Genomic DNA, 72089 nt, shown 5'->3' with positions numbered 1-72089 from the left:
CTTTATATATATATATATATATATATATATATATATATATATATATATATATATATTATACCGCAGTCCCATTGTCAGAAATGAATCCACCAGGCATTGTGAATCCGGCTGCGAAAGTTACTGTTGCATTTAGCGTTGCTACCGTCAGGTGGGATTGTTTGGCTTTCCTGAGTCCAGTAATGAAGCCCTCAACTCTTTCTATTCTCTTTGAGTTGTCTTCTTGGTTAATCTTATTTCGACGACTTCGTTTACATCCAGCCTTTTTCAAATTTTTTACTGGACCTCCCAGCAACATGATTAATTAATTGTCAAATATTTTTACCATTATATGGTAACTATATGGTATAGTATGCTATAAAATCCAAAGTGATCTCTAGCTGATTGGGGATCCAATCCGACACAATAGAAGGTTGAATCAATCCAAGATGAAGGTCGGGCGTCAACTAAAATATGTTATGACTGAATATAAGGAGAACGAAAAAGACTGGTCAGCCGAACTAGTTTTTTGGTATGACGTGGACAAAATGGTTAATATGCGAGGTCTCCGCTGTAATCCCTTTGTTAAACTAGCTTTCACAATGTCATTTGTGGCCAAAACAATGTCCAGAGCAGTCAAGCTCTCCTTACTAGCAGCATTCTTGTCAAACAAAGGGATGCCTTGTCAGAGTCGTACAGTTAAACCAAAGAGCAGCAAGCTGATGGAGAGGTGTGTTCCCTTCATTATCTTTTTGATCTATGAGATTGGACATTGTTATTTTTTTGGCTTTGAATTTCGGATATGTTTTTCATGGACCAGTATAAATATTGTAATATTCTACCCTTAAATATTGTAATATTCTACCATTTGCGGAAGAGTTGTGAGATATTTAGGAAATACACTGGGGTTAGGATTTGAGAGTTCTGATTGATCGTATCTTGCTCTTTTCATCATAGTGGAATTTTTTCTCTTGTCTTGCCCGTGGACGTAGACCTTATAGTTGAACCACGTTAAATACTGTGTTATTCTTCTTCTCTTTTCAATACTGTGTAATTGTACGATTTGTGTGTGCGCCTTAGATTTGCGTGCTTGTTATAACAAACTAGTATCAAAGCTTTGCATACAAAACATAGGGTTTACAGATGGCGTCATCTTCAACGAAGTATAAGATGGAGAAGTTTGATGGTGGATCAAGTTTTAGTCTATGGAAGATTAAAATTAAATCTTCCTTGATCCTACAAGGTCTATGAAAGGCAATCGAAGATAACTTTCCAGAAGGTATGAAAGAGGCAGAGAAGGCTGATCTCTCCTAAGTACGATTTTCATGAGCGTAACTGATAATGTCCTATACGAGATTACTGGTGAAAGCTCAGCATCTGCGGCATGGAATAAATTAGAGGAGTTGTACTCTGCCAAATCACTAACCAGTCGCCTGTATCTGAAGAAAAGGCTTTATAATCTGAGAATGAGTGAAGGTACGCCCATTAAAGAACATATGGATGAATTCAATTCAATCATTATGGACCTGAAGAATATTGATATTGAGATTAATAGTGAGGATCAAGCCTTTATTGTGTTATGTTCTTTGCCACCCTCCGATGAAACTTTTGTTGATACTCTGTTGTATGGGAAAGATAGTATTTCACTAGATGATGTTAGTAATTCTCTAAAATCGAAGGAGTTGAAAAATAAATTTCCAGATAATAGAGAAAGATTTGAGGGTGAAGGTTTGGTGAGCAAGGGAAGAGCACATTCAAGGGAGGGTTCTTCCAGCATATCTAAGTCAAGAATGAAAAAGGCCAACTGTTTTGAGTGCGGGGAGCAAGGTCACTACAGGAGAGACTGTCTCAAGTTGAAAAATAAAAAGGGAAAGTAACCAAAAAGTTCTGCGAATGTAGTTGATAGTTTTATTGATTCTGATGGTTATGACAGTGCTGGATAAATTTTATCCGTGAGTTCAAATCATGGACAAAATTTATGGATTCTTGATATTGGTGCTACTTATAACATGTGTTATAAGTATCCACGCATAAACTGATTTGTCACTTACAAACAGATGAGTGGCAAGGTGTTTCTAGGCAATGATCGTGCATTATCTGTTGAAGGAATTGATAACATTAGATTGAGGATGTTTGATGGCGTTATCAGAACTATAGAGTGTTGGCATGTTGCAGGACTAAAGAGGAACTTGATTTCTCCTGGGATACTTGACTCTCATGGATTCAGATACCATGCAGAGAATGGAGTTCTCAAGGTGTGCAAGTGCTCTATGGTACTCATAAAGAGCAGTTTGGTTTCAGGATTGTATTTTCTTCAAGGCAGTACAGTTTGAGGGGAAGCTGCAGTAGCATCCGAAAGCAATAATCAGAATCAAACTCAATTGTGGCATATGTGTCTTGGTCATATGAGTGAAAGAGGATTATCTGTGTTAAGCAAGTGGGATTTGTTGGACGAGCAGAAAACAGAATCTATGGACTTTTGTGAACACTGTATGTTTATCAAACAGACCAGGGTGAATTTCAATAAAAAGGCAGTGTGCAAGACTAGAGGAATGGTGGATTATATCCACTCAGATCTATGGGGTCCTAATAGAATTCCTTCCAAGAGCGATGCCAGGGACTTCATCACCTTGATTGATGACTACTCTCGGATGGTGTGGGTGTATTTTCTAAAAACAAAAGATGAGGCATTTTCAACATTTGTAAAGTGGAAGACGATGATTAAGAAAAAGACAAAGAAAAAGGTCAAGCGTCTTAGAACTGATAATGGGTTGGAATTTTGTAATCGTGAGTTCGATGCATTTTGTAGCAATGAAGGTATAGTGAAACATCGCACTTATACAAGAACACCACAATAGAATGGTATTGCAGAATGCATGAACGAAACACTTTGTGACAAAGCACGAAGCATGCTTTCACATTCAGGATTGGAAAAGGATTTCTAGGCTGAAACAATTAATACAGCCTGTTTCTTGGTTAATAGATCTCCATCTACAGCTATTGAGTGCAAAACTCCTTTTGAGATCTGGTCCGGTTCACCTGCTGATTACTCTCAACTGAGAGTATTTGGTTGCCCTGCTTATGCTCATGTGAGAGATGGTAAGCTTGAGCCGAGGGCAAGAAAATGCATATTTCTCGGGTATGCATCTGGAGTGAAAGGCTACAGGTTGTGGTGCAATGATCTAAAGTCTCCAGGATTAATTATCAGCAGGGATGTGACATTTAATGAGTCTGCTTCATTGGATAGTCAGAGGGAGAAGTCAATAGTAGAATCAGATCACGGTGTCAGAGAACAGGTGGAGCTTGATATTGATACTTCAGTAGTTCAGTCCAGTGATTCAGAGGATGAGGTGCAAGATCCTGATCAACAAGAGGATGCATCTAAGCAACAGCAACAAAAACCATATAGCATTGCAACTGGTAGAGAGAGAAGACAGATTAGACCACAGCAAAGATATGCATATGCAGATCTAGTTGCATTTGCCTTGTCAGTTGCTAAAATAGCTGATGTGCATAAACCCAGCAATTATAGAGAAGCTATTTCTTATTCAAATGCAGATTAGTGGGTCGGTGCTATGAGTGAAGAAATTGAATCTCTTCACAAGAATCAGACTTGGGAGCTTATAACATTGTCTAAGGGACAAAAAGTGATAGGTTGCAAATGGGTGTTCAAGAAAAAGAAAGGCACTCCAAGGGTTGAAGCACCTCGAGATAAGGCACGGTTGGTAGCAAAAGGCTTTACTCAGAGGGAGGGGATTGACTTTAATGAAGTGTTTTCTCCAGTTGTGAAGCACAGTTCTATCAGAGTCTTACTTGCTATGGTTGCTCTTCATAATCTAGAGCTTGAGCAACTAGATGTGAAGATAGCATTTTTGCATGGTGAGTTGGAGGAACAAATTTATATGAGTCAGCCTGAGGGATTTGTCATTCCAGGTATGGAAAACCGTGTTTACTTGCTTAAGAAATCTTTATATGGTCTGAAATAGTCTCCTAGGCAGTGGTACAAATGATTTAATACATTCATGGTTCGTAATGGCTTTAATGGTAGTTCATATGATAGTTGTGTGTATCATAAGAAGCTTTCAGATGATTCCTTTGTTCATTTGCTGTTGTATGTGGATGACATGCTTATTGCTGCTAAAAGCATGTCACAAATTAACATTCTAAAAAAGCAGTTGAGTGATGAGTTTGAGATGAAGAATTTGGGTGCTGCAAAGAAGATATTGGAAATGGAAATTACCAGGGATAGAAGTGTTGGGAAGTTTTTCTTGTCTCAATAGGCTTATGTTGAGAAAGTGCTTAAGCATTTCAACATGAATAATGCTTAGCCTGTGACTATTCCGTTTGCTGCCCATTTCAAGTTATCTACAGACATGTCACCAAAAAAACAGATGAGGAGATGGAACACATGTCTAGTGTTCCCTATTCGAGTGATGTTGGTAGCATCATGTATGCTATGGTATGCACCTGACCTGACATTTCACATGCAGTTAGTATTGTGAATAGATATATGGCGGGTCCTAGGAAAGAGCATTGGTAGGCAGTGAAATGGATTTTGAGGTATGTCGACACCATATTTTGGCCGATCCCCAGAATCAATAAACTTCGAAACTGATCCCCAGCACTAAGTCTCCCTTTGCCAGCCAATTACATTTCCGGTCTCTCCTCACAAGGAATTGATTCAATGCTAAGTCCTCATATCAGTTAAAGCCTTATCGGTCTCTCAAATCACTCACCGACCCCTCAAACCAATTCTCAAATTCCCTGACCAGTCAATTACATTCCCGATCTCTCTTGTCAAACAAAATTGAACCAACACTAGATTTTTATGTCACCGGTCTTATTGCCGATCTCTCATTTTAGAAGTTTAGGAATAATCAAGTTAAGATTCCAATCCGGTGTAATGATGATCTCGATCTTAAGTGGGTACACCAAATTTCCAATTTTAATCAAGTCCCGTTTAGCGTTGGTTCCCTACCGATCTCATGCTCATTGTGTTTTCCGATCTCTCACACTTAGGTTAATAATCACTTCCAGTTACTTCGATATACTCAGACAATCAAGTGCTTAAGTAATTTAGAGATTTTTCGATCACAACCATTCACCAAACAAAAGAGGCATTTCATTTCATTTCATTTCAGAATTTGTACAAGTCATTCAGCTGGAGGATCACCCCCAGCCTGATCTACATTTTGCCCATCTCCTCTCTCACCCTCAGCCTCCTCCTCGCTATCCTCACCTTCGTCCTCGGGAGCCAGGTTGGCCATCCAGGAGAAGTCCTCCTCAGGATAACGCTTCTTAAGCTCGGCCAGGAGATCTCTGTGAGCATTAACATAAGCGCCGGCCACTCCGGTCACCATCTCTTCTTCTTTCGCCTTGAGCTCCTCAGCAAGGTGAGCAGCTTCATCGGCCCGGAGCGCTTGCACTTCTTTAAGAGCATGATCTCGCTCGGCCAAAACATGAGCTTGCTCGGCCAGCTTATCCTCATAGAACTTCATTCGCCCCTCAATTTGTGATATGTAGTTCTGAGCGGATGACAGTTGGGATCGGAGGGAAGCCGCTTCATGACCCATCCTCTCGACCTCTTTACCCAGGCGATGAGCCTTCTCCCGGACGATGTGCTGATTCACCAAACACTCCACATTCAGGCTCATAGATCGGGTCAGGATGTCGTCAAGGTTGTCCGGGGATAGCCTGTCCCGATCCTCCCGAAGGCAGATGGAGGACCCCAATACCTTAGCAAAACCTGGGTTCTCCCGAACAGTTCGGTTCTTCTCCAGCGAGTGGATCAGAACTTGAGCGCCACGGGAAAGGGGCTTCACCTGTTGTTGGGAAGGACCCCCTTCCGCGCCCGAAGTAACTGGAGGAGGAGGAGGAGGGGGCTCCTCCTGGCGAGGGGGAGATCGGACCATTTCTATGATCGGCGGTCCTGAAGGTTGAGACGAGCCCCCTTGAATTTCCCCGGGCTCATGCCTGGGTGTCTGCATTTCCTCAGCCCGCTTCATCTCCCGCACCTTCCGCGAGATCTCTCTCTTCCGCTTCCAGCTCTCCTTAGAGGCTTCGCCGCTTGCCATACCTGCACAAAGAAGAGGTCAGTGAGATCGCTAAGGTCCTGAGATCTGGGATGTAGAAAATACCGATGTCGAGGTCAGAGAGCCGAAGCCCGCGATCTTTGCCGGTGATCAACTCCATTATCCAGTGATGAAGTTCGGCAGTCACTGCATCCAAGCAAGAGAACCTCTCTCTGCTCGCCTGTTCTTTCAGCTCCATCACCATCTGGCCTTCCTCCCTATTCAATACAAGACGCTTCGGAATTAAGGGTCCTTGGTGTAGCCAGCTACGAGGGAAACCCTCAAAGCCGTTCGGAATTTTGCTCCTTAGAATGAAGAAGCGGTTCTTCTAATTTTTCAAGGAGGAGGGCAGATAGGTAAAAAGCCCCCATTGTGGCTTCGCCTGGAAAAACCAGTACTCGTCGTCCTTTCGACGAGTTAATCTATGCAATTCGGCGAATACTTTAGGCGTAGGATGGAATCCCTTAGCTCGGCAGAGGCCTCGGAAGGCTACTAAGATCCGCCACGAGTTCAGGTGAACTTGGGCTATGCACACTTGGTAAAATTTTAAGACTTCCTTAAAGAAGTCATCAAGAGGAAACCGCAGCCCGGCTTTCAACTGTTCTTCGTATACTATAATCATGTCGTTCTCTTCAAAGAAATGATCGGCCCGGTGATCGCCGTGACACCGGATAAGTTCATATGAATCAGGCTCAATGTTGTACTCCTGGCTGAACGACTGCAGATCGGTTTCTTGAAGGACCGAGGGCAGCTCGTCCATGGGAAGATTCTCTCCCCCTAAAGAAGGCGCATGCCTTGATGATGCCGCTTGCCCCCGAGCTGGAACGGAGACCCTAGGAGGTTCAGGTCGCGCGCTTGGCCCAACCACCTCTACTTCATCAGACGACCACGAAAACTGAATGGAAGGAGGGCTCGTCGCTCTCTGATCCTCGGCGCCGCTCATTTTCAAAGAAAGAAAAGAATTAAAACTAAAAGAAGGATCAAAACCCTTACCGGAGCTTGATCGGTGTCGGAAGAGCTTGAGAAAGCGAGAGGATTTTGAAGTTGTTCGCGAGAGACTGAAAATGACATAAGGGAGCAACTGGCTAGCCCCACCCCTATTTATATTCGTCTGAGCATTTAATGCTCACGATATTTCAGGCGGTACATCGGTTAGCGAGACTCGCCAGCTGTTCTGACACGTCTCACGAATATTCCAAATATTCCATAAGGAGAGATCGGCTAGTTAGGGATCCACTAATCAAGGCGAATGTTTGGAAGTACGGATCGGTTAAGGGTTGTTCAGTTACGAACCAGATAGGATAAACACACCAGAGATCGGAAAATAACCAATGCAAAAATAATAAAAATAATAATTGACAAAATAAAATTTTTATTTCCAAAAGATCGGATTACATCATTTGGGCGATCTCTAGAGACCGGTGGAACATCCCATCTAAAAGGCTTATGTCAAAGCCTAGTCTCGTGGCTGAGTCAAAAGAGGTGTTTGACCAGGAGACTGGCTGTTGACATCGGATAGATGTACAGCTTAGATGGGGGGACTATGACTCCCATGAGAATGAGAGAGGTCGTCATCAAAGTTACCGCTCGAAACTGAGCCGCTATCAGAACACCCAGTGTGGTGAGGAGCCAGATGAACGCCAAGGAGCAGTCACCGGTGTTAAGGGGAATATTAGCAGTCTTCTCGCTCGAAATCAGTTCGCCATTCGTATCGGTCGAACGATTCGAGATCGGCACGATCGAGGTCCGCGATCCAGATCGGTTAATTAGTCCAGTTCTCTCACCATCATCAGATAAGGTCATCACGATTCTTCGATCACCAGGATCATAAATTTTCAGTTGGAGAATAAAGAAGTCCATCAGAAAAAGATCAAAAGCCACAATCATGGCCGGAACTACTGCCGGAACAGCTAGAACAGGAAAGTAAGGAGGAAAAAGGAAAATCGAATGAGGAAAGTTTTTTTGACAGGGGTATATATAGAGGAAGATCAAGCATTTATTGCTAAGCAAAAAACGAAGCGAACGCTTCGGGAATCAAGGGAAATTAATGCTCTGACCAGACCGGACCTGATTAAGGGAAGGACCGGAATGATACAGATCGGAAGAAGGGAGGCCGGTATAAAAGATCGAAAAAGGAGCATGTTAAGAAGATCGGAAAAGAGAAGAGATCGAAAGGCAAAGAGAATAAGACAAATCCCAATAACTGTCGCCAGAATCAGAGCCGAGGTAGTTAAAGCGTTGCAGACGAGATCTCCACCGCACGCCTGAGAATCGCCCACAATGCTGACAGGTGCCAGAGTATGTCATGACAGTCCTGTACATCCCAATCTCCACCATTGATCTCACTTGCAAGGACGAGCCCAGAGCCTTTGGATCAAGGAAGAAAACGACAAGACCAACGCCTTTTATTCCCAGCCCTTGGATCGCCCAGGTCAACAAAGTTTGGGACCGTCAGATTAAAAGGAGAAAAGGACAAGTATTTTGAGAATGATCTCAGCCGTTCATTTTAATTCTCTTTAATTCTCAAGCATCTGATCATGTCCTTCAAAATCCAGACCCTCCATCTCCCTCAAGGAAAATCCTGACCCTTCATAGGAAGCCCCCGGTTCCTATAAATACCTGCATAAAAAAACTGTTGAAAGGAGGGAGGGACAAAAAGAAAGGAGGTAGTTACTATAGCGGAAGAACTCTGAAATTTAATTCAGATCGTTACTCTGCTATTTTTAAGCTTTCATAAGAAGAACTTTTAAAACCAGTTTTCTGAAGTGTTTTCTTAAAAAAAAAAAAGGATTTTGAACACTGAAATTCTCCATTTTCAACTCATTTATTATCCCGCAGCGCTCACATTTTCAGTTCTTTGTTGTCTTTATTTCCACTCCCATTGTCCACACTCAATCTCATTTAAACTCGGGTATTATTCTGACTCGATTGCATTTTAGCGAAGCACTCTTTGTCTCGAGGCGAACCTTAGTCTTCCGGCTATCAACCTGCAATCTTATTACGTTTTGTGATTTCTGTAATTAGTTCAATAGATTCGACTCCCTACAGGTCAGTGTTCATATTGCCATTTTATTAAGTTTAGTTCTTGTTTTACGTATTTCCTTTGTTCTTTTTATGCATGTTATTTTCTCTAAGTTCATATCACGCTAAAAAAATACAAAGAAAGGTTATTCTCTAGTTTATGTCCTTGTCGGCCAATCCATGCTTTTGTTAATCTTTGTTATTTCTAAACGCAAGTCATCTCGTCCCGAGTAATGTATAAGTGGTTGGATAAAATGTAGGTAACGGCAACTTAAGAGTCCCTTCAAAATAATGAAAGGTCTAAATAATAAGCCAGGAAAATGGTGAAGCCGAATCATTAGAATAACTCAATAGATTATTGGGCAAGACATCGTAAGACAGAGTAAAACCAAACTTTGGATAAATAAATGGAATAGATTGGGTATCGAAAAGTGCCGGTGAGGCGACCACATAGGAAGGTCAGAGAATTCGGTTTGACATCCCCTGCCTAGTCCTAAGGTATCAATAAGTTAAAGAAGTCTTATTCAGACCCCCCGACACCTTTGAATATCAGAACCCTTAGCCTTAGGTTCTCTCGATAGGTAAGATTTAAAGAGATCGGAAAAGTCCTTATCCGACTACCATTTAAACAAAAGAGAGCGGAAGAGAGCCCTTATCCGATCCTTAACCAGAATTTTATCAAATAATTTAAAAGAGGTCGGAGGAGAGTTCTTATCCGGTCCTCAAGCTTAAAAATTTTTAATAAATATTTAAAAGAGATCGGAGGAGAGTTCTTATCCGGTTCTCAATCTAAAACTTTAATAAATATTAAAGAGACCGGAGGAGAGTTCTTATCCGGTTCTCAATCTAAAATTAAAATAAAATAAAAGAGATCGGAGGAGAGTTCTTATCCGGTTCTCAATCTAAAACTTTAATAAATATTAAAGAGATCGGAGGAGAGTTTTTATCTGATTCTCACCTAGAAATTTTAACAAATAATTTAAAAGAGGTCGGAGGAGAGTTCTTATCCGGTCCTCAAGCTTTAAAATTTTTAATAAATATTAAAAGAGATCGGAGGAGAGTTCTTATCCGGTTCTCAATCTAAAATTTAAATAAATCGGAGGAGAGTTCTTATCCAATTCCAAAAATTGAATCCTAATAAAATAGCCCTTCAAACAAAACTAACATACAACAGTAACTCACTAAGGTTGTCTCATTTACTTATGTATCTGGGTAATCCGAATTAGTGAAAAATCAAATATTCCTTTTGTCAAAAGGATTAACATTTCCATTCAAGCCCTCCTAACTGCCAATTCTAATTTATAAAGAACGCGAAGTTAAATTTGCTTTCCCTTATTGAGGGACGAGGTGGGGTGCCTAACACCTTCCCCACCCGTTTAAGGACCCCAAACCTAGAATCTCTGTTCTGAAGTGGTTTCATTTTAATTTATTTTCACAAATGGTTTTCTTTAATTTCCCTCAAAATTAAAGTGGCGACTCCTCACTCTTTCCCACTTCGGTGAGGGTTCGTTCAGGCGACCGCAAAGCGACAAGGTATTTGAAAGGTACTACAGATGTTGGTCCGACATTTGACAGGGCCAAGATGAGTGATTCAGTTGCTGGCTATATGGATTCAGATTTTGCAGGGGACTTAGACAAGAGCATATCTTTGATAGGTTATTTGTTTACTCTTTCTAAAAGTGCTATCAGTTGAAAGGTAACATTGTAAGCTACAGTTACGTTATCTACCACAGAGGCTGAATATATGGTGTCGCAAGGTATTTTGTTGTCGCCCGGACAAAGCTCTTCACCGAAGTAGGAAAAGTGAGGAGTCACCACTCTAATTTTGAGGGAAATTAAAGAAAACCATTTTCTGAAAATAAATTAAAATGAAACCACTTCAAAAGAGAAAAGAGATTCTAGGTTCGGGGTCCGTACACGGGCGGGGAAGGTGTTAGGCACCCCGCCTCGTCTCTCAACGAGGGTAAACAGATTTAGTATTATGCTCTTCATAAATTAAAAAGATAATTAGAGGGTTGGGATAGTGATGATGTTAATCCTTTGTGCGTAATAAAGGAGTATTTGATATTTCACTTATTTTGGGTTGCCCAAGAATACGAGTTCTTGAGATGGCCCTTTAGTGAATAGGTGTCGAGTAAAGTTATCTTGTGTATTAGAGTTGTGTTATTTTAATTTGGATTTTGTTAAGAGAGCTCGGATAAGAAGTTTCTATCGACCTCTAGATATGTTTTTTAGAGTTTTAAGCGGGAGATTTCGGATAAGAACTCTCCTCCGAACTCCGCGTACATTATTAAGAACTCTCACCCGATCTCTTAAAGTATTCGATTTTAAGTTTCAAGAAAAGGGTCTCGGATAAAAATTCTCCTCCGATCTCCGTGTTTTATTTAAATTTTGAATGAGAATCAGGTAAGAACTCTCTCCCGATCTCTTAAAGTATTTGGTTTAAAGTTTTAAATAAAGGATCTCAGATAAGAACTCTCCTCCGATCTCTTAAAGTATTCGGTTTAAAGTTTTAAACAAAGGATCTCGGATAAGAACTCTCCTCTGATCCCCATCTTTTATTTAAATTTTGAATGAGAATCAGGTAAGAACTTTCCCCCGATCTCTTAAAGTATTCGGTTTAAAGTTTTAAATAAAGGATCTCGGATAAGAACTCTCCTCCGATCTCTATGTTTTAATTAAATGAGAATCAGGTAAGAACTCTCCCCCGATCTCTTAGGGTGTTTGTTATGATCCATACCGTAAGGACTTTGGACTAAGGATTTTGGCGCCTGAGGGCGCCGAAAACCCGCACAATGCTTTTCTTAACCCACTGATGCCTTATAACTAGAGGATGGATACAAGATCGAACTTTTCGCCGATCTCCTATGCGATCGCCTTGTCAAAACTCTTTGGCTGGCGATATCCGATCTCTTTTGGTTACTAGTCTGGGATCGGATCTCATCTCGATTCCCGCTCTATTATGCTACCTCCTGAGCTCGTTCAGTAGCCCAACCTCATAACTTTTCCTCTGATATACTATTCAACCTTTTGTTATTTTTACTTATTCAAAAACTTTCACGTTAAGATACTTCTACCAATATTTTTTTGAACACCTATTTTCAAAGGAAATAAAAACTAAGAAGAAATAAATAAAGTTTATGAATGAATAGAAGAAGTAAGCTCAAGAAATAACTATTGGCCTGAATAATCCACGTTGGGATTTTTAGTGCAATTGAACTTAATGGAAATTTCGAGAATAAAAGCAAAGAAAATAAAACACGAGCATTCGGTAAAGTGATAGTCTAGACACTTACCTGTGGGAGGTTGACGCTATTGAACTAACTCTGGGACCACAAATATTGTAGAGCTGTAAGCTGATGGTCCAGGGACTAATGCTTACTTCGAAATAATGAGAACCAGGTCAGAATGCAGTTGAGCCGAAGCGACGGTAACCGGGTCGGAATGAGATCAAGCTTGGAGAATAATATGCGGGTACTAGGGTGATGAAGACGAAACTGAACAAAAAAATGGTATCGCAGAGTAATGAACAGATTGAAAATGAAGAATTTCAGGATCCAAAACTCCTTCAATGGAGATACTTAAGAAAACTAGTTTCTGAAGTTTCTCGATTTTATGAAAACTTAGAATGGCAAAGTAGCAAAACTGAATTAAATTTCAGAATCTTTCCACTATAATCACCACTACCTTTTTGTCTATCCCCTCTACAGTATTGCATGCAGGTATTTATAGGGAACGGGTGCTTCTAAAGAAGAGTCAGGATCTCTCCTGGGGAGACGGAAGGTCTGGATTCAAAGGACATAATCCGATGTCTGAGAATTAAAGAGAATCAAAATGGACGGCTGGGATCCCATTCAAAATATCCGTCCTTTCTCTTCTTAATCTAACAGCTCAGGGTCTTGCCTTACAAGATGGATCCGAGGGCTGGGAATGAAAAGCGCCTAACCTGTCATCTGCTTTTGATCCAAGGGCTTCGGGTTCATCCTTACAAGTATGATCAACGGTGGAGATTGAGATGTACAGGACTGCCATAACTATTTTGGCATCTGTCAGCAATAAGGGCGATTCTGCAAATGAGGCGTGCGGTGAAGATTTGATCACGCCTGCAACGCTTTAACTAACTCGGCTCTGATTATGAAGAGAGTTATTAGAAGTCATTTTATCCTCTTCGTGCTTTCCGATCTCTATTCCTTCTGACCTCTCTATTATGACCCTTTTCCTATCCTATCCCTTCTGATCTCTTTATTATGACCCTTTTTCGATCCTTCTCATATCGGGTCCCTCATCGCTTCTCGATCTCTCCCATTCTAGAATTTTCCTCTTCATCCGACCTGCCTTGGTCAATGCAATTAATTCTTCGGTTACCGATGCATCCGCTTCAGTTTCTATATGCAATAAATGCTCATGCACTATATATATGCACCCGCGAGAAAGCCCCTTCACACTTCACTTCTCCTTCAGTCTCTCTATTTCTCTGATTTTAGCTTCCCCAGTTATGATTCCAACTATGGTGACTGCTTTTGATCTTTCTCCGACTGTTTTCTTTGCCCCTTGCCTGAAGATTTACGATCCCGGCGATCGGAGAATCATGAGAACAATATCTGATGACAGTGAAGGAACCGGACTAATTTACCGATCAAGATCGAAAATGACGATCGTGCCGATCTTGAATCAGTCCACCAGTATAATTGGTGGGCTGATCTCGAGCAAGAGTACTGCTAATTTCAATCTTAATGTCGGTGATGACCTTTTGAAGTTCATTTGGCTCCTCACCACATCGAGCGTCCAGACTGCAGCTCGATTTTGGTCGATGACATCGACGATGACTCCACTCACCATCATGAGAGTCATAGTCACCCTATCTGAGCTGCACATCTATCCAATGCCTGTGGCTAGCTTTCTGATCAAATACATCTTTTGATTCAGCCACAAGACTAGGCTTTGACATAGGTCCTTACTAGGTAGGATGTAGTGCTGATCTTTAGAGATCGCCCAAATGATGTAATCTGACCTTTAAAGGTTCTCTTAATGATGTAATCCGATCTCTTGAGAACGCCCAAATGATGTAATCTGACCTTTTAAAAATGAAATGAAATTTTATTTGAAGGTTATTATTTAATTATTGCATTGGTTGTTTTTCCGATCTCTGATGTGTATATCCGATCTGATCTCTAACTAAATCGTCATTAGCCGAACTGCGGCTCTGAAAATTTACACAATCCGATAACCCTAGCTAACCGATCTCATTTTATTCGATTTTATTATTGTGTTTCTGGAACCTTCCTGTGACGTGTTAGAAAAGCGGGCTGATTCCGCTAACCGATGCGCCGCTTGGGACTTTGTGAGCATTAAATGCTCAGACAGGTATAAATAGGGGGAGGGTCAATCAGTTGCTCCCTTATGTCACTTTCAGAACTTTGCTAGCAATTTCAACATTCTTTCGTTTCTTCAAGTATTTCCGACACCGTTCACATTCTGGTAAGGGTTTTGATCCTTTTCTTAGTTAAACTTCTTTTGTTTCTTTGAAAATGAGCAACGCCGAGGGTCAGAGAGCCACAAGCCTGCCTTCTGTCTATGTTTCATGGACCTCGGAAGAGGGCAATGTAATTAGATCGGGTGGTCAAACCAGCACGGCCCTCGTTCCGGTAACTAGTCCGACTGCCAGACTGAGGCGAGGGGCATCTTTGAGGAGAGACAACTTGCCAATTGATGAGTTGCCTTCAGTCTTGAGAGAAACCAATCTTCAATCTATAAGCCAGGAGTACAATCTGCGGATCGACTCCTTTGAACTGATCAAATGCCATGGTGATCATCGGGCCGATCACTTCTTCGATGAGAGCGATCTCATCATGGTGTATGAAGAGCACTTGAAGGCCGGGCTCCGTTTCCCTTTGGACGAATTTTATAAGGCCGTCCTAAAGTTCCACCATGTCTCAGTAGCTCAAGTGCATCCGAACTTCTGGTGGACTCTAATAGCTTTCCGGAGCCTCTGCCGAGCTAAGGGACTGGAACCCACGGCTAAAGTCTTTGCCAAACTATATAGGCTCACCCGAAGGAAGGATGATGAGTTCTTGTTCTTTCAGGCTAAGCCTAACTATTCTCTTTTTATCGATCTTCCTTCTTCATTGAAGAATTGGAAGAACTGGTTCTTCATTTTGAGGAGTAAGATTCGGAACGACTTTGAGGGTATCCCACGGAGTTGGCAACACTTGGTCGCTCCGATCCCAAAAAAGATCACCTTAAATAAGGACGAAGACGCCGTGGTGAAAGAGTTAAAGTCTCAGGCGTCCACCCAGAAATTCTCTTGCTTAGACGCGGTGCTGGTTGAACTGAAGTATTGGATGATGCGGCTGATCACTGATGAAGAATACGAGCTTCAGCTCTCTGACCTTGGCCCTAGTACTACCCATATCTCTGGTCTCTGAATCTTAGCAAACTCACTGACTTCTTCTTTGTGCAGGTATGGCCGGCAGCAATGCTTCTAAGGAGAGCAGCAAGCGAAAGAGAGAGGTCTCTAGAAAAGTGAGGGTGATGAAGGGGGCCACCATTGCTGATGCTCAGACCCCTCATCATAAATCAGTAGAGGTGCCGAGCTCTCCTCCCCGATCTTAAGAGCAACCGATCCCTGAGGTAGAGGTTATAGCCCCTGCTCCTCAGCAAATCGAGCTTCCACCTCCCCCTCCTCCTTCGACCTCTTCCAATGTAGAAAGGGAGTCTTCCGGTCCCACGGTCAGGACACTTTCCCGGGATGCTCAACTTCTGATCCAATCGTTGGAAAGGAACTGCTCTACAAAGGGAAATCCTGGCCTGGCCAAAGTCATAGGAGCTTCCATCTGCTTCCGAGAAGATTGGAATCGGTTGGCAGAGGAGAGCATGGATGATATCTTAGCTCAGATAATGAGCTTGGGCTTAGAGGCCATTGCAAATTAGCACGTACTCAGAGAGAAAGCCCACGCCTTAAAGAAGGAAATCTTTAAGGTGATCCAAGATGCCTCAGCTGCACAAGCTCAGCTCTCCTCTACTAATGACTACATCGCCAGAATGGAAGAGCGGATGAAGCATTATGAGGAGAGGATAGCGGAGGTCGAACGAGAACTTGAAGATTCCCGAGCTGGTCGGTCTGCCGATCTCGCTCGTTATACTGAAGACCTTCGGGCGAAGGAGGAAGATCTCCGAGCCAAGGATGAGGAACTTCAGGCCAAGGAAGAAGAGAGCACTATGAAGGAGGCCGGGGCTTATGTGAATGCCCATAATGACCTTCTGGCCGAGCTGAGGAAGCAATGTCCTGAAGAGGACTTCTCCCGGATGAATGAGCTCGCCCCAGAGGCCGAAGATGAGAGCGACGAGGATCCAGAGAGAGAGAGAGAGAATGAGAGAAATGATGATATACTTAGAGATCTCCCCCAGCCGAATGACTTGTAAATTTTTATTTTGAAATGAAGTGAAGTTCTCTCTTTTTGTTCAATTTCTTGATGAGGTCGGAAAGCGTCCCAATTGTATGAGTACTTGATTGTTTGAACGTATTAGAACATCAAATTTAAAAGCAACTATTAACCTAAGTATAAGAGGTCGGAAAAACATTGTCAGCATGAGATCAGACTAAGCCATGACCAAACACCGGGTAGAACCTTAGAACATTAGAATTGGAAAGACTTGATTTGAATTCTTAAGATTGGAATCATCATTAAATCGGATAGAAACCTTAACTTTATTTTAAGGAATATCTGGGACATACAAGTGAGGAAACCGATTCTAGCATTAGTTAAATGACTTTCCACAATATTTTTAAAAGGGAGATCGGGAGGCAAGACTGGAGAGTACGGAGACCTGAAATTGGTTCGAACCCCTCTGATAAGAGATCGAAAAACAATTAACTAAGTGTAGGATCGGTTTATTTCATGATCAAGCAATCGATGTGTTTGGAAAAGTCATTTGTGATCGAAGGACATCGGCTGGGAGTCAATTTTAAAGTCCCTTGACCTCGATGATCAGCCAAAATATGGTGTTGACATATGGCCTTAGCAGAGGCAGTAAAAGAAGTTTTATGGTTACAAGATTTGGTGGGTGATCTTGGGCTGATACAGAACAAGGCAACAGTGTTTTGTGACAGCTAAAGTGCAATACATCTCACAAAGAATCAGATATACCATAAGCGAACTAAGCACTTTATTCGGGATATTGTATCTCAGGGGACAGTAGCTGTGCAGAAAGTCTCCACAAATATCATAATCCAGCAGATATGATGACCAAGGGAGTCCCAATCAGCAAGTTTAGGCATTGCCTAGACTTAGTTGGTATTTGTAATGCTCAGTAATGCCATTGCAAGGGCATATAGCAAGATAGAGTATTTGTGATTATTTTGTTGATGATAGAGGAAATTCAAGCCAACGGGAAGAATTATTATTTTTGTGGCTTTGAATTTTGGATATATTTTTCCATGGACCAGTATAAATATTATAATATTCTATCCTTTGTGGAAGAGTTGTGAGATATTCGGGAAACAAACTGGGGTTTGAGAGTTCTGATTGACTGTATCTTGCTCCTTTCATTATAATAAAACTTTTTCTTTTGTCTTGCCCGTGGACATAGACCTTACGGTTAAACCACTTTAAATCTTGTGTTATTCTTCTTCTCTTTTCAATACTGTATGATTGTGTGATTTGTGTATGTGCCTTAGATTTGCGTGCTTATTATAACAAACATGAATGGATTTTGAAGTAAAGCATGCAATCCTTTGGATTTATAGCTCTCCACAACAAAATGTAGAACATCCCAGCCTCTGTCACCCATAAGTTTGCAGCAATCTGGACAATGTGATGCAATACTTTTCATAACTTCTACATGTCTATTGCCCCTTGCTACTAGCAGAGTGAAGAGCGGTCTTTTTTCCATCTTCATTGCCAGTGTAAGCTATAGATTTATCAGCATCTAGTAGCAGCTTCACAGTTGACGAAATTACATACAGTAGGGTCATTTAACATGATCGTTTGATTTTAAAAGTCAGAATATAATGCAGGTGGTGTACTCTATATTTGGCACGCCCGCAAATTACAAGCTGTAAGCCAGCCGCAATTGTTTTACTAAGAAGACATTAGTTAATTAGTTATTTGTTAATTTTGTAATCTAAATAATAATAGGATTAACACGTATTTTTTGTACTTAATTACAATTCTCGTGGAACAATTTTTGATTTATCACTGTATTACTTATGTGATTCTGTGCACTTGCGAACACTTTTCAAATTTTTGACACTGTTGGCAGAGATTGAGGTATTATAAATAGTTAATTCTATTATTAACGTAGAAATTATTTTTGTTTATTAGGTTTTTGTCATTAGTTTCAATTTTGTTATTTTAAATTATTTTGTTTTTCATGTTAATAAATTTCTCCCCAAATTTGAATAGATATTGTCATATTATTATTATAGGAATTACAGGAGCAAAGAAAAGCTAAAAAAAGAGCTAGAAGGGAAGGGACTAACAAGCGACCAGTAAACTACCAGCGTTTTAAAAATGGAAGTATGTTAGTTTTCTTTTCTTAGTTTATATATTGCTGAGTGTTCCATGGTTGGGTACCGTCTGTATTATGATCAAAATTACAATTGTAATTTATCATGATTAGTAAACAACAAATTAATTTTGAAATAAATTGCACTGCTTGTCTGCTATTTTGGGTGATACATTGAGCTGGAAATTTTTCAATTGAAGTTTGGGGGGAAAACTTGAGATTATGTGATTCACGGTCTTTGAAATTGTGTCTTGCTTGAAATGCATATTCAGCAGATTTTTCAGATTTGAGATTGAATATTTGCTATTGAGCTTGTAGAGATCTGATGATTCGTTGATGGCTAACTAAAATCTTTTGATACCTTAATTGCTGCAATTCTTGGCTCAAAATTTTCTGATATAATTACTGACACCTTATCCACAACCATTTGATCTGAAATATTTTCTCCATAAATTTTCATTTCATTAATAATCGTAACTAGCTTTGAAACGTAATCTTTACCAGTTTCTTCTTCATTCATCTTTAATGACTCAAACTCCCTTATCGAATTTAACACCTTTGCTCAAACCTTTGTGGTCTTTGTGATATCATGTTGCGTTAAGTTGTGAGGATCCTGTCAATCGTTGCTTCCCTGCTATGTTTCTTCTCATCTCTGGGGAAAGTAATTATGGCTTCAGCTCTCTGTGAAGTTTGGAGTCTCAAGGGCCTTGAGTCAATCTGCGCTCTGTAGAAGGATGGAGGGATCTTGTGTTTAATTAGATGTGGTTCGTCTTGCAAAGTTGTTAGTTAGAGGGATTGTTGTTCAATTATGAGTATGGTGGATTCTTGTGGAATTTTCTGTTTTGGTGGCATTTTTTGGGCATGTTTCGTTGGTTGTGGCTGTTATTTTCTCTACTCCTAGTGATCCGTTTGTTAGTGAATAACTTCCTTGGTTTTACTCCTGATTCGGTGGTAGAGTGCTCATTGCTTGTTAAGGGCTGTGCATCTCTGGTTCTTTATTGATGGGCTTCAGGTGTCAGGGCTGTGCTTCGCTGGTTCTTCGGGTTCTAGTTTATTTTGAATTTCTTTTCCTTCTCTCAAGTTTATCGGTTCCTTGCAAAAGAGGGCTGAAATTCTCAATCGATTTGTTTCAAGGTTTATTTATTAGTGGACATCGTTCAGTGGTTGTGCAGCGCGTTTGTAATTTGGTCGAGCAAGCCTCTTCTACCCATTCTCATCGTTTCTATGGATAGTTGGGTTATGCTTGCTGCTCTTCATAGCTCGGTTGGTTCTCCTGTATTTTGATGATTGGTTTCTGCCCTTAAGTTGTTTCTTGCTTTTGTAGAGGCTGCATGGTGCTTTCGAGGGATTTCGCTCCATCGTAATTGCTGTTTGTCGCTCTTCTTTAGGCTATTGTTTTGTTTAGATTTGGTCTGTCTCCCTCTTTTTTTTGGCGTTATCCTGCTGAGCTTGTGTCTCTTTTCTGTTTTGGTTTCTAGTTCTGTATCGTGTTCTTGTATCTTTCTTCCATTCTGATCCTAGATTAGGTGTTGGATCTGGCTTTGTTGCTCTGTTTTTCTATTTCAATAGATTTTTCCGTTTAAGAAAAAGAAAATGATCCTTACTTGTTAAGAATCTTGAAACTCCTCAGGAGTATCCCAAGCTGATTTCGCCATTGTTGCTCCCATAATTCTTGGAATTATTGATGCTGGATTGAGAAATGAGAGTGCTTTAGAATTGTTAGTTGACTCTTCCCTTTGTTTCCTCAATTGAACAACACTAGGCATACATTGAAACTTGCAAACTTTTAACCTCTAAGAAGAAACTTACCTAGAAGCTCAAATTTACATAAAAACAGTTGGACGCTGGGGACTGTTTGTTTGCTGCTAGTATTTCAATTGCCAAATATGATATGGAATCAGTGAGGTCCTTATTAACTCCTTCAGTCAGCTTCTATCTTCAAATCTGGTCAATCCAAGCTCTAAAGTGGCTAGCGGCGATGGTGAATGGACGAGTTAGTCCAATCGGATATTAAGTGACCTTCAATAATTACACTTTTATAATTTTATAGGATTTCATAGTTACATTTATTTAAAAAAAAATTAATAGTTACAAATTTATAAAGTTTAAATATCAAATTAAATGAGATGTAATTAATGGTGAAGGGTACTAAGTAACCTTTCGTACAAATCTTGAGGGCCGAAGATATAATTGCTCTAAAGTTTATTCAAATTTCAACTTATTTACATCACTAAAGTAATTATCATTATAAGTGACTATATATGAATTATATAATTAGTTAGTCCATAAAAATATCCAATCCATAAATACATCCAATAAATTAATTTCATATAAAAATTTCTCAAATACCTTTTTTATAAGCAGATGAATTATTTTATATTTAAATTATCCAGGAATTTCTCAAATACTTGAAAAAAGATTAATCTAAATCTCCAGTTCTAACTTGAGAGAGTGGGAGTGAAGCCCTCAATATGAGGAGCATTGACACCAAAAAGCTCCCTACGAAGATCCAAGTGATGTTCCTGTAGGAACTTGGCAGCGCAACATATGTGCCTGTTGTAAAGGCCACCACCATTAATATTGTAGCGATGATGGTCAACCAAGAAGCACAGGAAAACAACTGAAAGAACTTTCTCTTATTTCCTTGCATTGCCAACATGAACTGGATAAGCACAACAGAAGTGGAGAACACAAGTGCAAATCCATTTGACAGAAGAAACACTTGAAATGCTGCCTTTTTTGATAATACTGCAGTCCCTTTATCAGAAATGTATCCACCAGGAATTGTGAAACCGGCCGCGAAAGTTACTGTTGCAATGAGTGTGGCTACTATCAGGTGGGAGTCTTTGGCTTTCTTGAGTTCAGAGATCATGCCCTCAACTCTTTCCATTGACTTTGAGTTATCTTCTTGGATGATCTTGTTTCGACGACTTCGTTTACATCCAGCCGTTCTCAAGTTTATTATTGTACCTCGCTGCAACATGATTAATTAATTAATTGTGAAAATTTTCACAATTATATGCTAATTATCAACTACTTTCCGGTTGATAAAAAGATGACACAATGGTCACATTTCAATAAACAAGTTAGTGTAAAAGAATTGCATTATTAAACAAGTTATTCAGGTTCGACTATCCAAATATTCAAAATTCAATTTGATTTTAATCGAGTCAAGGCGAACTCAAATACCTCCAATATCATATCAAGCTAAGTTGAAGTATGAAAAATGAAATTCCCCAATTTCAAGGTAAAGTACTCTAATTTGTGAATGAGATCATGTGTGTAATAGTTTAAGTCGTCGTACCCTTGTTAAACGAACTTTCACATTGTCAGTTGTGGCCAAAACAATGTCCAGAGCAGTCAAGTTCTCCTTATTAATAGCTTTCATATCAACAAGGGGTTGCCGTATCAGAGTTTTACAGTTGAACCGAAGAGCAGCAAGAAAGTGGAGAGGTGTGTTCCCTTTATTATCTTTCTGATTTATGAGATTGGACATGAATGAATTTTGAAGAAGAGCACGCAACCCTTTGGATCTATAGCTCTCCACAGCAAAATGCAGAACATTCCGGCCTCTGTCATCGACAAGTTCGCAGCAATCTGGACAATGTGATACAATGCTTTTCATAACTTCTACATGTCTGTCGCCCTTGCTAGCAGCAATGTGAAGAGGGGTCTTTTTTCCATCTTCATCGCCAATGTAAGCTGCAGATTTATCAGCATCTAGTAGCAGATTCACGATTGACAAGTGACCAAAGTGTGAAGCATGGTGCAGTGGAGTCCATCCTTGTTGATCAATCTTTTTGGTGAGATCAGTATTGGTTTTGCGCAATATTCTTCTTGTCATTTCTAAACACAGTGAGAAGATGTAAAATTCTATCCAAGAAGGCAAGGACATGTACATTTTATTCTATAATGAAATTGAGTAAAAGGGCATTCTCAATGTACAGGACTCTTCCAAGGGGCATAGGAACTTGGGACTTTGCCCCAGGTGAGAGGCGTTATCACCAGGCTAATAATTAAGCCTGAGATTCTTTCTCTGCTTTGCAAGAGTGCTAGGGAAATTAAAGATACCGACTACTAATTAAATTAATGTAAACATACCTGCATCATTGTTGATTACTGCTTCGTGCAAAGCTGTTCTACCATTAGGGCCATTGTATTCTGGCGAAGTGCAGGTTTCCAAAATTTCAGACAGAATATCACCATAGCCTCTCTCAGCAGCTAGGTAAAGTGGACTTTCACCAGCAGCATTAGCTAAATAACAATAATCAACATCTTCTTTAGACAGTAATCTTCGAACCACGTTAAGATGATTATACCTCACCGCTTCGTGCAAGGCAGTGTCTTTTTCTGTATTCATCTTTCTCAGCATCTCCCTCACTGCAGCTGCTCCGCGTTCAAGGTCATCATGCTGGGCTTCTGCGTGTTCAATTAGTGCTTCCGCTATGTCGTCATGCCCGTATCTTGCTGCAAAGTGCAGTGGAGTTTCATCTCTTATATTAGCCTGATCTAACAGCGATGGACACTTTTGGAGTATTTCGCACATGAATTCGAATGATTTTGCTGCATTTGCCCGTGCACTGATGTAAATATGCAGAACTGTGTTTTTGTTTGGAGTGACTAGAAGATCAAGGGGTTGGTCGTAGCCATTGAAGGGACTGATAATGCCTTCTGCTGCAGCCCTGAGCAAATTGGGATCCATGCATGAGATAATTTCGGTTTGCGCTGGGGGATCATCGAAATTCCTAGTCTCTGCAGTAACGTCCTGGGAATTTGAGGAATCCATATTTGCATAGGTAGACTTGCAATTTTTTGTTTACATAGCAAGCCACAAGGATCTTATAATTTGGGATGAATTTCAATAACAATCCCTGAACTTATATGGTTTTAACACTACAGTCCTTAAACTTTAAAATGTAACATAAAACTCCCTAAACTTTCAAATTTTACACAGTAAAATTCCTCTAACTTTCAATTACTAATTTTTCTCTAATTTGAACAGCTCCGCATGGCTCTTAGTCAACATTTCTCTCTCCTCTCTTATTCAAATTGTAAAATTATTCTCTCTGCACCTCAAAAATCATTATATTTACAGTGAGAAAAATGATTCAATTTACACATAACTTAAAAGAGAAAAGAGAAATATTAACTAAGCTCTACGCTAGAACTGTTCAGGTCAGTGTCTAACTGAAAAACCGATAATTAGAGGTTCGATAGATTTTACTGTGCAAAATTTAAAAGTTGAAGGGGTTTTATGTTACATTTTTAAGTTGAAGGACTATAATGTTATATTAAATAAGTTCAAGGACGGTTGTCAAAATTTATCCTATAATTTGCATAGCAGTGAGCTTTAGCAGGCAAATTATAAAGTTGTTATAGATCTCCAATTCAAGTTATTATGATCAGATTCAAATATATATTAATTTAGAAAAAATTTTAATTACACCAGAATGTATAAACTATTTTATATACTCAATCCATAAAAAATTAAGAAATCATATTTTGTAGTGGATTCACCATGTTTTATAATAGAGTTCACCATTATTAATAATATGTCAGTTATTCATTAGATAGGTGTATACACCCTAATACAGGTAAGAAGTTCCTATCAAAGCAAAGTTGTCATTCATGAACACGATTGTATTAATGTTTACGCCAACGACTTCCTATCAATACAGCTTGACCAAGACTCCTTTGCAAGTCAACTCAAAACAGGAGGAAAAAAAAATGCTTTCACATGAACTACAGCTGATTAATGCAAAGAAAAATGACAGTAGCCATATATATCTACAATCAATCTATAATCTATAATTTGTATTATATATGAATGTGATATAAATGTGTGAAGAAAAAATATTAGCTTTTTAAAAAATGTCATTCATTTTTTTAATTAATTATAATAATATTTAAAATTCTTAATTTTAGAATTCATATAAATTTAAAATTCTTAATCTTAATTATACTCTAACTTTAATTACATATAAAATTCTATGAGAAATAATTAATTAAAATAAAAAATTAATAAATGAAAAATAAAAAATAGAATTAATTTATATATAGAGAGAGGAAGGGCAACATTTGAATTTTCAAATTATTTTTATTATTTACAAAAATACTAAAAACATATTTACTATGACAAATAAATAATTCGTTGCCAATAATGAATGTGACGACAATAATTTATCACTAATTTATATAATTTCATCGTTAACACTATTTAGTGACAAAATGATATGTCACAAATAATTTGAGTAATAAGAGGCTTTTCATATGTTATCATCGCTAATAATTTTTGCGATGAAACATTTGTCACTAAATCTATATAATATCAATTTTTATAATATATTATACCATTGCTAATAACTTTTAGCAAAGGAAAATTGTTCCTAAATATCTAATAATTTCAATTTTAATATTACAATAATTAATATAAATTAAAATTTTAATATATTTTCATAATAATTCTACTCATACTAGAAAAACATATTATAATTATCAATATAGTAATTCTATAATTTTAATTCTATAAGTATTATTAATTCATTAAAAATATTTAATTTATTTTAATAAAATTAATAAAAAACATTAAATTTTGAATATTACTCTTACTTTTTTTTTTTACCTATTTTAAATATTTACAAACTTATAAATTTATTATGAAAAATTTAAATATTTAATTAAATAAAAATTTACATTTATATTAATAAATATGCAATTCTAATCCTATGCAATTACAACTATTTTATTTATTACAGATTTCTGGTCAATTTAATAAATATAGATATCGGTAATGGATAAATTTTAACTAAATAATAAAATTAAATATTTGAATTCATTTGTCACTAAATCTATATAATATCAATTTTTATAATATACTATACCATTGCTAATAACTTTTAGCAAAGGAAAATTGTTGCTAAATATCTAATAATTTCAATTTTAATATTACAATAATTAATATAAATTAAAATTTTAATATTATTTTCATAATAATTCTACTTATACTAGAAAAACATATTATAATTATCAATATAGTAATTCTATAATTTTAATTCTATAAGTATTATTAATTTATTAAAAATATTTAATTTATTTTAATAAAATTAATAAAAAACATTAAATTTTGAATATTACTCTTACTAATTTTTTTTACCTATTTTAAATATTTACAAATTTATAAATTTATTATGAAAAATTTAAATATTTAATTAAATAAAAATTTACATTTATATTAATAAATATGCAATTCTAATCCTATGCAATTACAACTATTTTATTTATTACAGATTTCTGGTCAATTTAATTTATATAGATATCGGTAATGGATAAATTTTAACTAAATAATAAAATTAAATATTTGAATTCATTTGTCACTAAATCTATATAATATCAATTTTTATAATATACTATACCATTGCTAATAACTTTTAGCAAAGGAAAATTGTTGCTAAATATCTAATAATTTCAATTTTAATATTACAATAATTAATATAAATTAAAATTTTAATATTATTTTCATAATAATTCTACTTATACTAGAAAAACATATTATAATTATCAATATAGTAATTCTATAATTTTAATTCTATAAGTATTATTAATTCATTAAAAAATATTTAATTTATTTTAATAAAATTAATAAAAAACATTAAATTTTGAATATTACTCTTACTAATTTTTTTTACCTATTTTAAATATTTACAAACTTATAAATTTATTATGAAAAATTTAAATATTTAATTAAATAAAAATTTACATTTATATTAATAAATATGCAATTCTAATCCTATGCAATTACAACTATTTTATTTATTACAGATTTCTGGTCAATTTAATAAATATAGATATCGGTAATGGATAAATTTTAACTAAATAATAAAATTAAATATTTGAATTTTTAATCTATTAGTCACAAATTTATTACTTTTTTTAAATTTATTAATAGTGATAAAAATATTGTTTTAACCAAACGTAGAATTTATTTTTATATATAAATAAATTTTCATTTATTTCATTTTCATTAAAATGAAAATAAAGTATTTTTTATATTCTCAAATTCAATATAACAAATTAAAAATAATTGTAATTAAAAAATTTAATGAAATTATTATAATTGCTTTTTAATTTTGACTAATTTAGGTAAATAGAATAAAACAAATACTAATTTTTCAATTTTGATAAAATTAATTAAAATTTTAAAAAAAATAAAAAAAATGTGCTTAGAATTTTTTTTACTAATTAGTTATTTTTAAATAAATTTTATTTTTAACTTAATAAAATATTATCATTTATAAATTTATTAAAAATTTTAAAAATAATATTTTTAAAAATAATATTCATAAAAATTATTTATATTTTATTTGAATCATTTGAAATAAAAATAAATTTTAATCTTGTACTAAAATATAATAAAAAATCATAATATCAAATTTAAATGCTCACTTGTCCAAAGTTTTATCTATTTAAATAAATTTTATATTATTATTTAATGGCTAAATGACTAAAAAAAAACCTTTATAAGTTCTTTTAATTTTTAAACTAATATTTTAATTTTATCAATTTAATCTCAAATTTTCACATTAATTTCAATTTTAATAATTAGCCTAATTGAATTACTTGATTGATAAAAACAATTTAAATATTTGCCTACATTATTAATATTAGTCAATCTTTTTATTTTTATATTTAATTAGTTATTCCTAAATTGATAAAAATATTATTTTAATTAATTTTTCTATCATTTTGAAAATTATAGTTACATTTATTTTGATTATGTTATTTGTTCATATTTTATGTTTAAATATTTAATTTTTTTTAGCTTTAAATTTGACAAGAAAGTGATAAGAAAGATGTGAATCAATAGTATAAGTAGAAAGACAGAAAGAAAAAAAAATTAGTTAATTATATTAGATATATTATTTATTTATTTATTTTATTAATATGAAGTTTGTTAAAATTAATAAAAATATTAAAATTATTGAATATATTAATAAAAATAAAAAGAGTAGTTAAAATTGATATAATAAATTAAAATTTTTAAATTATTTTTATCAATTGATGACTTCAATTGTTTTTAATTCAATTTATTATTAAAATTGAAAATAATTGGCAATATTTAAGATCAAATTAATAAAATTAAAAGTTTTAACTAAAATTAATAATTGATATAAAAGTTTTGATTTTTTTTATCATTTAACCTTATTTAATTATATAAATATATGAATATTTAAAATTATATTAAAGAGTAAAATTAACATATAATATATAATTATAACAATGTATTTTTAAATTATATAATTTAAGTTTTCATTAATATATTCACCATATATACCTTTTTGTTTTAAATATTTCATTTTTTTAATTTTTTAATTTACATTATATATATATATATATATATATATATATATATATTATAAAAATTTATCCAATCATCAACCTAACTTCTTACTTATAGTCTACCTTTCTTTCTTAATAATTAATTAATGAATATAAACATATGAATGGATAATTTATGAACTGGTCAAATAATTTTTATAATTTTTTAATTTACAGTAAATAATATTTAACAAATTAAAATCTTAGACTTTATTATAAATCTTATTTTAAAAAAATACTTATATAGAAAAAAATTTTAACTCATAAATAATTTTATTAATAATAAATAATAATCTATAATTTAACGGCTTAATAATGAATTTTTTAAAAAATTTTATAATTATAACTAATTCTTTTCTTTTTTTACAATTTTAGCAGGGGTTTAAAAGTTTTTTTTTAACCTATAATCAAAATAGATTTAAATTAGTTAAAGTGAATTGACATTTCATAATTTTAATTACTAATTTATTTTAATTTTAACTTCTTAACAAAAATAATTAATATTTAAAATAAGTTAAAATTTTCAAAAAATGAAGAATTAACTATAATAGCAAAAAGTAAAAAAAAAATTAAAAAGTGAGAAAGAGGGGACATTGGGATTTTCAAAAATATCCTTTATTATTTTTATTATTTACAAAAAATACCAAAAAAGTATTTATAAAAAATTATGAATTCTAAAATTCTTATTGCATTAAGTAAAAATCAAGCAATAAAACACACATTTTTTTTCTCTTATAATATTTACACTAAATGAAATATAATAACTTTATTTAAAAATTTAAACTATTTTGAAAATAACTTTTAGTAAATAATAAATTTTAATTTATAAATCAAAATATTTATATTCTATATTTATGGTATTTTATTTATAATTTTTTAATCACTAAAGTAATACGTATTAAAAATTTTATTTCATGTATTTTATTTATAATTTTTTTAATTGACTAAAGTAATATAACTTATTAATTTTATTTTCTTATAATTTTTTAAATAAACTTTAACTAGAAGTAAGATATAGTTATATTAATAAATATTTAAATTTAAATGACTGTTAAAAATAATATATTATGATAATATCATATCATATACGAAAAATTAAAATAAAATTATAAAAAACCGGTGATCAATTTTTGTAGGTATTTATTCTAAAATTTTATTTTTTATTTTCTTCTTAATATTACCTACAAAAAGCGATTTTATTAATAATTATCGATAAAAACTTTTCGTAAATAAAATTTTTTAAGCTTTTTAAATTTTTTTTTTCTTTTTAGAATTACCAACTAAATATGGTTCGTTAGTAATTACCGATGAAAAGTTTTCATAGGTATTTATTTTAAAATTTTATTTTTTATTTTCTCTTTAATATTACCTACGAAAATCGATTTCGTTGATAATTACTGATGAAAACTTTTCGTAGGTAAAATTTTTTGGGCTTTTTAAATTTTTTTAATTTTCTTTTAATATTATCGGCTAAATACGAATTAGTGAATAATTACCAACAAAAAATTTCGTCGGTATTTTTTTTATTTAGTCGCTATTTTTATCGTTAAAATTTTTCTTTTCTATTTTCTTCTTAGAATTACAGACTAAATATAGTCGATTAGTAATTACCGATGATTAATTTTTGTAGGTATTTGTTTTAAAATTTTATTTTTTATTTTCTCCTTAATATTACCTATAAAAAACGATTTTATTACCTGCGACAACTTCTCATAGGTAAAATTTTTTGAGCTTTTTAAAATTTTTCTTTTCTATTTTCTTCTTAGAACTACCGATTAAATATAGTTTATTGGTAATCACCGATGAAAATTTTTCATAGATATTTATTTTAAAATTTTATTTTTTATTTTCTCCTTAATATTATCTACGAATATCAATTTCGTTGATAATTATTGACAAAAACTTTTTATAGGTAAAATTTTTTGAGCTTTTTAAATTTTTTTTAATTTTCTTTTAATATTACTGACTAAATACGAATTAGTCAGTAATTACCAATGAAAAATTTTGTTGGTATTTTTTTTTATTTAGTCACTAATTTTGTCGCTAAAATTTTTCTTTTCTATTTTCTTTTTAGAATTACAAACTAAATTTTAAAATTTTTCTTTTCTATTTTCTTCTTAGAACTACCGATTAAATATAGTTTATTGGTAATCACCGATGAAAATTTTTCATAGATATTTATTTAAAAATTTTATTTTTTATTTTCTCCTTAATATTACCTACGAAAATCTTCGTTGATAATTACTGATAAAAACTTTTCGTAGGTAAAATTTTTTGAGATTTTTAAATTTTTTTTAATATTACCGAATAAATAAGAATTAGTTGGTAATTACCAACAAAAAATTTTGTCAGCATTTTTTTATTTGGTTGCTAATTTTTTCACTAATATTAGGCACCAATTTTACCTACGAAATTACGCCGTCAGTAAAATGTTTGTTAGTAATTTCATTGGTATAAATTGATTTAAATTTTATTTCTTTTTTTCATCAATAAAATATCGGTAAATCATTTATAAATTACTAATGAAATTATGTAGTCGATAATTTTTGTAGTTATTTTTAAAATTTTTTATAATATAATTTTCTAGCTATATTTTAGGTAGACCAAGACTTCAGAAAGAAACAAGAAAAGTAGATCAAGACCACAATGTAGTTTAAGTAGACCAAGACATTCGAAAGAAACAAAAAAAGTATAGCAATAATAGGTAGACCAAGACCACGACACATATAGTTTTTTAAGTAGACCAAGACTTTCGAAAGAAACGAAAAAGGCATAGCAAGATTAGGTAGACCATGACCACGGCACATATAGTTTTTTAAGTAGACCAAGACTTCCAGGATACATAATAATAATAAATAAATAAAGAAAGACTTTGCATTTGAGAAATAATGAACCACCCTCTCCTTTCTTGTTTTTTTCTTCGTAATTGTTTTTAAATATTCACAATCATTGAATTATCCGTGTGAACGAATAAAAGAGGACAAACAAGGAAAAAAGATTAAAACAACAAATTAACAAGAACAAGCTAAAAATTTTAAAAAATTTGGAGAATGAATAATTCAACAAGTTAGTTCATAGAAATACAACTAAACATTAATCCCAACGACACATAATATGATAAAAGTAATTGTTAATTCTGTACTTGTCTCGTAGAGGAAAATTATAAAATATTCTTATATATAAAATTAAATAAAACATCTTGTTATATTATAGAAATGCTAGTCTTTCTTAAAATAAATATAAGAGAATAAGTACGTAGTCATTTTTAATAAGAGTTAAAATAAATATTAAATTTAAAATAAAAGTAATAATTTAACAAGTTGGTTCGTTGAAGTACAATTATATATTAATTCCCACTACCCATGATGTGAACAATAATTGTTAATTTTTTTTTTTTTTCAAAAGATATGCAAGTGTACAATTAAATAATATAATGATTCTTTATTTTTTTTAATAAATCATTTTCAAGTGAAAAATAAGGATGGCAATAAGTTGAATTTTTAGGTTATTCACTTTGATTGAATTTTAATATTATAGGTTTGAATAGTATATAATTGAGTTTGAGTTAGATTCGAATTTTACATGTTAGATATTCGTTATTCAAATTTATTTATATAAATATTTAATTAATATAAAATAAATTTTTATATATTTTATTATATAAAATAAAATTAAAATATTTTATGAAATTATTAAATTTTTGAAATATAAATTATTAATAAAAATAATTTTAATGTAAATTTTTAATTAAAAAATATAAAATTAAACAGATTCAAGTATTTTTTAGATAATAATAATCGGATTCGGAATAAGGGTTTAAGTAGTTAAAAATAAATTTTAATCGGATTCAAGATAAATTCAAATTTTAAAAATATTAAACAAATTTGTGTTCAGGTTTAAATAAATAATTTTCATGAATATCTTCAATCCTTTATGGAAGAAGTTAAGGATTGTAATCAAGGGAAATTTTTGGACATTTATTGTACAGGTGTATTGCATGTTTTCTATATACATTATTTTTATTTAATATTTTTATATATAATTTTTTACTAATTTTTTATATATGATATAATATTATTATAATACATTATTATTATTATTATTAATGTTATAATTTTTTTATTTTTTATGACATATGTGTTGTATGTGCACTTTATCATTTTTAGATTTTCAATTAATGATAATGAAAGCATATATCATTAGAAATTAAAAATAAGAAATTATAAATTTGTAAGTAATATGATAAGAGGTGAAATTTATTATAAAAAATTTATAATTATAACATAATTTTATAATTGTAAGTGTTTTATAAATATATTTTATTGGTTAATATATTTTCGTATTAAATTTCTTTAATAATAAAATGTTGAGTTTTTTTTAAATACTTAGATTTTAGCATTTTATAATTTCTATAAAACATATATAATTAGTTTAAAAAATTTAAATTTTTCCCAATACTATTTAAGGGTCTATAGAAATTATAAAATGAAGTAGATAAGCACAAACTTATTCTCATTGCTTTGCATTGGCAATGTGAAGTAGATAAGCACAACAGAAGTAGAGAGGATCAGTGCAAATCCATCTGCTAGAAGAAACACTTTAAATGCTGCTTCTTCTGATAATACTGCAGTCCCTTTGTCAGAAATGTATCCAGCAGCCATTGTGAAACCGGCTACGAAAGTTACTGTTGCAGTGAGTGTTGCCGCTATCTGTTGGGTTTCGTTGGCTTTCTTGAGTCCATGCTCTCAATTCTTTTCATTCTCTCTGACCTATCTTCTTGGACGATCTTATTTTAATGACATTGTTTACATCCAGCGTTAATCAAGTTTCTTCTTGTACCTTCTGATAGATGATTTCTTCTTGCAACTTGCTGTAACATGATCAATTAATTGTCAAATTTTCCACAATTATATCTTAATTATAAACTGCTTTCCAGTCGGTCAAAAATGGACATATTGATTACTATTCAATTTAGAGTAAATGAATTGAATTATTAAAAATATTACTCGGATTCAACCATGAAAATATTCAAAAGTCAACTCAACTTTAATTAAGTCGAATCAAACTCAAATTTGTAGAATATCAAATCAAGCTAAATTGAAGCATGAAAAATAAAATCCCGAGTTTCAAGCCTTTAAGTTTTGAGTTGATTAGGTTCTGTTTGAAGGAGTTAAGAAAATATAAATAATAGAAGGGTAAAAAATGTACGGAGGGGAAAGGTTAAAGAGGATTATAATAAAAAAAATTTCATGTTTTGGAAGGTGTGAAGTAATGAAAAGATAAAAGGAGGTAATGTATATTTTTAACATTTGAGAAAAGGTGAATGAATAGTAAATTTATGGTTATAAAAATAAAAATAGTTATAATTCTCACCTCCCCTTCCTTACACCCTAATTAATTTGGAGCGTAAGAAAAATCGAGATTTGAAGGACAAGAGAGGTAAGGCTTACCCTTACTTATTCTTACCCTAAATTAATTCACATCTTTCCAAATTTCCAAACAGGAGGACATAACTTACTTACTCCTCTTTACCTTCATTTATTCCTTCTTCATCCTCGTTTAAACAGACCATAAATTTCTCCGTTAAGGTAAAGTCTAATTTGTGAATGTAATCATGTGTGTAATGGTTTAAGTTGTAATACCTTTGTTAAACTAGCTTCCACAATGTCAGTTGTGGGCAAAACAATGTCCAGAGCAGTCAAGTTATCCTTATTAGTAGCATTCTTGTCAACAAGGGGATGCTTTATCAGAGTTGTACAGTTAAGCCCAAGAGCAGCAAGCAGGTGGAGAGGTGTGTTCCCTTCTTCATCTTTCTGATTTATGAGATTGGACATGAATGGATTTTGAAGAAAAGCACGCAATGCTTCAATACCATAGCTTTCCTCAGCAAAATGCAGAACATTCCGGCCTCTGTCATAGACAAGTTCGCAGCAATCTGGACAATGAGATGCAATACTTTTAATAACATTCACATGGCCATCGCCCTGGCTAGCAGCAATGTGAAGAGGGGTCATTCTTCCATCTTCATCGCCAATGTAAGCTGCAGATTTATCAGCATCTAGTAGCAGCTTCACGATTAACAAGTGACCAAAGTGTGAAGCATGGTGCAGTGGAGTCCATCCTTGTTGATCAATTTTTTTGGTGAGATCAGTATTGGTTTTGCGCAATATTCTTCTCGTCATTTCTAAACACAGTGAGAAGATGTAAAATTCTACCAAGAAGCCAAGAACGTGTACATTTTATTCTATAATGAAATTGAATAAAAGGGCATTCTCAATGCATAGGACTCTCAAGGGGCATAGGAACTTGGAACTTTGCCCCACGTGAGAGGTGTTATCACCAGGCTAATAATTAAGCCCGCGATTCTTTCTTTGCTTTGTAAGAGTGCTGGGGAAATTAAAGAAGACTACTAATTAAATTAATGTAAACATACCTGCATCATTGCTGATTGCTGCTTCATGCAAAGCTGTTCTACCATTAGGGCCATTGTATTCTGGCGAAGTGCAGGTTTCCAAAATTTCAGACAGAATATCACCATAGCCTCTCTCAGCGGCTAGGTAAGGTGGACTTTCACCAGCTTCATTAGCTAAATAACAATAATTAACATCTTCTTTAGCCAGTAATCTACGAACCACGTTAAGATGATTATATCTCGCCGCTTCGTGTAAGGCAGTGTCTTTCTCTGTATTCATCTTTCTCATCATCTCCCATACTGCAGCTTCTCCCATACTGCAGCTGCTCCGCGTTCAACGTCATCATGCTGGGCTTCTGCGTGTTCAATTAGTGCTTCCGCTATGTCGTCATGCCCGTATCTTGCTGCAAAGTGCAGTGGAGTTTCATCTCTTATATTAGCCTGATCTAAGAGTGACCGACATTTTTGTAGGATTTTATGCATGAATTCGATTGATTTTGCTGCATTTGCTCGTGCAGTGATGTAAATATGTAGAACTGTGTTTTTGTTTGGAGTAAGTAGAAGATCAAGGGGTTGGACATCGCCATAGAAGGGACTAATATTGCCATCTGCTGCAGCCCTGAACAAATCGGGATCCATATGCATGCATGACATAATTTTGGTTTGTCCAAGGGGATGATCACAATTCCTAGTCCAAACTATCGTCCCTCATATAATGGAGACAATTATTGTCCCTTTAATACGAAGATAACTATTTTACTCTTCATATTGGGTGATAGTAATCTTCCCTACAAATAGGAATGACTATTGTCGCCTAATCTTCCCTACAAATAGCAATTACTATTGTCGCTTAATACAAGACGGCTCTATTTTCCATGTTAAAAAACTTTTCTGGGGCCATCTTCTAAAGTTATTCCCTAAAGAATAAGGGATGCTTATTAAGGAGATATATGTTGGAGACGATTTTTGTCGTTAAGAGACGATTTTAATGTTCCCCTATATCTTTTGTATATAGCAAGCCAGAACTTTCTGATTTAGGAATCCATTTTGCACATGTAATTGCCTTGTTAGACTTGCAATTTTTTTTGTATATAGCAAGCCACAAAGGATCTTATTTGCATGGTAATGAGCTTTAATTCGCTTTATCGCGGTTACAAGCAAAGTTGTCATCGATGATTGTGCAAGGTAACAGAGATCAGGGGGCAACAACTTCCTAGCAATTAAAGCTAGGCCCATATTCCTTTAGTAAAATGAAAAGAAAAATGAAATGCTTTGAACATGAACTACATTAATGCATAGAAAAATATTCAGGTTCACTGGTTGAAAGTATACTATTCATTTGTAAATTTAGATTTGAATCCCTACTTTTATAATCCTCAATTAAAAAAAAAAAACGGATTATAATTAGATTATCATAAATAGATTCTTTAAAAGATGAGTTTGACCTAACTTACTCCTAGCTCAAGAGATAAGGAATGCTGAAATTATATAAGAGGCACATTACTCTTATTTCATACCAATAGAGATTTTAACATACTCTCTCACATGAGAAGTGCGAAATACTTATCGGAGACTCAAATATTGGTTAGGAGGCTCTGATGCCATTTTAAAAAAATAGATTAGGCCTAAATTATCCTTAAAAATTAGCTCAAGAGAGAAAAGTGCCAAAAATCGTATAAGGGATATATTACATCAATCCCAAATCAATATAGGATCTTATCATGTATATTATTGGTATAATGAATTAACTAAAGGGAAGCATTACAATTAAGCCAATTTGATCCCTCAATATATATATAAGTTCAGTGTTTCAATTTGTTAAAATTAAATTTAATAATTTTATTAAAATAATTTAAGAAAAATTTAACATATTAAGTTAAAATTAGACTTAGGTCAATAGATCTACTCAATATACCTAATTTAAAACTCAAAATATTAAGTAAAAAAATTTATAACAACATCAGATAAAAGAATTAATTTTAATTTTTTAATTAAATTAATATGGGCTAGTTTTTTTTTTTTTTTTTTTTTTTTTACAGTTTCTTTTTGAAAAGTAGATAACACGACCCACTTTACTTATTAACTAAAGTGATAGAGAAAATGAAGCCTAAAACAACTTCGATTATATATATATATATATATATATAAGAAAAACCTTTTCTATATATATATATAAGAAAAACCTTTTCAAGAAACTAAATTTGATTATTATGATTATTATAAAATAAAGAAGAAAATATATAATAATATTAATTTATTTTATTTATAAATTACACATACTTATATTTTAAAAATTCAACTTTTTCAACTATTATCTCTGCCGATGGAGCGATCCCTGACCACGAGAAGTGATGGACCTGGACCGGGACCACCCTCACACCGAAACACAGAACTCATTATCGGAAATCCTTTGATTATATTGGGTGACTATGAATCAAATATAAATATTTAAAATTTATATATTTAATAAATAATATATAAATTTTATTATATATTATATTTTATATATTAAATTTATAATAAATTAAATTTAAATAAAAATAAACTCTCATTATTTGAGTTAAATAAGCACAAATTAAATCACAAATTTAAGTTTGAAAATTTAGATTAATTAGAGTATACGAGCATCTTACTAAGACTACTCTTTTAAGACAAAATAAATATTCTTTTTCATGTATATATCAGGATTATAATTAAAATAAAAAAAATATAAATTAATGTTCTATTTATTTAACAGAAAATAACTTATATATGTAAAATATTTTTTATTAAATTATTTTCTTAAAAAATATTTTTTATAAAAATATCTTTTATTATTTAGTTGTAACATTAAATTAATAATATGTATTTATATTATTCGTATATAAGTATTTTCACATCTTAATAAAATTATCAAGAAAATGACTTTCTCTTTAAAAAAATAAGTCATTTTCTTTAAAAATATTTAATTTTTCTTTGATCAGAAAAAAATTTTCTATTAACTCATTTTCTTAAGAACTCCAAACACTAAAAAATACAAAAAGTATTTTCCAAGAAAATATTTTACTCAAAATAGATGTAAGCCAAATTCTTGAAACTTATAGAAATTCGGAGTTTGAAGCAAAGTATCATATGCTTCAACACTCCTCTTGATACTTTTGTAAGATTCAAATTGGCAATCTCAGTTCTCTTAATGTTGGGTTGTGGAGGGTAGGATTTAAAGTTACTCATATGCCAAAATTTTCTTCTTGGCATCGGCTAAATTGAAGCCAAATTGCAGACGATAGTCCTAATTCGAGATGTTTAGGCATTTGTTGGGGAATCAAGAACATAACGAGCCATTCTTCAGCACCAAGGACTTCGTACAATGAAGCCAGTGAAAAAAAAAAAAAAAAAAAGAAAAGAAACTTATGAAAGACTTGCTTGCGTACAATCATTATCAATATATTATTTAATTGAATGAAGATATAGCTATATAATGTTTTTCACATAAATATTTATTTTAATTTAAATATTTTAAGAAATATTTGTACAATGCATATATAAAAATATAAAGAAAATAAATATAAATTGAAAATAATAAATGTAAAGAATTAAAAAAAATTAAGAGATGCCAATAAAATATATATAAATAAATTCTTAGAGTTAGTGATCTAATTACATGAGAAGATTAGAGATGTAGTTAAATGGATTTAGGTTTAGCATTTATAAGATTTAGTCATACAATGAGCCACCTCTAAAAATAATGATTTAATCAGGTTAATCTATTTAACGTTACAAAACATGCAATGATCTATTTATTTAATCAAATTAATAAGTTAAATTATATATTTTGATGCATTTAAATTTATTATTATTCTTTTTATTTTTAATTAAAATATAATTTTACCCTTCTATATATATATAAACTATATAGTTAATGCGATTGGTTTCATTATAACTACTCAATTTGTATATATAAATTGATTTTAAATTTCTTTTAAATATTTTAATATTTAAAATTAAAATTTTATTTATCTTTAGGAATAAAATTAAAGGAACAATTTTAATGAAAATTTAATATTAATTAAAAATAATTTTTATATTAATAAAAGAAATTATTGCAATTATTAATTATGTAGATATTTTAATATAATTTTAATTTAATTTATATAATAATTTAATAGATATAATCTTAGGGGTAAACGTCACACATGGTACTCAATTTAAGGGTGTGCAATAGTAATGTAATTTAACTTTAATTCGTAACATAAATTTTTTTATTTTTAATTATATCTTTAATTTAATTAACGTAAAACTCTATAACATTATTTTTGTTAATGTGATAATTTATTATATTAAAAAATATATTTATTTCTCTAAATTTAATATTTATTAAAAAATATTAATTAATTAAAATCATTTTATAATTAATTTCTCCCTCCACCTTCTCTCTCTACGGTTTCTTTCTCTTCGGCCGTTCTTTATCAACACATTAAACCTACCAAATTCCACTTAAATACCCAAACAATGAAACCAATACAACAATATCAAAAGATTTTCATGTTGACATTGATATTTGGAGGCCAGGAAATTTTAGAAATAATCAAACATCTTCACTGTGGATCTAAAACTCTTTAGATTCAAGATAACTGGACCTGTCTTCTGCTCTCCCTCAAGCTTCTCTAACCTCTTCCTCAACTGACTTGTCCACATTTTGCTTCTTCGATATCTTGTCGTTTCCTTCCTCCTTCCTTGCTCGTTTCATGGCATTCGCTGTCAATTCCTCATAAGCAGAGGAGTGGATAGGTTTATTAAAATAAGTTAATATAGTTAAAAAAAATTAATATAATTCTGTATATTTAAGATTAAATTGAACCCTTAATTTTATGAAAATAAAATTAATATATTCCAATATATTTAAAATTGAATTAGCCCCTAAATTTAAAAATTTTTATATTTTATTAGACTATTCATCTATTTGAATTTATAGTATTTTAATCTAAGATATTAATTTTATTTTAACTATAAGATAGAATTTGAATGGGCCAAATAAAAAGTTCTGTTTAAAGCATAATTGATGATGGGTCTACTAAATTACTTGCCTTGGAATGCTATTATCTAGGGGTGGCCACGGTTCAAGAACTGCCGGTTACGGTTCCTGAACCGCCGGTTCAGTTTCAATAAAATCATGAACCTGAACCAAACCGACATGGGACGGTTTGGAAGACGGTTCCTGAACCTCCGGTTCCGGTTCGAGCCCCTGTTTAAAACGGTTTAAAAGACGGTTCTAAAAATGACAGTTCAAGACGATTTGAAGGACGGTTTGGAAGCGGTTTAAGAGCGGCTTAAGAGCGACTTAAAGGAAAAAATTAGAGAAAAATTTTATTGATTTATAATTTAAGTTATATTTGTAAAAAATATTTTAATATTTCTTAGAAATCTTTTAATCAAAATAAAATAAGAATAAAAAGAATAAAATTAACTTATTTTTAAGAAAAATTTAATAAGCAGAGATTTAAACTTATTAAAAACTATAGATAAAATTAATTTAAAAAAAATTAGAAAAATGTGCATAAATTTAATTTTGCCTATGTATCTCTTTAGGATTTAGAGGAATCAAAATTTTCAGTTATAAGTTGAGAGAAGGGAGATTGAGGTGGTTTGGTCATGTGAAGTGTAGACATATGAAAGCTCCAGTTAGACAAGTAGAGCACACTGGGTCAGAGAATAGAAAGAAAAGAATAGGTAGACCTAAACTGACTTGAAGGGAAATAGTACAACATGACCTAAAAATATTACACGTTTCCGAGGATTTAAACCAAAATCATTTAGAGTGGAGAAAGAGAATTTATATAGCCGACCCCAATAAATTTTGGGATAAAAGCTTAGTTGAATTGAGTTGAGTTGAGTATTACTTGCCCTTTTTTAAAAAATTATATGATAATTGATAATTAAAAAAATATAAAAGAAAAAAAAATCAAAATAGAGGGTATTTAAAATTTTATTGAATATATAAAATAATAACAGAGTAATTGATATAGCATTAAAAATTTTAGTGAGTATATAAAATAATAAAGTAGAAGAATTATAAAAGTACTGAGAATTAAAAGGAGTGTAGAAAATAATTATTTAGAAAATTTGAGAGAAATTGAAAGAGTATTGAGAATTAAAGAGAGTGTAGAGAATAATTGTGCAGAGAATTAATGATATATATATATATATATATATATATATAAAAATTAGGAGTGGAGTAAGGTATTTATTGAATTTTTTTGTATTTAAATTACTAGTTTGGTTTGGTTTGGTTTAGAACCGCCGGTTCAATTCGGTTCGAAACCGCTGGTTCACGGTTTCTAAAAAATATGAACCTGAACCAAACCGTAGAAGGACGGTTTCGGTCCGGTTCGAAACCGGTTCCGGTTTTGACCGGTTTCGGTCCGATTTTGACCGAACCGGTTTCGGTTCGGTTCCGATTCGAAACCGAACCGTGGCCACCCTTACTATTATCCCTGTTGAGCACCTGGATGCCAAAGGTCAATCGTTGTCCGCTTGTTAGAAGATTTTGCTTGTATAAAAGCTACCAAAGATCTCGGATGCTACCAAAGATCTCGGACGCTACCTTGCCATCACCTCTTTGGAGAACATAGGGGAGGGAAAAGTGAGACACAGCACACTGGAGATGTGCTCTTTCCAGTTGTGTTCAGTGGCATAGTCATCAAGATTTTCAGGGGAGAGATTCTGGAAGGATTTGTTCACAAAGTGCTTGAGCAAGATGTTTTCATGAGATGCGGGCCAAATTAGCATATATATCTCTCTTCTATGAAAATGCCAGATTGCCATTATTTGCCTGGAGAGAATCCAGTCTTTCTAAATGACAAGATATCAAAGATTGAAAAAGATGCGTGATTAGATTCATTGCAGAAAGGGAGTTTAGGCATTGGCTACTTTGGAGGGTGATTATCTTGGACCACTGTCCTAGAGGCCTGCCTTCTTCTTTCCTGGAGATACATGTAAATCTTTCTAACTTTTACGGTTGAACTTGGCTTATACTGTGTTTGGGAAGGAGTTTTTTAAAGTAACCAGAGATTTTTCAAGATTTAAAAACCTTGAACTTTTGTCTGGGAGGGTAGAAAGCTTTTTAAAGTATGATTTTTTGAGGTTTTTAAAACCTTCAAAAACCTTCATTTTCCAACCTGATGTCCCAAAACATGTCCAAGAGGGGGGTGAATTGGACTTTAAAAATAATTTTCGGTTCTTGCTCAAAACCTTTGAAAATTGCAGCTAGGTTCAACTCAATTGACTAATGTGAAATATGAACAATACAGCTCTATTGACAAGTTGATTCAAAGTTAGGCTATATGCAATCAGTATACTGATCTAACAAATTATATCAGCTTTCAGTAAAGATATCAGTAATCTGGATAAATTTTTAACACAAAGAACCAGAGCGTAATACGGATATCCTAACTGACAGCAAATCAAATAACAAGCAGATTATATCAGATATCAGCAGATTTAGCAGTAAACTAATTTTCTCAGTTTGCAGCAAGGTTATCAGCAAACAAATCAACTTTCATATCAGCAAAGGCATATCAATCATAAAGTTAAATTGTATAAATGTAAAGAGCAAGGGTTGAGAAAATGAACACTGAAATTTTTATAGTGGTTCGGCTTAACTAGCTTACATCCACTCTCTCAAAGATCCCACTTTGAGTCTTCACTTCACTATTCTTCTCTTTTAAAGGCAAGAGACAAAAGCCCTTTACAAATCTTCTCACCAAAGCTTTTACAAGTAGCTTTACACTTCTACCAAGTGTTATCCCAAATACTTTTCACAACCAAGCTTCAATAGGTGCTTGAATGACCTCTCATAAATGATAAAAATGTGTTTAAAACTCACTCTTACTCAATACAACAGAATCTATAAAGAAGAGTTGAGTAAATAAGCCAATGATGAGCAATAAAAACACTTTGAGCACTTTGAATGAAAGCTTTTATGATTTTGAACAGTGGAGAGTCTTTCATTAAGTGCAAAATGGCCAAAGGTAGGTGTATTTATAGCTTTGGAACGTCTTTTACCGTTGCAGAACTCATTTGAACGTTACAGATACGAGTTTCAAGAAAATAGCCGTTATTTTGTCATTTTCTGCGATGTTGTGCAGAGTTGACACAGTTAGCATACTTGAGAAAATAGCAAACCAGTTAGTATACTACAATAAGTAGCAAACCAGTTAGCATACCAGGAAAACTTTTCTGCATAACTTTCAAAACTATAAAACTTTACACCAAATCATAGTCAAATACTTTTAGGCCAGCAATGATATTTAAAAGAAAAATCATTTGAGGAATTGAAAATAAACATCATTGACTTTTACTCCTCAATTCTTTTCACAAGTAATCCTATCAATAAAACTTAACTTCTATACTATGTGTACCTTCAATTCTGATTTTCAATGCAGCCTTGGAAGGTAACCTTTTCTTCTTTTATCTCCTTTGATTCGTCCTGTGTTATCCTTAGAATGTCATCATTTCTTCAGAAGCACGAATCTATCATAAAATCCTTGTGACTTTTCTTTGAGATACACAACACTTAAAACAATGTTAGTTTGATTCTAGTTGAGTTTTGGTATCATCAAAATCTATGCTCCTTTGAGCTTGTGGGGTCAACACAACCTATTAAATTGGTGGGTTAAGAGGTTCTCTTTTTAAAACTTTCAAATACTTTCAAAAAAAACCTTCATTTCCTCCTAAACACTAAAAATTATAAATTTTCTGAAAATCATGAAAAACTTTACTTTAAAAAACTTTACTATACTTTACCTCCTCTAAACGGAGGGTTAAGTGGAGGCATGTTTGCTTTTTCTTTTTTTTGAGCAATGAATATTCCTGGATAACTTTAGCTCTCAGTCTTAAACTGTAGTGATCTGATTTTATATATGTTTTCAAATTTCTGCACTGACTTCTGTTTGCTGATGTTAAAAAATCCTACAATTCAATAGCGGATGAGAATTCTCGGCTCTTAATTTTCTTTCATATCAATATTTTGTTATAGATATCAACTTGTTACAGTTTGTTTGGTAAGAACCAAACCGTGGTAACAGTTAAAATCGTTACTTCTAATTTAATTCAAAGGTAATCTTACCAGTTGTTAATCTCAAAATCCACAGAAAGTAACAGCACCAAATTAGGATCAGAGCCAACAAAACAAAACACTGTAAAGAAGCAACTCTCTTGTTAGTTTTTCAAGCAGTTAAAAACTTCAGTTGAACAGAACTTTGGGATCAGCCATGGTCACTTGACAACAATTGCCTCTCAATCAGAAACTTGCTAACAAATATATACAAGCACTTATTACATATATTTTTTACATATATTCAACATATGATTAAACTTCTCCTAATTTTGAAGCCTGATTCTAAGTTTCTTGATTTGCCGGAGCTCACCATAGAAGTAAGAAATGAAGCCCCAGAGAGACAAAACAAGAGAAATCACTTTCTCAACTCGTAATTTTTCGTCGTAGAACAACACAGCTAAAGCCTCTGTCACAGGCAGCAGACCAGAAATTATAACACCAGAGAGCAACGAGGAATGACAGAAAATGACACCGACTGCTCCCATGAAGAAGAATTGCCAAAACACTGCAGTACACACCATTACCACATAATATTTTGCTCTCCCAAGCTCAAAGTCTCTTGCCTCTCTTGGAATTGCCTGCATCAAGCCATGCCAGTTAAATTATCTATTTTAGATTTCAATCTTAATTGATATTCAAAATTATCATAATGCTAAGGTAACCATTTCATATGTATGGAAGCCCCAAGTTCAGATAAATTAAATTTTAGCCAATTATGATTTCACATCCTTTTCTATGTTCTGATATCGAAATTGAACTAGAGGATGAGTATTGTTTTATCAAAAGAAACTTCCATTGAAAACATGTTTTTGAGTATAAGCTGGGGTGTGTGTGTGTGTGCGCGCGGGCGAGAGAGAGTGAGAGAGAGAGGAAACCTCAAAATCCTTGTGCAGAAGCATCCCAATGGTGCAGACTGCAGTAGCGAAGAAAGACAAAACCATCTGCATCTCCATAACTAGAGTGTAAGTGATGGTCTGCTTTGCTTTCTTATATGTCAACTCGATCAAGGGTAGCACAAATCCATAAAGCACTGAAGCTCCAAGAGTCATTAAAAACCCCATAATGTACTGTTTGTCGGTTTCATGAGCAGGGCGATCAGAACTAGCATGGAGGACTAGGACAACAGATCCAACAGACAATAAGAAAATTGCATTAATGGTAAAAGGTGTGAACTTTTGCTTGACCAAAATATAAGCAAATCCAGCAGTAAAGCCCAGTTGGGTAGCAATTATAAGAGAATAAGTAGTGACGGGTAGAAGAGAAACACCACTGGCAGCAAGAAAATCATCAAAGCCAGTAAGAACACCTAAAACAGCACAAGCTAAGAAGAGGTGCGGGCTAATATAGAAAAGCTTGGTCCTGGAACCCTTTTTCCTTCGACGATACAAGTATGAAACAGAGAGAGGAAATATGATAAATGGCCAACCAGCTGTCTGCAGAAAGCATGATATCCAGACACCCTTACCACCTTTCAAGAAGTAGAGCCGCTGGATGAGTGGACCTCCGCAATTGCCTATCCCCAACATTGCACCGTTCAATACGAGCAGGAATTTCTTCAGGGATCTGCTCATCTTCTCTTCTTCACTTGATACTTGGTTATTACTAATGTCGGTCTCCATCTTTGCAAGCCAGTATCTGCTCTCTAATGAAGCACAATTCACAGAATGGATCCTGTCAGCGATATTGCAAAAGTTCTCTATAACAGGCTTATTTGTACCTATTTAAACACACAAATTAAGTATGGAACATGGAGACATCAAAATGCTTGCAGGATATAAAAATAAGGCTTGCTAAATTTACATTGATTTATATCATGTTTACTTCAGTAAGCAGGAGTTGCAGGGTTACCGCCGCAGATAATCTATGAGTAATTTCCAGGTTTTGGGTTACATGCCCAATCAGTAAGCTTCATTTGGACTAGAAAGAGAAATAGATTATTGCCAATGGATAATTGATTTTGAACACTCTATTGGATTTTTTTTTTCTTTTTTATTCATTTACCATTGGATTGTTCAAATGGGAATTTTCCCACAGTGGTGGTATGATTGTCTCAAAAAGCGGAGATGAATATCGTCTTCCTTGGAAAACGCAAGGCGATTATACAAATTCTTGAATACCAGATAAGACAATAAATTTCAAATCTTAATGTAACCATAATAAAGATTATTAGGAATCTTTGGAGATTTGACCCTTCCAAAATCACATTCTAACAGATCATCACATAAGAACTTACATAAATACCATCCCTCTTCAGAATTCAGATGAATGAAATTTCATTTATCCCCATTTCAGCCATATGATTAACATTTGATTGATCCAAATTTATTATACTCAGAAACATCACTAATAGTGGTGGCTGAGATTAATGGAGATCAAGGCAGTAGGAAAAAAAAAGGCTAATATTGAACAGTTAGGAAACTAAACATTAATGGTTATGCAGTTATACAAGAAAAAGAATCATAAAGTTACCCCTTTGAACAAGATTTTCTAGGCTGCCACCACCTCAAAATCAAAGAACCCGAGAAGAATAAGAACCCAAAGCCCATTTTTGAAAGAAGACAGTCCTAGCAAATTATGGGGTAGCCGAAGAAAGTAGCAGTACATGAAAATCCATGCAACTCCTCACCTAAAGAAGATAGCAGAAAGCAATTTCATACAAAGCAAGAAACGACGTAACAATCAAGACCCAAAAGCCGGTACCTTGAATTATTTTATGGAACTTGCAGTTTTTAATATTACCCTTGAGAGGAGGAACTGGCCGCAGAAGACCCTGCCGTTTGAGGGACACGTATTGCTAGGAGCTCAGTGACTAATTGTGGTACTGTAACGCGGGCAACAGCCAAAGTGGCCGCGGGCCGTATAACTTTTCTTGTTGGGTTGTAGTTTTAATTGACATTTGGAAATGGGCCGTGGACACTTATTACTAAGAGCTCAGTAACAATTTTCTTTTCTAATAAATTATCTATTTTAATATTTATTATTAAATTAAAACTAATTAATAATATAAAAATGATAATGAGAAGGGTTGGGAAAGAATCGCTGCTCCATCTCTATCCCGAGAGGTAAGAGTCAGAGCCGAGAACTTTCCTGTGAGGGAGCGAGGCGGGCGAGTTTTCCCACAGAAACTCTTTTTATTTTTTATTTTAATTTATTATTATATAATATAAAATATAAATTAGAAACATAAGTTTTAAATATAATTTTAATAATATATTTATATTTTTTTAAATTATGATATTTAAGACTCTATTTATTTTATAAAAAACATTTTAAAAAAAATTTCATATTTTTCAATGTTTAGGATATAAAAAAAATGAGTTAATGAAAAATATTTTCTCAATCAAAATAAAAATTAAGTAATTTTTTAAAAAAATAATTTTTTTTAAAGGAAGTCAATTTTCATTATTTAAATTTTATTAATCTTATTAAAATATGAAAATACTTATATATACAATATACAAAGACATATCATTAGTTTAATATTATAATAAAAAAATAAATGTCACGACCAGATCTCACAGGTCGGACCGGCACTAAAACCTGGGCCGGCATAAAAACCCCGAAACCTGTAGTAAGTTTTATTGTTCCAAACTCCATAACCAAGGCTCAAAACTAAGGCCCAACATGCATATAAAGTAAAATAAAATAAAAATATTTCATTTCAATTCGGGTCAACCCAACCCAATGATTATCAGCTACTAAAGCAAGGAGAGCCCAACTCAACCCTATTACCATAATTTACAAATTATTTATATATCATAAAAATTTTTGTCATTCAGTGAAAAATCAAAAACTCAATTTAACACTGTCTCTAACAAGATCTATAATACTGCTAACACATGCGAAGTTCTAGATTTCAAATTTAAAAAAATATATATCACAAATAAATAACTCATAATAAACTAGTGAGGAAAAAGGCATGTTATTCTGAAAAAGAATTCCTCCTATATCCTAGAAAAATAAGGTGAACAGGAGTAAGCGTTCGACTCAGAGAGTAAATATTTATTTTACATATAATTTCTATAACTATCTAAGTCTAATACATCCTTAGAAATGAAATCCATCATCTTCACACTAGTTATACAAATCATATTAAGTCACATCAAAGATAATCTGAAGTATTCACACACTCGAGTCAAATCTATACTCACACATACATATATGGGGAGCTGATCCCCTTACCCAGCTCTCTTAATCCAAGGCCTGCCAGCGAGATCAACTCGAGCTGGACTTTCGCTTAATAATCCATATGCGGGGGTCAGCAAAATCAACTCAAAGTTGTACTCACCCCGGCTTCCTCAAAAAAGACCAGGCCCCAAGCGAGACTAGCTAAAGCCGATTTGCCCGTCCTACCCATATCCATCACACCATACTACATGCATGCCGACACACACACACAGCTCTAGATTATCAAAACACAGTAACTAAAATAGTATTCATCAAGTACAAATGCAATACGGGGCATGCCTAATACTTAACTATATATATATATATATATATATATATATATATATATATATATATATATATATATATATATATATATATATATATATATATAAGTGATGCATGAGCATGCAAGAAGTATAATAATATTGAAATTATAAATAAAATAAATATCTACTCACTGATTGACCAGAAACTGCTACGGTAGCTAAAGGGAGAAGGATGGATGACCTTGATTACCTAGATAATTATGATATAAATTTATTAATGCTAACCTAATTAAAAATCAAAATTTTAAAGAATTAAGGACACTCTAATTTATGCTGGAAATCCGGCAGAGCCTGTAACGGCCTGGCCCACTAGTGATATTGTCTGCTCTGGGCCAAAGCCCTCACGATTTTAAAACGCGTCACTATGGGTTACGAATCGCTAACTTATAAACCCAGCATCTCTCCCGTGTTTTGCTGATGTGGGATTTGCCTAGGGTGTTACAATCTACTCCCCTTATGGGACTCAGCGTCCTCGCTGAGGTTTGCCCCACCATCGCTCAAGGTTGCACGCAGAGTGGCTCTGATACCACAAATGTAACAGCCCGGCCCACTAGTGATATTGTCCGCTCTGGGCCGAAGCCCTCACGGTTTTAAAACGCGTCACTAGGGGTTACGAATCGCCAACTTATAAACCCAGCATCACTCCCTTATTTTGTCGATGTGAGATTTGCCTAGGGTGTTACAGAGCCTCTCCTATACCTAAGACCTACCCAACCTGCAAAGTAGTTCAAGTCACACTTCTAAAGCCACACATTATCTCAACAACAACACATGGCCCCTCCTAGGCCCTCAAACTCAGGCAAATGTCACATAATCTAACAATTCAATTATAAGGTTTAAAACAGATATTTTGCAAAAGTTATTCTAGCTAGCTCTAAAAATTCTAAAATTTTATCCCGCGGTCTTTAACAATATTATAGAGTTAACGCAAAAGGAATTATAATTTTCTAACTACCCACGAATATTTTATGAAATTTTATTCTAAATCTAACACTATAAAATTGAAGAAACTCAGAGTTCGGGTTTACCTATGTCAATTCTAACGCTTGGAACGCGTTCGGGGCATCTGAAAATGGAGGGGTAGCCTATAACTTTGACCCGGTTCCGAAGTGCTTCCAGCAGCTTATCTGCTTGTCCCGAAATTGCAGATCTGGGTAATGGTCGAATTGCCACGAAACGAAAGTACCTACGCAAAGCCCACAACACGAGAGGTTAGACTAAAATATTTATATTTATATATAAAATAATTATTTTAAAATTAGGAGTGTTACTTTCTCCCTCCCCCTCCCCCCCCCCCCCTCAAAAAATTTATCCTCAAATTTTACACAATGCAGAATAAAGAATTACAAGATTAAATAGTGAATAAGTACGGGTACTTTTTGTGCATGTCCTGCTCTAACTCCCAGGTACACTCTTCTACTGATAGGCTCCTCCACAAAACCTTAACCATAGAGATTTGTTTTTACCTTAGCTGTCTCATCTGAAAGTCCACTATGGCTACTAGCTGCTCCTCGAAGGTTAAGTTTTCTTTCAACTTCATTGTATCAGGTTGTAACACATGGGAAGGATCATGTATGTACTTCCTAAGCATGGAAATGTGGAACATTGGGTGGACATGAGAAAAACTTGGTGGTAACTCCAACCGATAGGCCTTTGCTCCAACTCTATCAGTAATCTCAAAAGGCCCTATGTATCGGGATGTGAACTTGCTCTTCTTCTCAAATCTCATAACTCCCTTTATTGGAGAGACCTTCAGGAATACATAATCGCTCACTGCAAACTCTAAATCCTTTCACTTAGGATCTGCATAGCTCTTTTGTCTGCTGTAGTGTCCTAGCTATCATCGTCATTTCATAGTGAAACTCGTACCTCAAACCACTCCTTAATCTTTTTCTAACATCTTCAGTACTCACTATACCTACACTACGCTTGACTTGATATCTCATAACTTCAATAAGCTTTGGTGCTTACCTCTCCTTCATTGTGTCCTAACATATCTCTTAGCGACTTCAATTCCCATTCCTCTGTTTTAACAATCTCTACTTCCCAAAGACATAACTTATGTTTTTTATCCTATAGTATCCTATAAGATGCTTTCCTGTAGCACCTGTCATAAGCATCTCATTCGAAATTTCTACTTGTTCTATGACCTCAATGGTCAATACCTATGCATCTTCTCACTCCCATGATACTTCGAATTTCTAATCTGTTTTGTGTCATTACTAAGGTCCTTAGACTAACTCCTGTCCATCTTATGCAACTAGTCATGAAGAGTTCCATCGAAATGCCAAATGTACCTACACCATCTATGCTTATTCTGCACTCTAATATGGTATCCTGTAGCACTAGCCTTTGCTCCCCTTTATTACCAATCTCTGTGGTGTAAGGATGTGATTCATATTGTTTGTTTTACAATGTCTCATGAAACACCCTTCTAATAACCACCTTTGCATGCACCTTACCTAAGATCATTGCTAATTCTGTTGGCCATTGAAGCTTTAGCTAGATCCTCCCATACTAAAAACATTTTTACCTTCCTAATTTCATGATACTGCAAGCTTCTAACTTACTTTGTGTCACCAAAGAGTTCCTTGTAACAATTCCTACCTATCTTAGATAATTAGTTGTGTAGAGTTCCACCTAGTCAATACTACTTATCATAGCCTACTCATTTTCTAAAAAGAGAGTTTCTTGACTTCTGCTTTAAACTTCTTACTATCTGACGTGCTTTCGGACACATTGGTACTTAAATCGAGGCTCCATTATTCGTTTAGTCTATCATCTCACCATAACTTGTTTTAAATATCTCTTAGTGTGTCCCTAGCATACTTGTTTCTTCTTATTCTAATCATTGTAATCAAGTCTACCGAGCTTTTCTCCTATCCTTTAGATCTTATCCACTTACTTTTCCTGTTTCTGCTATTGTTGATATCTTTCCAACCTACTATACTTATTCTTTAACCTTTGTCCTCTCTCACCCTTATACCTCTAAGGATGTCCATTCCATCATCAACTTTAATCTACTTTTTATTTCTTAGTCCTATCTTGATTACTGGTTCCATCACTTCTGAAATCCTAGGATGGGTGACCTCCTGAGAAGTTCTCCATTCCACCTATGGGACAAAACCGTGAGGCTTATGGCCAAAGCGGACAATTCCTCTAGTGGTTGGAGCCCGACCATTACAGATTTAATTAGTTTTAATTTGGAGAATTAAAAGTCCTAATATGACACCTCTATTGGCATTTAACGGGACAACTACTAATAATGGAGTTCAGTTGTAGTAAATTTCAAAGTTCAAAGTATTTATGTTAAAAAAATAGTTTAGGATACAATTATAAAAAGGTAAAATTTTAGATATTTTTAGACATTTTCACCGATAGAATTAATGGCAGAATGTAATTATAAACAAGTTAAAAGATTAGAGTATTTTTTTAAAAAGAAAAGTTTGGGGTACAATTGTAAGAAAATAAGTTAGAGGATTTTTTTTCTTTTTTGATATTACCCCTATCGTATATGAGGAATCTAAATCTTTTTCATTTTTAAAAAATTATAGTTTATGCAAAAGGGAATAATCATTTAATTAGTATATTATAATCTGAATTATTATTGAGATAATTCGAATTATTAATCTAATTACTGGCTAAATATTCTTCAGGAATTAGCCATTTTGTATCACCATCAGAGGATATCATTGATGGCCTAGTGGTGATTTTTTTTTCCTTCTGACCAAACACTTGGTATGAACAGAATGATTTTTTTTTTTTTATCATAACCACCAAAATCAGTTAAGAACTCTAGGTCAATGAAGAAATTGTCAGCGGCATCGATATTTTTGGAGATTTTTTTTTATTACAAATGACATTTTCGGAGAATTTTAAAATGATGGGTTTTAGTTGAGTATTTCCCTCAAGTAACACTAAATATTTATTATTATATATACATTATGTTTCTCTTAATTGACTTTATTTACAATGTCAGGGTTCTAATTTTAGAGTCGTCCTTGTTAAGGACAGGCTCTCACGAATGGGAGTGGCCATATTCGAATCCTAGACCTTAGAGTTTAAGAGGCTCTGATATATATTAAAAAATCACTCAACTTAAAAATTTAAACTTATAAATGGGATCTCCAAAAATAATTATATACTTCTCTATTACAAATCTGGTATTTGAATTCATTACAGTTTCTGCACGAACAACATCCCCTACTATTTGGAACCTTGAAAGAAACCTGTTCTGTATTCATTCTTCACTCATTTTCAATGTTCTTGTAAAACCCCTTCACAATCCCAAACCATTTTATTTGGTACGAAGGCCAAAGCAAATTACAGTTGAGATAAACAATGTTAGAAGGTTCAGTAACCTTTCTACTGATGAAGCTCTCAGAAATTCTAACAGATCAGAACGATCTCTTGTTTGGGGTTCGGGGAGACGCTAAGTACATCAGGGATGAGTTACAGTTCTCGTTAGCCGTTTTAAGAGATGCAGAGTCAATGGAGGAGGAGGAGATTGACCCTTTGTTAAAAGTGTGGGTGAAGAACTTGAGAGATGTGGCTTATGAGATGGAAGATGTTCTTGATGATTTCAAGCTGCATCTTGCACATGATCATGGGCATGGCTTCTGTGTTTGTCTTAATAAAACTTCCGACTTCATTATATCTTTGAAAGCTCGTCATCAAATTGCTTCAACAATGCGAGACATCAGAACCAGAATAAGAGAAATCAAGATCAGAGTAGAAGACATCTCTAAAGCACGTAGTTCATTTACCCACATCAATTCAAGATGGCGAGAAGTCAATTATAGCGGTGGAGCGGACCTGGCTGCACAACAGGATGCTTTTCCACTAGAAGAAGCCAATCTAGTGGGCATTGAAATGCCTAAAGGGCGGCTTATTGGGTGGCTTCTTGGAAGTAAATCAGAACTTGAAGTGGTTTCAGTGGTTGGAATGGCAGGTGTGGGTAAAACCACATTGGTGAAACTAGTATACGAGAATTCAGAAGTTAAGAAACACTTTATGTTTTGTGCTTGGATTGTTCTTACTCAATATTTCAAGACAGGGAACCTCCTAAAAGACATCGTCCAACAACTCTACTATGTGCTCAGGGAGCCAAGTCCTGAAGGAATTGACACCATGAGCGACCATGAGCTAAGGGTGGAAATAAATAAATTTCTTCAACAAAGAAGGTACCTTATTGTCTTGGATGATGTGTGGAATAATGATGCCTGGAATACTTTTAAACATGCATTTCCAAACAACAAAGAAGGAAGCCGAATATTGCTTACGACGCGCAGAAGTGAAGTTGCCAAAAATGCCTCCATTGAATCTCCTGACAAAATCTACGCTTTGAATCCATTATCTTCAGAAGAGGCTTGGACTTTGTTTTGCAGGAAGACATTTCGGAGCAACTCTTGTCCTCCACATCTGGAGAATGTATCACAACAAATCCTGGGTAGGTGTGAAGGACTGCCACTTGCAATTACAGCAATCAGTGGTGTTCTGGCAACAAGGGACAACACTAGGATAGATGAATGGGACATGATTTACAGAAGCCTCAGTGCTGAAATACAAGCCAACAACAGTCTCGGGAGTATGAAGAAAGTCCTGTCGCTCAGTTACTATAATTTGCCATACTATCTCAAATGTTGTTTGCTCTACTTCAGCATCTTTCCTGAAGGCTACCCAATTGAGCGTAGGAGACTTATTCGATTGTGGATTGCAGAAGGATTCGTTGTCGAAACAGAAGGAAGGATGCTAGAGGAAGTTGCAGAAGGTTACCTCAACGAGCTCATAGAAAGAAGCTTGGTCCAAGTTGTAGAGGCTACCAGCGATGGTCGGGTCAAAAAATGCCGTATCCAAGGCCTTCTGCATGACATTATCACTTCCATGGCAAAAGATCAGGGTTTTGCAGCAATAGCAAAAGAAGAAAGCATGATGTTGCCTGAAAGAGTTCGCCGCCTTTCCATACAGAATGCCAGGGCAAGAATACAACGAATAAGTCAGTTTACTTCTGCCTCAGGACTTCGTTCATTGCTTGTGTTCTCGGGGCTAGATATTTTACCTGAATCTCCATTATTTGATCTTTCTCCTAGCAATTTAAGAATGCTCAATGTGTTAGAACTGGGTGGCACGCACTTGGAGGATTTTCCAAATGAAGTTACTAACCTCTTGCTTTTAAAGTATCTAAGTTTGAGAAATACCGAGGTGAATTACATCCCAAGCTCTATTGGCAATCTGCAGTACCTGGAAACCTTAGATCTAAAGAATTCTCGAGTCATAGAATTGCCAAATACAATTCTGAAGCTCCAAAAACTTCACCATATACTTGTGTATCGCTACGATACAAAGTTTGCTGATCAGATGGAAACCAAGCAAACAATCGGCTTTAAGCTACCAACTCATATAAGAGGTCTACAGTCCCTCCAAAAGCTTTGCTTCTTAGAGGCAAATCAAGACTTGATGAGAGAACTAGGAAAACTGACTAAGCTGAGAAGACTGGGCATTGTGAATTTAAGGAGAGAAGATGGAAGTAATCTTTGTCCTTCCATTGAAAAGCTGACCAACCTTCGTGCATTATCAGTTGTATCAACCACGGAAAGTGAGTTCATCGATTTAGGGCATATATCTTCTCCTCCTCGATTTCTTCAACGACTATATTTGAAATGACGTTTAGAGAGACTACCTGACTGGATTTCTTCACTTGACAATTTGGAAAAGGTAGTTTTGAAATGGAGCTGGCAAAGTGGTGATCCGCTTCTGTCTCTTCAACATTTGCCAAGTTTAGTACATGTTGAGTTTGTGCAAGTTTATGATGGAGAGCTATTGCACTTTCGAGCTAAAGGATTCCGAAGCCTTAAGTTTTTGGGTCTGAACAAGTTAGATAGACTCAGAGAGATCATTATTGAGCCAGGAGCAGTGCCTTTTCTGCAAAAGCTAGTTGTCCAAAACTGTGGTCTGTTGCAGAGGGTTCCATCAGGCATTGAACATCTTACTCACCTAAGAGTATTGGAATTTATAAATATGGCCGTAAATTTAATCGTGACACTACATCCCGACCGAAATGATGGAGATTATCTAAAGATTGCAGAGGTACCGGAGGTCTACTTCTACACCTACTGGAATAATGGTAAATGGGATGTCTTCTCTTTAGAGATATTCAGAAAAGGTGGTCCTCAATCTAAGCAGTCCTCACAGTTGTCGACCAGTAGTGTTCCGGTTGAAGTTTCCTCTACTCAGGAGATCACATCTACTCTCCCTATCGCACACGAGATCACATCTACTCTCCCAATTGCTACAAATCTTGCTGCTTCAAGTCCTAATCCACTGTTTCACCATCAATTGGGGTGGAGACCATTGACCAAGGTAACTTATTGCCATATTAAACTTTTCCTCGACTGACCTGTCTGATGTTATAAACTTATATATATTTGATTCAGCAGGTTCATCTGCAATTCCCCCTTCAATGATTCCTACCAAAACTGGACCAACGGCATCTCATTCTGAACCTTTCCCATCAATTTTCACAGAATCGGAAGCAACAGCAAGCTTGAGTCAGGTATGATGATCACTTTTAACCTTGGCTTGTTGAAATTTCAAACTGACTTATCTTTCTGTTCCTTAGGTAATGAACGAAGATGCGGCAATAGATGCTTTTATAGATCATATCTTGAATGTTGATGGTCCTAAAGGGAGCTCTTGGAAGCTGGCATCATCGTCTAGTCCTTCCCTTTTGCAAGCATTGAACATTGTTATGTCTGGTTTAAAGCAAGGAATGACTCTAATGGCTAACCCTTCTGATTTAGCACAAGTTCAAGAAGCAATTTCTTCATTGATCGCAGCATCAGCTAGTCTTTCCTTTTCTGCTGATGACGCTTCAGCCTTGCAAAGGACTCGGCAGTATTTGAATAGACAAAGTGAGCGCAGATCATCATTAGATACAAAAAACCAAGAGTTGGAGCAAATTGAACTTCAGATTTCACAAGGTGAGGAAGGTACTAGGGCTTATGCTTCTCAGATTAAAGAATGTCGCTCCGATCGTGACTTATTGAAAGCTCAGATTGTTGATTTAGAGAATCAACTAGCCAAAGCTCGTGAAGATTTGGAAGTTGTTGGTTCAAAATTGGGAGGACTTTACCAAGATTTGAAACAACAAAGTGCAACTGTTTCAGAGAATCGGGAAATCAAGAAAAAGCTAAATGTGGAAATTCAACAACTTCAAGACATGATTCTTTCTGATAATTCAACTCAAAGTCTTCTGCCCATTTTGGATTCTTTAAAGTTTAAATTAGCTTGAGTTTTAATGCTTCTATGGGTGAGGCTTCCTGTCATATTTTAGACCCTGTAGCTTCTTGGCTTACTAAGCTTGTCCACCTTAGAACTTTTTTTTTTTTTTTTATGTTCTAGTGTGCTCTTATAAAAGAAGCTCTTTTCTTTTTGAAATTAGAGTATTGATATTTTTGAGAGAGTTGTGTGTGTGTAAGTGCGGGAGCTCTAGTGTGCTCTTGTATATTTGGATTTATTTATTATTAAGTTAATATCAAAATATTAAATAAACCATGTAAAAAAAACTCAAATAATAAATATGTTCATAAACATTATTGGGCCAATGTGCAAAGTTGTTTGTTTATACCCAAATAATAATGATAAAAGAATATAAAACCAACAATTTTGTTTTGGAAGTTGAATAAGCAGATGTTAACTGTGATCTTTTTGCCATTTTCTTGTACAATTTGCTCATCCGAGTATTACTCAATTCTCTTACTAATCTGTCAAGCCAAATGAAGATGCATTTGGTATCTGCTTAGGCCACGAAATTCCCTAGATGCCATTGTTATTGCATCATTTGTCCCTAGCATAAAAATTAAATATTGGCTAGCCATATCCAAATATTTTTTCAAAGGATTTCATCAATTCAATATGCTTGCCATTTGCCAATATTAATATCCTATCAATTTCTACATTCAAATCTAGTCCAAACACAACTAATTTCCTGTTGCAAGAGGAATATGAAACCAGGTTTGAGAAGAACTGAATGACAGCCTTAATCAACCGAAACAGTAAAAATACATCCAAAATCTTCAAGCATCAGATCCATCTGTAGGAGCGATTCCTTGTTGCTTTAACTCTGCATCAACTTTCTTCGAGAACTGATCCCAATCACTCCTTGGACCAGTATCCAAATAATCTTGTGGAACTGCTGTTTTCAGCCCTGGCCGAATTGCACATTGGCTCTCCACAATTCTCAAGTCTACACTGTTCCTTCTCTCACATTCTGCTCTAATTCCTCCCAAGTAAAAAGCAGTGGAAGTGTAAATGCTCCCCAAGGATTAAAATCCAGAATTTTAACATGGTCATCCTCAGTGACGTAAATATCAAATGTGTAATTCTCTGACTCAAAATTCAGCCTCACGTTATCAATAAAAAAAAAAAAAAAAAAAAATCCTCAATCAGTGATTGAAGATTATTTTTCCTCTCAAGGAGAACAGGATAAAAATTACGCTTTGAGATTCCAACTCAGTGATGACCCCAAACAAAGCAACGGAATTCCATCTCAGGTAACAAAGAGGAATAACACTTGCGGAGTGCAAGGAAGAAACTAGGGGGACAAGGTTTTTTCACGGCATGAATCGTATGCATGGCACAGATCATGGACCAATGAGTCAGATGACCGCAGCAATAGCACAATCTCACTGAACGAAGTGCAGTGCAGGGTACCAGATGTGCTAATCCAAGCAGAATCTTTTGGGGAATTCCAGTTCAACTTAGGAAAAACTGCACCTCCAAGGATTTCAATCGATTCCTTAATCTTCAATTCAAGTTCTGGGAAAGATGGGGAAATATAGGTTGCTCTGCTTCATCTCAGACACTTCTGACACTTGATAATCCTCTTCACCTATAGGATTATGAATTCTATTTGGTAAAGCATCTTCATTAGAGACAGAAATGGGGGGCATAAAGGGCCCTGAATCATCAAGGAGGTACTCAACAAACGATTCTGGAAGCCTATGAGTAATAGTTCTGATAGATACAGACTTGAATTTTGGGTACCATTCCTGAATCTGGCACCGACCCACTTCTTCTTTCTTCATTGTAAAGATAATAAACAACCTGCAACAACTGGCTTTAGTGGCCTCCTCTCTGCTATCAGACATAGAAAATGATGCCCATTATTAGTAAACAAGTATCAAACGTCCATGGCCCAGAAAGTAATAAAAACCTAATTAACTATTCCCCAATTAACCATGTTCTCGAAAAACTAGTTCAACTGGGACCTAAGCATCATCATCATCTCCAGCGAACACTCGAAAAGGATTGATCAAAGAAAACAAGCTGAGGATACTTGCATAAACATAAGCTTCAAAAAAACACCTCCTGGAGCGAGCCAATAAACAAAAGGAAAGCAAATTGGATAATTTTTGCTCACCTACTCATCAATTTGGACCGTTCAATTAATTGGTCTTCATCTTAATCTAATTTATGCTTGAATTGGCTGTCTTTAACGAAATCGCAAACTAACATAATAGAGAAAAACAAGAACTAAAATGTAAACTTTATTAATGTCTGCAATTTCAACCTCAATGAATAGATAATAAACCCAATGGAAATCCCTTATATCCTCACAATTTTAAACTCATCGAAGTTAAACGAATCATATTTAGAAACAAAACCCAACTAAACAAAGCATGTCTACAAACAAACAGTTAGTTTGAAGAGAGTTTATCTCAGTTTATTAGGACTTGGATAGGGGAAATAATCGAATCACTGATAAAATTTACTTCATTCAATCGGACAAGTTTTTGGGTGGATGAAGATCGTGAAGCTCTGAAAGAGAACGATTTCGACAGAAAAAAGCGAGGGAGAGGGGTAAGTAGCTATTGGGGCTCCTTCAGTTCAATCTAAATAACAACAGCAATGGCTTGAAAGCGGTGACTGGTGAACGAAAACATCGAGCCTAGAGAGGAAGAACAGCAAAGCTGACTGACAACAATGGGGGTGGTGGTTTTAAAGTGATCCGGTGGATGAACGGCCGAAGCTTAAGCTGTTTTGTAAGAGGGATGAAACTGAAACTGCGACGGGGTCTCACTTCTCGAACGAAAGAATGATCAGTTAATCAGGGATGGGCTCAACTTTGGACTTAAAACGACGTAGTTTATGGCCAGAGGGTAGTTTCTCACCTTTTTTTCTTTATTATTATTTGTTTTAAACTGTTCTAATCTATGTAGTTCTGGCGTGGCTATAAGCCTGTTGTAAAGGCGACCACCATTAGTACCGAAATGCTCAGCCCATTAACTCAAAATTATGAGAGCTCATGACACAAAGTGATGAAGCCCATATTTTAGTACTTTTGAGAATAATAATAATAATAATAATAATAATAATAATAATAAGCGAAAAGAAGCTCAAATGAGCCAAAATTATTCTCGTCCCTTTTGTGAGCAGAAAAAAAAAAAAAAAGAAGAGAGCACCCAATACCTCAAGTTTCATCTTTCTCTCTTCATTCATATCCCTTTTACATAATCAACCAGAAACCCACTCAAACTTTAATTAAACATCCATTTTCAACAAAAATCCTAACTTAAAACCATATTCCACTCACAAGAGCTAATGATTTCTTTCAAGTGAGTAAATCCTTCTTTCCTTCATTCCTTCTTCTTAATTACTCAAGTTTAATTTGATATGCCATTGTTCAATGATAATTCTTATGGCATAAGAATAATAGGGAGATGAATTTTATTTTGAAATAATAGGTTTATGTGGGTTAATACAGATATGAAATTTCTAGCTATTAGGTGGGTGCTTTTTAATAAATTGAAGTAAAAGTTGGTGTTTCTATTGGGAGAGGTAAATTTAAGTTGGTGTTTCTATATGGAGAGGTGGATTTAAGTTTTTATGTCTTAATTGCTAGGTAGACAATGAAGTATTTAAAGTATGATGTTATTATTTTGGAACTATTAATGGAGATTAATTGTAATTAAACTAGCAGGAATTTTGATGAATTAAAAGGAAGGAATTTTAGCAATAAAAGGATAAGAAAAATATATTAAATGGAGAAGGAGAAATAATGGAAAAAAAATGTGAAATTTATTATACTATTTTGTGCAGGCCACAGATGAACATTTTAAATTTGTTTGTGATGTGTTGTAAGTTGTTGAGAGCTTGTTCAGCTATTGAAATTTTGGAAAACATTCAGGTTATGTTAAAGTGCTGCCAACTTTCTTTTAAAATTTTTATACACAAATCATGCATTTTATATCTCGCAACTTCCATTCTACAATTTAAATTTCCTTCCTTGATGCACTTTTATTTTCCTTAACTTTAAGAGAGGACCCAACTTCTATAGTAGATATTAGGGGTGCTCTAACGGTCTAGACTTCAGTACAAGTGAGGGATAAATACATAACAATGATATTTTATTAAATGCAAATTATTTATATTATTTCTAAGTATGAAAATGAGAACAAAGCATGGTATTTTATATTTTATTACTGAATAAAATGAATTTACAATTACAGCTGAATAAATGGCCAAATACACTGAATATATGCACTGAATAGATAATGCCTTGATGACGAGTGATTTATTTTCAGCTTAACTTATATTTATATTGTCTTTGGGATAATGCTTGATATACACATAGCCTTTGGGACGTATATCAAGTGGTCACCTTTTAGGGGTAGCTCTGCATATGTGTATGATTAATATTTTTATTGCTCTTAGATTATTTTTGTGTCATTATAGAGCTCAAAATGCTAGCATTACCCTCAGGCTGCCAGAGTTTATTATTGAGCCTGAGATGCTAGCATTATCTATAAGAAGCATATTCTGAGTGTATAAGGATATTGTAGATTTTATGATTTCAATATATTTATTTTAGCAATATTGTTACAATATGAATTTTATTTTAGCTCAGCTACATGATTTAGATTAAATGATATTTATTCAGCTGACCTATTCAAACATAACAAAATTAGTAATATTAAGTATCAAAACCTTATATGTTCCCCCTTTGTTATTTATTTATTCGCTTACTGAGTAGTTATACTCACTCTCTTACTTTTTAACATTTCATATCGTTTTTGCTGATCCTAGCTGTAACAGCCTCTCTTCAGTATTGTCTTCTCTTCCACTTCACTAGTTATAGAGTCTAGTGGAGGTCAGGCCAATATGTTTCTTTTGGATATGCATGCTATTTTACTTTACTATACATATATGTATAGATAGCTAGAAGCTCTGATTTGTAAATGTTTTCTTTTAATCCTTAGAGAGAGGATATATGTATATTTGTGTATTTAAATATGTTTGATGGGTAGAGAGCCATGTATTATATATCAGATATATTTTAACAGGTTTCATATATTCTTTTAGCTATAGATTTAGGGGAAACTCTGTCAGTTTTTCAGGTTATATCAATCTCTAGAGACAGGTTTGACATTTTATGGTATCAGAGCATAGGTTTATAGGTTTTGTAGACCCTTTTTATTGCTGATTCTAGTATTGTTGATTTTATCCTAATTTTCTGTTCCTTATCTTGGTTTCATAGGACAATGCCACCCAAGGTAGTTGGTAGTAGAGGCTGTGGTGTAATCGTGGCCATGTTGCTCGTAGAATTAGATTATCAAATGTTGGTCGACCTTGTAGTGATCCTGTAGTCCCGCCTCCACCTCCTAAAGAGGCTGCAAATCATGGGTTACGTGAGGGCGAAGAAAAGCATGGTGATTTTGCTTTTCATGGTGTTTTATCAAGGGCATATTTGACTTTGCCACCACTACCACCACGTCCTTCAGCACCTTCAGTAGCACCACCTGTTCCACCAGTAGCACCTCTTGTTCCTCCAGTAGCTACACCTCTTATACCACCTTAATCTCAACTATTCCCCTCCAATTGGACCTTGACTTAGGTGCATTTTTGGCATAAATGGTTATTGTAGCTATCACAGCCAAACCTAGAGATCCGTGGTAGGTGGTAGAATAAGCTAGACACCTAGGTGCATATGATTTTGATGGTTTTTTAGATGTAGATGCTGCAAAAAAGTGGTTAAAGATGATAATAAAGGTGTTCGATTTGATGAAGCTGGCTAATGCAAACAAAGTAAATAATGTGCATGGATTATTGCAAGGAAGGGCAAATGGTTGAATTGATGGCATACGCTATGGATAAGAAGCTAACTTGACTTGGGAAAGATTTGTGTTTGAAAGTTAGCAGGAATATCTGATAGAGAGTTATAGAAAAGGGAAGTAAGATGCCTTTTTCAAATTGATATAGGGTAGTCTTATAGTAAGGGAATATGTTATCGGTTCAAGGATCTGTATTACTTTATTTCAGATATCTTACCTTTTGAGGAGGCTGAGTGTGATAGATTCAGACAGTGAGTGTGACAGATTCAGACAGTGACTACATGTTGAGATTAGAGCATCCATGACTTAGTCAGGGGCAGTAATTTCCATGTATTAGTAGAAGCTACTCTAAATGTTGAGAAGGTGAAGCAAGAAGAGAAAGAATATGAGCAAAAGATAAGTAAGCAACATGGCCAGAGTTCCTCACATGGCTTCAGGGAGAGATTAGCTAAGAAAGGGGGTAGTTCATTTTGGCCTAGAGCCGAGTTTAGTGACAGTGATAGGGGTTCGTATTGGAGTACAGGGCAACAGATTGCTAGACCCTTGGCTAGTCAGAGATTAGTGGTACAACCAGTAGTGGTTCTTTTGGGGCACAGATTCAGAGACAACTATAGGGAGATAGTTTTGGGTTGAATCAAAAGAAGATATCATTCCCATAGTGTGTTACTTATGGCAAGCATATGTAGAAAGTTTAACAAATGATGTTTTGAGCATGGTGCTTTGGGATACCTTAAAAGAAATTACCCCTTGCTTATGGCTAAGGAGTGTTTCTAGGTAAGGTTCAATAGCGCCTAGGAGTGTGCAGATTGGTACACCACCACCACAAAGTTGATCTATAATAGATGTTGGATCTAGCTGAGTAGGGCAAGTGGGGCTACTTTAACTACCCAGTCTAGACCTGCAACACAGCCTGGTAGACCCCGCACTCAAGCCAGAGCTTTTGACATGACACAATAGGAGGCATGAGTATCTCCAGAAGTTGTAACAGGTATGTTGACCATATTTGGTAGAGATGCACACATTTTTATAGACCCTGGGTCCACTCATTCTTTTATGTCACAATTATTTTCAATGCACGCTGATAAGGAGTTAAAATCAGTAGATTGTGGACTAGTTGTAAGTACTTTAGTTGAGAATTCTATTGTTTGTGAAATGTGATAATAACTGTGTGATTAAGGTGGGTGATCATGAGTTATTAGCAGATCTAATCCCTTTGAATCTTTAGGATTTTGATGCTATCCTAGGCATGGATTGGTTATCCCACTATCATGCCATAATTGATTGCTTTGAGAAATTTGTGGTGTTTGATTATCATGGGGAGTCCAAGTTTACGTTTTATGGAGAAAGATGTTCTCTTCCTTCTTCTGTGATTTCAACTTTGACTGCCAAGAAGATGCTTAGGAAGGGTTGTTAAGCATACTTAGCTCATGTGATTGATACTACCCTAAAAGTGCCTAGGTTGGAAGAAATTCTAGTTGTGTGTGAGTTTCTTGATGTTTTCCATGATGAACTTCTTGGATTACCTCCCGATAGGGGGATTGAGTTCTCTATTGATTTGAATCCTAATATAGCCCCTATCTCAATGGCACCATGCAGGATAGTCCCAGTAGAACTGAGGGAGTTAAAAGCACAATTGCAGTTGTTTAATAAGCGCTTTATAAGGCCTAATATATCATCTTAGGGAGCTCTTTATTATTTTTGAAGAAAAAGGATGGTACCTTAAGGTTGTGTATTGATTATAGGCAGCTAAATCGAGTCACAGTGCGAAATAAGTATCCTTTGCCCCATATTGATGATCTCTTTGATCAACTCCAAGGTGCTAAGGTGTTATCCAAAATTGATTTGTTGTCTGGGTATCATCAATTGAAGATCAAGGAGTCTGATATGCCTAAGACAACTTTTAGATCTCATTATAGGCATTATGAGTTTCTTGTTATGCCTTTCAAGTTAACTAATGCACCAATTGCTTTTGTGGACCTTATGAATAGAGTGTTCAAACCCTACTTGGATACTTTGTCATTGTGTTTATTGATTATATTCTAGTGTATTCACAAAATAAGGAAGAACACAAGGAACATTTGCGAATTGTATTACAAACTTTAAGAAGCAAGAAATTGTGTGCCAAGTTAAGTAAGTGTGAGTTCTGACTTGAGAGAGTTGTCTTCTTAGGACATGTTATTTTAGTAGAGGGGGTATTTGTTGATCCTAAAAAGATTAAAGCAGTAGTCAAATGGGATCCTCCAACTAATGCTATAGAGGTTAGGAGTTTTTTGGGTTTTGTAAGGTAGTATCGGCGTTTTATCCAAGATTTCTCCATCATTGCAGAACCATTGACTAAACTGTTTAGAAAGAATGTAAAGTTTGAATGGACAAAAGAATGCCAAGAGAGTTTTGAGAAGCTTAAGGCATGTTTGACTTCAGCTCCAATTCTTACCATACCTTTGGGGGTAGGAGGGTTTGTTATGTATAGTGATGTTTCCCATAAAGGTTTAGGTTGTGTTCTGATGCAACATGGGAAGGTGATAGCTTATACTTCTAGACAACTTAGACCAAATGAATTGAATTATCCTACCCATGACCTAGAATTAGCTGTAATGGTTTTTGCTTTAAAAACATGGAGGCATTACCTTTATAATGAAACTTGCTAGATTTATACTGATCATAAGAGCTTGAAGTATCTCCTTACACAGAAAAAATTGAATTTGAGGCAAAGAAGATGGATTGAATTACTTAAGGATAATAATTGTACCATTGAATATCATCCAAGTAAGGCTAATGTGGCAGTTAATGCTCTTAGTTGAAAGTCCCTTGGTAATTTAGCATATGTTAAAGTAGTTAGACTTCCATTATTGTTGGAGTTTTGATCTCTAAGACCAAAGTTAGCATTGCATAATTCAGGGGCATTGTTGGCAACTCTTAAAGTTAGGCCAGTATTAGTGGGAAGGGTTAGAGAAGCCCAAAGCCAAGATGAGCAATTGAACAAGATCATCAATGAGGTGAGAAATGACACTCGTATAGATTTTTCACTTAGTGAAGATGGAACTTTAATGTTTGGTGATAGATTTTATGTACCTAATGTAGAAAACATGAAAAGGGAGATTATGAAAGAAGCTCACTGTTTTGCCTATTTTATGCATCCGAGTAGCACTAAGATGTATTAGGGTCTTAGAGAAAATTATTGGTGGCCAGGTATGAAGAAGGAAATAGCAGAATTTGTTTCAAAGTGCTTAGTATGCCAACAAGTTAAGGTAGAGCATCAGTATCGAGCAGGGGAGTCATAGCAACTTCCTATTCTAGAATGGAAGTGGGAGCATATTACTATGGATTTTGTTTCTAGATTACCTCATACTCTATGTGGGCATGATGTAGTTTGGGTAATAATTGATAGATTAATCAAATTAGCACATTTTTTGCCTGTTAAAATGGATTATTCATTGGATAAATTAGCAAAGATTTATGTCAATGAGATTGTGAGACTCCATGGTGCTTCAGTTTCCATTGTTTCGGATAGAGATCCAAGGTTTACATCTTAGTTTTGGCCTAGTTTACAGAATGCTCTAGGAACTAAAGTGAAGTTTAGTACTTCCTTTCATCCACAAACAGACGGTTAATCTAAACAAACTATTCAGACTTTGGAAGACATGCTTAGGGCATGTGTAACAGAGTTTAAGGGAAGTTGGGAGAAGTGAGTATCTTTAATGGAGTTTGCTTATAAAAACAATTATCATGCTAGTATTGGCATGGCTTCTTATAAGTAGAAAATGTAGGACACTAGTGTATTGGACTGAAGTAAGAGAAAAAAAAAACTAGAAGGCCTAGAAATGGTACAACACGCTGCTAATAAGATCCAGATGATTAGAAATAGATTAATGGCTGCACAAGACAGACAAAAGAGTTATGCAGATTTGAAGAGAAGAGATATTCAGTATAATGTTGGTGAGGTATTCTTAAAGATCTCTCATTGGAAGGGAATTGTATGCTTTGGTAAGCAATGAAAGTTACATCCTCAGTTTACAGGACCTTAAGAGATTATAGAGAGGATTGAACCAGTTGCTTATTGTTTGACTTTACCTCCAGAATTGTCATAGATCCATGATGTCTTTCATGCATCTATGTTGAAGATACAGAAGTGATCCCTCTCATGTTCTCCAGAAGTAACCTATTGAGTTGAGAGAAGATTTGTAACATCCCGAACTTCTGAGTTCTGAATAATACCATTTTTGGTCAGTGAATAATACTATTCAAAACTGGTTTGAGGACTAAAAATAAAATGAAAACAAATTAAAATAAGTAGAATAAAAATCAAAGTGGACCATCGGGTTATGGACTTAATCGGTTCGAAAAAGATAGACTATAACCCGATGAAGGGCATTTTGGTCAATTCACTCCAAGAGTTGACTTGTAATCTAAATGTCAATTAAAATGTGTGAGATCAAAATGTTGAAAAAGAACTAAAAATATGAAGTGTGTATGGAAAATTAAAAAGGACATGAAGGGAATTAAGTAAATTGTTATAAAAAATGTAATTATAATTAAATTAAAAAAAATTCAATAAAGTTGGATAATTATAAATAGATGAGACAAAATGCATTAATTAAAAAGCTATCTTCTTCTTCCTTCTCTTCCTTGGCCGAACCAAGCTCCCCCATGTTCTTCCGCCATTTTTTATTTTTCAAGCTCCATTTTCCTTAGTTTCCTTACATATTTTCCATAGCCCCTAAAACAAAAACTTGCTATTTGGTCTTGGGGAAGTTATTGGAAGCAAAAAGGAGTAGAAAATTAAAGAGTTTGGCAAGCTAGGAAATTGGCTTAAGTGAGATAAGTGCAAATTCAACTTAAATTCTTGTTCACTTATTGAATTTGAGTTTGAATATGGATAATTTACCAAGAAAAATGAAGAAGTATTGCATGTATAGTGACAGTGCATTTCAGCCAGCCTTGATAGGGTTAGGGTTTTTGATGGTTTGATGACATTGAACATGCCTACTAGTGTCAATTGATGTGTATACATGAATTGTATATTGACTTAACATGCAATTGTATGAATTTGAGAATATGAGAAAATTAGGGTTTCGAAAAAATTGGGGGATTTATGCTATGATGTACAATCAATGCTTATGAGGTCAAATAGTGACTAATTGATGTGTATTAAATGAGGAATGATGATAGGTTGGTGAAAGAATTAATGTGATTAACAAGGTGCATTAGGCTGTGAATCTGGACAACATGAGTCTAGCAAGGTTGAATGTCTATAAGTTAAGCTACATAGCTCTAATTAGTGTGAAACCAATTGGAGATGAAAACTAAGACATAATGCTACAATTTTCATGAGGGGAGCCTGCACAGAAAATGACCATAAATTACCCTAATTAAGCCTTGAATCCGAAATGGCAATTCTAGACCTGGGCAAAATGACCATATGAACAGTACTTAGTAAATTAGTCATAACTCACTCTAGGAAACTCCAAATTAGGTGATTCTTAAACCTATGGAATTTTGAGACATAGGAGAACATTTCATATGAAGAACTTAAAGTCAAATTATGAACCTAATTCAACTAAATTGCTAGACCAAGTTGGTCTAGAAACCTACCCTGAATTCTGGACTGAACTTGAAAAATGTGAGTAATTGGTCATATGACCAGTTTTGGAAAAAAATGTCATAACTTAAACTACAAAACTGCAAATGTAGTAATTCCAAAGCCAAAATGCTCATAAGACATAGAACTAAAACTTTTCTCTTTAGACTAGAACCCAGTTCTTAGGGTAAGGTAGGGGAATTGTTAGGATAAGTCAGGAATGCCAAATCTAGAATTCCTGCACTTGAAGCAATTTGCCTTATGAGCTCTGAATGGTTATCAAGCCATAACTTTCTCTACAAAACTCTAATTAAAGTAATTAAAAAAGATTTGGAAACTTAAGACAAATGTCTAAAACTTTATTTTAGTGACCTGAAGTCAATTCTGAGCCTAAGGATCTCGAATATTAGTTGCAAAATTTGGTGAAATTCTGGAAAATAAGGCAAGAGCAGGGTTTAGTACCCTGGAATAGCACTTAGTAATTTGACTATAACTAGAGCTCTAAAACTTCAAATTGAATGATTCAAAAAGGGAATTAAAGTTAAAACATAGGGGAACAACTTTCATGGAGAAAGTGGGGTCAAACTGATCTTATATCTTGACCAAATTGCTAGGAAAAGTTAAAGCATCAATTCTAGAATTTATTAAACTTTCACAAAATGACTTGAAATGTGATAGATACTTAACATAAATGATTTGATGAATATATTTGCACATGAATATGTAATTGGGACTTATGTTCCCATTATGAATGAAATGAAAATGCTATGAGCATGAATGACACATGAAATGAAATAATGAGACTTATAAATACATAATGATTCTAATTTGCTCATGTATGCCTAGATATTAGTGTATGGGTTGGATAGATTGGCATGCCAATTAGGAACCACAGATGCAGTACTGCCATGGCTTTCGAGCCTACTTCACGGATAATCATTGATAGACAATGTATGTCTGATATAGTTATTCTTCTGGCTTTATGCCTGCCTACTGGCTTTATGCCTGACATGTTTTACTAGCTTTTATGCCTGCCTGCTGACTTTATGCCTTACAAATGTAGACCTGATAGGCACATGGGGTGTCTAATTAGTATACTCCCGTGTTTCCAGTCTTAACAGTCTGTTATAGGTTACTTGGGCATTGTAATGAATTAAGAAGATTGGATGTCCAACAAATGAATGGAAAAGATCCCAATGAACTAAATTGCTCCTAATGATCAACAAAAATGTGCAATGACTCATAATTAATGAAAATGCATTTCTTTGATGCACTACACACAGGAAACATTTAGTTTTAATTATTTAGTTTATTTCTATTTTATTGTTGCGCCACTAAGCAATATGCTTAGCGTGATGGATTTTCTTTGCGTAGGTACTGGAGATAAAGTCCAGTAGAGGCATTGGACTGAGAGTGGAGATCTGATATGCAAAAGTGTTGTGTCACCTCATTACTACATTTTGGTAGAGCCCATGAGCTACAAGAAATTTTGTCATTGTATTATTAAGTTTGTAATGTAAATTTTGAATTTATATAATAAATTTTATACATTATGTAAGTTAGTAAATTTTGTAAATTTCATGTATGAAATGAGTTTGCAAATTTGATATGGAACATGATGGAAGTGTTATGAATGAAGACGATATATGATTTGAATTTATTGAAAATAATGATGGAAATTGAGATTAATATGGAATTATTTAAATAGGTTATTGATTTTAACAGGTCAAATGTTAATAAAATAGGAAAAACTCTGACAATTCTCCATTCCAATGTTATGATTTAATTAATAATGGAATTAAAACTACTAATAAGGAATAAAGTAAGATAAGATAAGGTACTCTGGCACAGAATGTGGCATTTCTTGCTCGGCTACACTGTAGATAGGGTAAGGGGCATTACAAGATTTGACTTATGAAGAATAGGGATGGCAAAAGTTTCCAACCCGCCCCTAACCAGCCCCAAACATGATCAATTTGTCCTGACCCCAACCCCGGCCCGATCCTGATTTGTGTGAGGCAGGGATGGGATGACCTTAACCACCACCACCCCCCCCCCCCCCCCACCCAAAAAAAAAAAAAAAAAAAAAACCGGTAACCCACCCTGCACAGTAAAATATTATTATTTTTATTAAAAATTTTATTTTTATATATTTATATACTTAAATATTATTATTTTAACACAATATAATATTTTTAATCATATTTTATATTTTAATAAATAAATTTATATAATATATTAATAAATTAAAATGAAAAAAAAATTCCCATGAGGAAACCCTCCTTGCCCCATACCCTGGAGCGCATGCCTTGCCCCGACCTCGAACACTTGTGGGGCGTGGACGGGAGGAGCAATCCCCGCTCCCAACCCACCCCGCTACCATTCCTAATGAAGAAGAACGAGTGAAAATTATTGATAGAGACGTCTTGAGGAATAAAGTGGTTCCATTAGTTAAAGTTCATTGGAGTAACCATTCTAGAAAAAAAAAGGTACTTAAGAGTGAGAAGATGATATGCGGGCTCAGTATCCACACTTGTTTGCTCCACCAGGTATGTAATTGCGAAGACGAAATTTTTTCTAGGAGGAGAGAATTGTAATGCTCAGCCCATTAGCCCAAAATTATGAGAGCCCATGATACAACGTGATGAAGTCCATATATTAGTACCTTTGAGAAATTTTTAGAAGAAGAAGAAGAAGAGGAAAAAAGCTCAAATGAGCCAAAGTTATTCCTGTCCCTTTTGTGAGCAGGGAAAAAAAAAAAAAGAAAAGAGCACTCAACACCCCATGTTTCATCTTTTTCCCTTCATTCATACCCTTTTTACATAATCAACAATAAATCCACTCAAACTTTAATTAAACAACCATTTTCAACAGAAACCTTAACTTAAAACGATCTTCCACTCACAAGAGCTAATGATTTCTTTCAAGTGAGTAAATCCTTCCTTCCTTCTTCTTAATTACTCAAGTTTAATTTATTATTCTATTGTTCTATGATAATTCTTATGGCATAAGAATAACAGGGAGATGAATTTTATTTTGAAATAATAGGTTTATGGGGATTAATATAGATGTAAAATTTATAGCTATTAGGCGGGTGCTCTTCAATTAGTTGAAGTAAAAGTTAGTGTTTTTATTTGTGTGTGTGGGGGGGGGGGGGGGGGGATTTAAGTTGGTGTTTCTATATGGAGAGGTGGATTTAAGTTTTTATGTCTTAATTGCTTGGCGGACAATAAAGTATTTAAAGTATGATGTGATTATTTTGGAGCTATTAATGGAGACTAATTATATTTAAACTAGCAAGAATTTTGATGAATTAAAGGGAAGGAATTTTACCATGAAATGCTAAAGGAGAAGAAAAAAAATTAAATGGAGAGGGAGAAATAAATGGCAAAAAAATGTAGAATTTATTATACTATTTTGTGTAGGCCACAAATGGACATTTTAAATTTATTTGTGATGTGTTGTAAGTTGTTGAGAGTTTGTTGAGCTATTGAAATTTTGGGGAACATTCGAGTTATGCCGAAGTGCTGCTGGTTTTCTTTTAAAATTTTCATACACAAAATCATGCATTTTATCTCTCACAACTTTCATTCTACAATTTAAATTTCCTTCCTTGATGCACTTTTATTTTCCTTAACTTTAAGAGATGACCCAGCTCTTATAATAGATACTAGAGGTGCTCTAGCGGTTTAGGCTTTAGTCTGTCTTCAGTACAGATAAATGGATAAATATATAATACTGATATTTTATTAAATGTAAATTATTTATATTATTTCTATGTATGAAAATGGGAACAGATTATGGCAATTTTATGTTTTATTATTGAATAAAATAAGATTTACAATTACAGCTGAATAAATGGTTAAATACATTCAATATATACACCGAATAGATAACACCTTGATAACGAGTGATTTATTTTCAACTCAGCTTATATTTATACTGTCTTTGGAATAGTGCTTGATATACACATAGCATTTAGGGCGTATATCAGGTGGTCGCCATTTGAAAGTAGCTCTGCACATGTATATGACTAGTATTTTTATTGCTCTTAAGTATTTTTATGTCATTATATAGCTCAAGATGCCAACATTGCTCTCAGATTATCAAAGTTTATTATTGCACTTGAGATGCAGTATTATCTACAAGAAATATATTGCGAATGTATGAAGATATTGTAGATTTTATGATTTCGATATATCTATTTTAGCAATATTGTTACAATATGAATTTTATTTTAGCTCAGCTATATGATTTAGATTAAATGATATTTATTCAGCTAACCTATTCAAACATAATAAAATTAGTACTATTAAGTACCTGCTTCCCCTTTGTTATTTATTTATCTGCTTATTGAGTAGTTGTACTCACCCTCTTAATTTTTAATATTTCAGATCTTTTTTGCTGATTCCAGTAGTAACAACCTCTCTTCAGTATTATCTTCTCTT

General features: G+C 34.2%; 3 protein-coding genes and 2 pseudogenes across 3 annotated transcripts; 1 reads left to right on the top strand and 4 right to left on the bottom strand.

The window, feature by feature from the left end:
- Positions 1 to 20882: 20882 nt before the first annotated feature.
- LOC110672892 (ankyrin repeat-containing protein At5g02620) lies at positions 20883 to 23292 on the bottom strand. The gene is made up of 3 exons (XM_021835817.2): positions 22677 to 23292; positions 21880 to 22421; positions 20883 to 21549 (listed from the first exon to the last, which is right to left on the bottom strand). The coding sequence occupies exons 1-3, from the start codon at positions 23275 to 23277 to the stop codon at positions 20995 to 20997; spliced, it is 1698 nt and encodes a 565-aa protein (XP_021691509.2). The 5' UTR covers positions 23278 to 23292; the 3' UTR covers positions 20883 to 20994.
- A 10270-nt stretch (positions 23293 to 33562) lies between these two features.
- On the bottom strand, positions 33563 to 34678 carry LOC110631971 (uncharacterized). The gene is made up of 2 exons (XM_021780026.2): positions 34384 to 34678; positions 33563 to 34134 (listed from the first exon to the last, which is right to left on the bottom strand). Exons 1-2 carry the CDS (start codon positions 34676 to 34678, stop codon positions 33563 to 33565), a joined length of 867 nt encoding a protein of 288 aa, XP_021635718.2.
- Positions 34679 to 43538: 8860 nt separating this feature from the next.
- On the bottom strand, positions 43539 to 45701 carry LOC110672885 (purine permease 3-like). Its single transcript, XM_058134022.1, has 2 exons — positions 44332 to 45701; positions 43539 to 44034 (listed from the first exon to the last, which is right to left on the bottom strand). The coding sequence occupies exons 1-2, from the start codon at positions 45073 to 45075 to the stop codon at positions 43720 to 43722; spliced, it is 1059 nt and encodes a 352-aa protein (XP_057990005.1). The 5' UTR covers positions 45076 to 45701; the 3' UTR covers positions 43539 to 43719.
- A 6592-nt stretch (positions 45702 to 52293) lies between these two features.
- LOC110672899 (disease resistance protein RPM1-like) lies at positions 52294 to 55537 on the top strand (annotated as a pseudogene).
- A 1077-nt stretch (positions 55538 to 56614) lies between these two features.
- On the bottom strand, positions 56615 to 59112 carry LOC110672888 (uncharacterized; annotated as a pseudogene).
- Between the last annotated feature and the right edge of the window lie 12977 nt (positions 59113 to 72089).

Source organism: Hevea brasiliensis, chromosome 14, assembly GCF_030052815.1.
Source record: "Hevea brasiliensis isolate MT/VB/25A 57/8 chromosome 14, ASM3005281v1, whole genome shotgun sequence".
Lineage (NCBI taxonomy): Eukaryota > Viridiplantae > Streptophyta > Magnoliopsida > Malpighiales > Euphorbiaceae > Hevea > Hevea brasiliensis.
The sequence above is the reverse complement of the archived record's forward strand: the minus strand, read 5'-3'. Positions and strand labels throughout refer to the sequence as shown.

Coding starts and splice junctions, on each gene's coding strand:
- LOC110672885 (XM_058134022.1), bottom strand. CDS start 45,075: ATGGAGACCGACATTAGTAATAACCAAGTATCAAGTGAAGAAGAGAAG. Junction 44,035..44,331: donor TTCTGCACAAGGATTTTGAG/GTTTCCTCTCTC, acceptor GGCTTGATGCAG/GCAATTCCAAGAGAGGCAAG.
- LOC110672892 (XM_021835817.2), bottom strand. CDS start 23,277: ATGGATCCCAATTTGCTCAGGGCTGCAGCAGAAGGCATTATCAGTCCC. Junction 22,422..22,676: donor AGTAATCAACAATGATGCAG/GTATGTTTACAT, acceptor CACTGTGTTTAG/AAATGACAAGAAGAATATTG. Junction 21,550..21,879: donor TGAAAGTTCGTTTAACAAGG/GTACGACGACTT, acceptor ATCATGTTGCAG/CGAGGTACAATAATAAACTT.
- LOC110631971 (XM_021780026.2), bottom strand. CDS start 34,678: ATGGGAGAAGCTGCAGTATGGGAGATGATGAGAAAGATGAATACAGAG. Junction 34,135..34,383: donor AGCAATCAGCAATGATGCAG/GTATGTTTACAT, acceptor CACTGTGTTTAG/AAATGACGAGAAGAATATTG.